Raw genomic sequence first — 72,089 nt, forward strand, 5'->3', positions numbered from 1 at the left:
ACCCTCAGGCGCCACCCTCAGCCCTCAGCTCCAAGAAACCTCTCACATGTTCTATTTTGTATTTTCTGGATTTTCACTTGAATGGAATAAAAAACATGTATTCTTTTATCTCTTGTTTCTTTTACTGAAAAATACTTTAAAAGGTATACCTACTTTTCCACATTTCAGCAGCTCTTTTTCTGACTGGTTTCTGTTTCATTGTCTGAACATACTATTGTTTCTTCACTCGGTCACCAATTGGTGGATAATTGAGATTTTTCCACCTGAAGGCTACTCTGAATAAGCCCACTGAGAGCACCCAGTTACACATTTCTGAGTAGGCTATGGTTTCTCAATCTAATTGCTGTTGATTCTCAAGGTGGAGAACTTCTTGCTGGAGAGGATTATCCTGTGCATTCTAAGGTGCCAGGCTTCTGCCTCCCAGATGCCAGGAGCACCCATCCTTGACCCCAAGTTATAAGTTATAGCAATGAAACCACCTGCAGACATTACTAAATAGTCCTTGCAAGAGGAACATGTGCAACCATTGTTCTTGAGTAATACCCAAGAATGTAATTCCCTGGGCACAGTGTAAAATATAAGTAACATTTTAAGGAACCGACAAACAGTTTATCCAAGAGGGTGTTTCATTTTATGCTTCCTCCAGCAATGTGTGACAGTCCTAGTTACTCTGCACACTTGTCTATGTTTGGTATTGTTAATTATTTCCATTTTCACAATTCAACTTACAACAGTTCATTTTAATTTAACAATTAATGAATGATCATACTGAGTATTTTTTGTGCTCATTAGCAAGATGTCTTCCTCTTTATGAAGTGCCTTCAAGTCCTTTGTCCATCTTTAACTGGTTCTTTTTGTTACTATTTTGTGGAAATTCTTTATAACCTCTGCAGTTTCCTAAGACATATGTGCTCCAAACACTTTTCTCAGCTGGTAGCTTATTTATTAACTTCTTCAATGATATTTCTTGAGACACAAAATGGCTACTTCATTTTGAATTCTAAAAATAAGAGAACAACTTTGTTTTTTATCTTTCATGCCTTGTGGCTATAATCACCAGTGTTTTCTTACAGAAGTTTTGAATGGTTTCCTATTTGAACTATTTTCCACTGTGAGTATATGTTCGTGAATGGAATAAGATAGAAGTTGAGATTTCATTTTCTTCTTTTGAATATCCAGTTGTTACATTGCTGTTTCCGAAGATTTTCCTTGTTAGTGGCTTGACAAAGTCCAGTTGTTTATTTTAATTGTCTGTTCTAGCATCATACTCTTTTATCATTGCCTTTCTATATAATTTTATTAACTTTCTCCCATGGACTTTGTTTTTCTAATTTTATCCTATGGTGAAGTATACACCACACAGAATCCACCAGTGTCATTATTTTTCAATGTAGTTCAGCTGTGCCATGCCCATTTATATTGCTACACAGCATCACCAGCCAGCTTTGGAACTCATCACATCATCCAAACCGGTGACTCTGGGACTGAAGAGAGTTCTCAGCAGGTGAAAGCGTTTGAATGGCTGTAATGTTGAGTTTGCTTTTCCAGAACCAACACAAGCGCCGGACATCTTAGCGCAAGCACCTGTCATCTCAGCCTGAACATTTGTGGGGAGATGGGAGGCAAATACAGGAGACTCTCCACAAGCTTGCTAGCCAGCTGGTGGGGGTTATTCAACTGCAAAGAGACCCTGTCAAACAAGACAGAAAGGCAAGGACTAACATCCAAAGACTGTTCTCTGACCTCCACACACACGCCATTCACATCTGCACCAACATACAAGCAACTAAACAATCACACATTGCATACCCACACGATACCCACAATGACAATTGTAATAGCTAAACCTGAAACTCTATACACATTAAACATTAGTATTCATTTTTTCACCCCAACCCTTGGCAGCCACCATTTTATTTTCCATCTTTTATGATTTTGATTTTACTATGTGAGATGAAGAATATAGTATTTATCCTTTTGTGGTTTGCTTATTTCAGTTAGCATTATGAACTCAATGGTCATCTATGTTGTGGCATATGTCAGAATTTTCTTCCTTTTAAAGGTGGAATAATATTCTATGGACTACACATACATACATTGCTTATATCCATCTGATAATGGCCAAATGACTTGCCCCTAAGGACGCTGTCATGAACATGATTATGAAATAGCTTTTCAAACCCTTGCTTTCCATTCTTTTAAGTATGTATCTAGTACTAGAATTGCTAGATCACATGGCTATTGCAAATTTAACTCTTTTGGGAGACTTTATACTCTTCCTCAATGGTGGTTCCAGTTTATCTTCCCACCAACAGCACGTGAGGATTCTGCTTTCTGCACATCCTTGCCCACATTTGTTCCTTCCTCCTTCTCTTTAAACAGTAGCCATCCCAAGAGTGTGACCTAGTCCTCCATTATAGCTTTAATCTGCTATTTCCCTAGTGATTAGTGAGGATGAGAAGAGTTTTTATGATTATCCTTCATCTGTCTGCCTTCTTCAGACAGACGTCTTTCGCAGTCCTCCACTTTTGAATTCAGTTGGTTTGGTTGTTGAGAGCTAGCTGTCTACACACTTTGAAAACTTGTCACTTACCAGTTATGTGATTTATAAATAATATCTCTTTATCTGTGGGTGTAAATTTTATTCATAGTGTCTTTTGATACAAACATTTTAAAAATTTCCACAGTCCAACTCATATATTTTTCTTTCATCCTATGTAATTTTGATATTATGTCAAAGAGATCACTGCCAACTCAATGTTAGGATATGTTGCCTTTTCTTCTAAGTGTTTTATATTTCATGTCTTAACATTAGGTCCTGGATCGAAAATAAACTGCTTTTGTAATACCATATAAAACAGATGTTCAACTTAATTATTTTGCATATAAATATCCAATTTTCTCAGCATCATTTGTTGAGAAAACTATTTTCCAATTCCTCCATGAATTTAAAAAAAAAACAATTTTATACAACGTATTTTGATTGTATCCTTTCTCCTCCCCCAACTCCTCTAAAATACTCACCTCCTCCCTACACACCCAATTCCACGCTCTTTCTCTCTGTCTCAAAATAAAAACTGAAAATCAAAACAAGTACCAGTTAGACAGAAAAAACACTAAAACAAAACAAAAGGTGCACACAAAAAACATGGAGTCCATTTTGTGTTGAGCAATTACTACTGGACATGGGGTTTCTTCCATAAATTCTAATGTTAGAGATATACTGCATGTCTGTTTATGTGTCATATGTATATATGTGCCTTATACATGAACAAAATAAGATTTTCCCCCTCAAATAATGAATTTCTACCAGCTTGAAGATGGCATCATTCCACTGAGAATATATCAACTGCTCTTGAACCGATAGCACATTGTAACCTTCATATTGCATTTTAGAGCATATTTATCGAATTCTTTGTAAGCATGTGATGAGGTTTCACTATTGGCCATGATGGAGTGACAGGAATTAAACTTATTTTATCACCTAAAGCATGTGGAAAACTGGGTGAGAGATGTCAACTTAACTTTCCCCCCAGATAACAAGACTGTGGTACCCCAGAGAAAGACAATAAGGAACTGTCCCGGTGTGCTGCTTTGAGGCAGGTACATTTGAAATTCTAGAACATTGAATTCTGGACAAAGGATGTCAAAGAGAGAACAGCTATCTTGCTGAAGACAGGGGAGATTTCAAAGCATATAGGGTAGGGGAAGTTGTAGGGAAGAAATCAAGAAGTTGGGCAACTGAACAAAAAGAGAGCTTTGCACAGCTGACATTGTTCTGGAGTGTACTTGGAAGTCGTACTGGGATGCTGCCCGTTGTATTATTTCTCTTTAGGATTGCTTGGGCTAGTCCTAGTCATTCTTAGTTCCATATGAACTCTTGGGTTTCTCCCTGACTTCTGTGTACAATGACATCATAAGCTTGGTGGGAATTTCACTGAATGTAGATTATTTTTGGCAGTGTGGCCATTTTCACTGTTAATTTGGCCAATACAGAAGCATGGAAGCATGGAAGATTTGCACCATCTAGTATCTTTATTGGGTTCAGTTTCAAGTTTTCATTGTAGCAGTCTTTCAGTTTGTTGGTTAAATTTATGACTAAGTGCCCTTTGGGGGTGTTAAAATTAATGGGATGCTTTCTAATCTCCTTTACTGCAAGCTCATTGGTGTATGTATACGAAGCCTGATGATTTTTTTTACATTAATTACATCCTGAAACTTTATTAAAAGTGTTTACTAGAGCTAAGAGTTTTCCAGTACAGTATGCACATTCTTTTAAGTACAGAACCATGTCATCTGCAAATAGGGGTATTTTGAGGCCTTTTGTTGTTTTTATGTCTTTTCTGTCTTTCTCTTGTTTTATTTCTCTTGTTAAGACTCTGAGCACTATAGTGAAAAAGAGAACTGGGAGTAGGCATCCTTGTCTTGTTGCTGATTTTATTGGAAATGCCGCAGAGTTGTAATGACAAACACAGCCTGGTGCTGCATAAAAGCTGACAGGTTGACCCATGGAACAGAACAGAGTACCCAGAAGCAAACTGAAAAAGCTATGGACACATTTTTTTTAAAAGGATATAAAGTCATTCAGTGAAAAGAGCCTATTCAACACATGGTGCTACAAAAGTTGGACAGCCACCTACAGAAGAATGAAATCAAGTTTGTATCATTCACACTGTACAAAAATCAATTCAAAGTGGATCAGAGTCCTTAATTTAAAAGCTGCAGAAAGGGAGTGCATGTCAAGACTTAGGTATGGGAATCAGCTTTCTGAGAGCTCCAACAGCACCGAAAGCAGCCCTAGGAATCAACAGATGTGACTACATGAAATGAAAAGGTGTCTGCATAACAGGAACTGCGGTAGTGCCATGTTTATTTCAGCATAGCTAAACTGGCCACAAGGTCATGGCTATACCACAGGCACTCTACAACATCCTCAAAACAGGTCTCACGAAGATTGAAGTGAGATGCTAGTGCATCAAGTCAGCCAGTACTTTTGAAGGGAGACAAAATCCAGCAGGAACATTCCATTCCCAACAAGAGGCAAGCAAACAAAAGTTCCTAGACATATCCAAATCAGAAGATAGTAAGCTATGTACTGTACATATGCTATACCTCAGTAAAAAGAAAGGCAAACGAGTTTGTAAAATGATTATGATGACAACAACAACAACAATAATAATAATAATGATTGTAAGAGAAAGCATGGGATTACCTGATGGTCATTAAATTCCCAGAATTACCTAGAAGAGTTGCATTGTTAAAACATACATTCATAGGCCCTAGAGTTCCAGAATCTATCAGAACCCATTGAAGAAGAAGCTGAAAAAGTGAATTTCTGGTGAGTTCCTTGGTGGTGTTGCTGAAGTTGCAAGTATTACACTCAGGAACCATGTGAATAGTTTCTTTTTAGGCTCTAATGTTAGACCTACCCAGCTTCTTACCAACTGTGTAGTATTGGTTGTATTTCTTACCCTGTGAAGCCTCCATTTCTATTCTGTATGTGAAATACAAACAATATTGCTGTCTGTATTGTCCTCATCTGATTGATGTTAGCATTAATGGTGTAGTATACCCAGTACTAATGCACAGTAAACATAAATGTATTGCAAGTTACTATTGCTGTTATTATTACTAAGAATAAGCTAATATTATCTGTATATTTTCTTTGGCCTTAAATTAGTTGGGATTGCTGTACTTAAATGTGATAAAGTCTTTCTAATCCAAATCTTTTCTTTTTTTTATGTAACTGTCTTCCAGAATAGTATTTTGGGGCTAAAATTTTCCATGCTTGGTTTAAGCCAAAAGATGATTTTTTTTTTTATCCACAAGGCAAATGAACAAAATTAGTTAAGTCTTTCTAAGTTTTGAGGAAAGGAGAATGTGTGTGTGTGTGTGTGTGTGTGTGTGTGTGTGTGTGTGTGTGTGTGTTTGTGTGTGTGATGTTTTCATTGTTTTAGAAAAGGAAGCTGATGGAAGTGTCTAAAAATTAATATAGGCATAAAATTAGTTCAATTTGGATATAATGATTCTCAAGAAGAAAATACAAATTAGCAAGATTGGAAAAGTAGTTTCAGTCTAGGGGTTGTTGACTATAGACTAATTACATTTAAGATTCTTCTCTCTCTCTCTCTCTCTCTCTCTCTCTCTCTCTCTCTCTCTCTCTCTCTCTGTGTGTGTGTGTGTGTGTGTGTGTGTGTGTGTGTGTGTGTGTGTGTGTGTGTATGTGAGAGAGAGAGAGAGAGATGTGGTGCTGGGGAGGGATACCCATGGAGGCCAGAAGAGGGTGTTGGAATCCTGGAGCGAGAGTTACAGGCCATTGTGAACAGCCGGACATGGGTTATGGGAATAGAATTTGGGTCCTGCAAAAGTATTATGCATTTGAAGTTCTGAGCGACTGCTCTAGAACCCACATTTAATATTCTTACATGGGGGTGGAGGTGCTAAGATGAGCGACTGCAGATGAGCAGCAAAAGGGCTCATGCAGCAATGCTGAGACGCTTGTGGGAAAGCAGAGATCATTCCTTTTAGAGCAGTGGCCATCCAGGAAGCAGCTCAGCGGCATTTCAACCGCTACCTAACCCGAAGAAGCGATTTTCATGCGGTTTTAGAATATGGACCGGCCACATTTTAATGACTGCAGCTAAGATATACGACTGGCCAGATATTTGTTGTGATTAAACAACTAGCTCTAACTATGGTGTTGCACATATATCATTATTCAAAATATCTCCTCCTTATGGAAACTGATTATGGATGTTGATGACAAGCTTGGTCAGGTGACTTAATTTGGTCAATGAAACATAAAGGAAAACAATATGTACCATTTGTGAGCCAGAGCTTTTAAGCCTTTAAAGTTTTAACCTGTTTTTTTTCTTATTTAAATTTAAACACCTGTTTGGATATGCAGCTGTGTACAATCAAGAGTGGGTGCTTTTCTTTCATTTGCATCCTGAGAACTAGGACCGTGGGCTGGAAAGTGAGTAACAGAAGCCAACAAGAAAGTAGGCTTTTTGTTTCTTTGTTTTAGATGTTTTTGACTTCATCATCAATGAGATTTTAAAGCTGCTTGTTATTGTTACCATAACTCAGGCTAAACTACACACACACACACACACACACACACACACACACACACACACACACACGGAAAGATGCTCTCTGTAGATTGAAGCTTGTGTTGGTTTATCTAAAGGTGAAACCAACCTTTTATTTTCCTCCATAGTTACCTCACCTAGGACAAAAATCAGGCGGCAAAGAATTAGGGACAGCTGGGTGGTGAGAAGTGGAAGAAAAAACAGCTAAGTTTACTTCTGTGTTAAATCTGTTGACACCTGGAAACCTGTGACCATTTGAATTTTGTTGGTTGAGCCCAGTAAAGAATAAGATAACTGTTCCTTTTGTTTGTTTGTTTTTGTTTTTTTAACAACAAATAGGCTTTTGGTCTCATGCTCAAACAGAGAATACTTAGTTATACCTGAGCAAAGCTATGACTGGTAATGGTCCGGATCAGAGAGGACAGGGCGTCTTCATCCCTCTGCAATAAAGACTTTCTAGAACTGACACCACACACATACTCCTAGAGTAATGCTCAGAAACTCTTTTAGAGGACATTAAGAAAACAGATGGGCAAATGGGTGGTAGAAAAGGCTAAGGAGAAAGTTAAGGATGTTTCTAACCAAGTGATTTCGAGGAACTTAATTTTTTTTTTAAAGCAAATAATGAACCTGGTAAAAGACAAGAAAACCCAACAGCTCATTGGTCCTAGGAACAGTCTCAGAGATGTGAGCAATAAGAATGCGTGTCACTGTGCTATATGAGGCAAAACTCCAGGAAGAGGGCACAGAAAGACTGACTACAAGATGCAGAGATTGGAGCAACTGGAGGAACTGTGTTTCTTGGATAAGACAGGCCTGCTGCGTCGTGGACTCACAGCAGCTGAGGTCGCATGCCCAAGATCAAGCCAGTTATCCTTCTAGTGTGTGTGTGTGTGTGTGTGTGTGTGTGTGTGTGTGTGTGTGTGTGTGTGTGTGTGTTCATGAGCCTCCCAACTGAGGAGTTATGGACAGTTGATGGCTTCCAGCGGAAAGTCAGATATTCGTAAGGATGTGGCCCCTGGCAGGTCAGCGGACTGCCCCAGACAGACGTACATGGGCTGCACAAATTGGACTCTATGGATTATTAAAGAAAAAGAAGAGGAGGAGAAGGAGGAGAAGAAGAGGGAATATGGAGGTGGGGTGCATCTGGGAGGAGTTGGGGGGCAAAGTGGGAGGTGAACATGACCAAAATACAATGTATGAAATTCTCAAAGAATTAAGAAAATATTTCTAAAGAGGCCGATGATGGCTTATACAATTGTCTACGTAGTTGTGCAATAATAACAGGCTTCCCCATGCCTGAGAGGCAGGGGATGCTCTGAGTCTCAGAGAAGAATTGTGCTGAGGGAGTCGGCCATGCATAGTCATTTTGAACTCCAATTTCGGAGTTCTGTGAGCTGTAGAATCCATCAAGTGAATTATATGAAGTCTTTTAAAGTCAAACTGCTTATTAATAGCATTTTATAGAAAGAATTTTGGTGTTTTTATGAAATATCTTTTTTAATCTTCCTTTTTTTTAAAAAAAATCATATTTTAAATAACCATGGTTTGGACTCATCAGACAGTTTAAACTATATTTGAAAAGTTTTAGGTTCAATAAAACCTAAGCTGCTTTTTGCCAAGCACCTTTCCCTCTCATTTTAAAAACCATATGTATTTTAAAGGAAATTTAACCCATGTGTTTTTGATTTATATAAATTTAAATAATCAAAATGGTATTTTTTTTACAAGCCTGTTGATGTCAAATAAGCTTTTTGAGCCCCTTTAAAGAGACTTTTCTTCTAAAAACAAGAAGCAATGCTTTGCCAAGAGTAAATCCATTTCAGCACCAAGAGGCCCGTGTTAGCTTGGGACTGCAAACCTCGCATTCTGAGGAGTCCTTTCTATATCCGGCACCATGAAGCCGCTCCCGCTCTCCACAGTCCCGGGGCCTGGACTCCCTTTATAATGAAATAAATATATTAAGGCTGTAAAAATAAGAAAAATGAGGATGATCGTTTAAACATTTCAAGAAATGATTGGCAGTATAAGAGGCTGTGTGAGTGAACAGAGAGCATGTTCACACAGCTGTCAGTAATTTATTGAGATTCTGTCATGGGCATGGCCTTGGGAGGCTGGGAAGACAGTAGAGCAAAGAAGTTACCTTACCTCAAGATCAAGAACTGTAGTCTTTCAAATTTGCCTTTTTCCCTTCACTAAAATAAGGAGAAAGTTAGAAAGTCCAGTTGAGTGATGTTTTAGTGGAATGAAATTTTAGTTGAGTTTTAGAATTTTCAGATAGGACATATGTCCTCAGGAGATGTAAGATGAGAGAAATTAGTGTGGCAGATAGGTAGTACAGATGTTTGTCTCCTCCGTCTCTCTGTCTCTCTCTCTTTTAGATATTCATTGATGAGATTAGAGTAGTCATATAGCAACTGGTAAGGCATTATTTCTGAGCATGGATATGTGTCTGGGAGTGTGCTTCCAGAAGAGATGGGCATTTAATTCAGTGGACTGAGTGAGGAGCCTCCACCTTCACCCTACATGGAAGGTCCCTATCTGAGGGTCTGGATAAAACAGAGGGAGAAGGAAAAGGGAAGTGCTCCACTCCCCATCCCCCAGGAGCTGGGACTCTACTTTCTTGTTCTTCAACACCAGAACTCGGATTTTTCTGGTCTTTGAACTTTGGGTTTTATACCAGTGATTCTCTGTGTTCTTCAGCTGGCCTTTACCTTAACAATGAAAGTTACACCAGTAGCTTCTCTGGTTTTGAGCCTTTAGGACTCAGGCTGAATAATGTAACCTGCTTCTCAGGCTCTCCAGGTTGATAGAACTTCACAGCCTCCGTCATCATGTGAGATTCTCTCTTTCTCTCTCTCTCTCTCTCTCTCTCTCTCTCTCTCTCTCTCTCTCTCTCTCTGTATGTGTGTGTGTGTGTGTCTCTCTGTCTCTCTGTCTCTGTCTCTCTCAACAATAATAAAATTCACGTAGACTGGAATCAAGAAAATCATTGAGCCTTATCATTTAGCATAAGTAATCATTGAGTATCTACCAAGCCAGGCATTGTTCTGGGTGCTGATGAGCCCCTCTGCCCTCATGTAGCTCACATTCGTGAAAAGTTTCACATCCAGTATGACTGAAAGCATCAGATTCTCCCCTCACACAGTGGTTAATCAGAGCAGGTTGAGCCTGGAGCACCATAAGCAGCATGATGGGAGAGGGAGCAGATGGAAAGGAGACAGCAAAGAAGCAAAAGGCAACAACTTTCCAAATTTTTTCAGGGTAAAAACCACTGACCTCATTAACAAAGGTGAAAAATGTTTTGCAAAAAGCAGGAAGCATGAAAGTGGGCAAGTGTGGTGAAGCAAGGGGATTTTCGCCCTCTCCCGAACTGGCCTGTCCTCTCTGCGTGTTCGACTGTAATCCATCTCGCTGTGGGTCAGTCAGCACGACCTGCTCATAGTTTAACAGTGTGCACTCCCTAGATAAGATCCCATTCTTTCCTTTCTTATTACATGCTGTCTGGTAGTCAGGCTGCTGAATTGAACTCAAGGATGCTTTCAGTTCGGTGCCATGAAATGCGCAATTCACCGTATCTCCATAAAGCGTATTACTGTCCCTCAGAGAATGATACCAGACAGAAACAGTAAAGAGCAACTTATCTAGCATCTAACAAGCATTTCTTTCCCCAGAATGGGAGGCATTGCATGTAAGTCTTAGCATTACAGAGCGATCACAATGACTACATTGTAAGGCAGCCCACGCCAACCATTGTGGCTGGAAAACCTATACCACAGTGCTTGTCCTTGAAGACCTCAGACAGGTGAAGTCCCATTTCATATGAAATGGAGTGAACAGTCCAATTTTCCTGAAATGCCAAAGAGAGAGGCCTCTGTAGGTTTACTCCGTGGGAAGGAGGAGCATTTGGCACTACATAAGAGACTAGACTAGATTTCTGTTGAGAGACTTTGTGGCGGGCTCTGATAGGACCGCAGAATCTAGCTTGCTTCCAGGCATTTATTATCAGCTTAAAGCATCCCGAGGTTTATGCTGGGTTAGGCTATCATCTCTCAGAAGTATTGATAAAGGTACGATAGCAGGAAGAACTTGCATACAGATGGTAATTCAGTCAGCAACACTGTTGTTTGCTATTTTCCGCTGGAAACAGACTAAAACTATGGAAACAGCTCATCCTGAGACAGTGGAAGACGTCATTATTCCTTGAACATGTCCTCGGGAACATGCTAGTTTTCCTCATGAAGCCATCACTTTCAATGGGGATCTGTTTCAGCTTTCTCTAGGACTATAGGATCAGTAGATAATTAGTACACAACTTGATGGGAATACATGAGGAGGAAATGTCATCGAAGTGCTTGGTTCCTAATTTATCAGTCAGTAGAATGTTTTTTCTCAGAAAATTAAGCACATATGTAGCTATGGCTGTTCTGATGTTTCACTTTTCCAACAGTGTTTCTGGAACAGCTCCTCTGGAGAATGGATTTGGGGATAGGTGACATCATTTACACACACAAAGTTCTTCGAGAATTTTATATAACATGTTGGTTTTATTCACAATCCTTCCCCCAACTCTTCATAACCCAACTTTATGCTCCCCCTCCCAATCAAGACCAACTGATGCTGCCCAAATATTCTTGGATGTGTAGCCTTTGACTGGAGCATGGCTAATTTACCAGGGGTACCCTTCTAGAGAAAACCAACCCTTCCTGTCTCAGCAGCTGACAACTGCCAATACCTCCACAGTAGCTCCTGCCCAACCCCCTTCTTGGTGCTGGGATTTAGTCAGGCTTGGGCTTACACAGGTCTTGTGCAAGCTGAGGTGACTTCAACATTCCTTCCAGGTCTCATCATTTCCTTATCACTCCAAAAGACTTCTTTTTGACTGGACTTAGAAGGAGAAGGAGAAGCTCTCATCCCAGACAGCCTATGTTTCTTGGCAATCTAATCTCTTCCTGGGATTTTTTATTGGCTTTCTTTATTCTCTTGCCTGAAAATCCAACATATTCTTAGTGTTTCATTTCTTCAGATCAGTATGTTGGTGTTTGTGTTGCAGGGAATGTGGAGCAACAAAAAACACCGAATCTTGAGTTACTAATGGTCCTGGGCTTCTCATCTTCTTTGTTTAAGGGATTTCTGACAGCATATTGGCAGACATCATTTTCTTTAGTGATTGAAAAGCTTTCAGACTCTACTAGCTCTTTTGGGCCTCAACCACTGAGGCATGGTAGTATCTGTCAGTCCAAGAATATCCTTCTTTTCTGTTGGTTTGTTTGATTGTTTTGTTTTGTTTTTTTGTTTTGTCATACAATAATCAAGTTGAGAACACTCAGCCTAACATCCGCAATGCGTCTGTGAACAGACGTGTGCTCCCTCTATCTGGTACCCCTGGTCTACAAGAATACCCCTTACTCAACAGCAGGAAAACTCTGCCATGGATCACCTCACTTTGTGAGAAAATGCTGTTTTTCATTCCCACCACTGATTTTGACTACATAACCCTTTCACACTTCACTCAGCAGCAGCTACTTCTGTGGCCATGCACTTCTCATAGAAAATATGAAGCTTATGCCTATCACCCATTTCAAAGAGTTTCTGACAGCCTGTGGCTAGGAAGGAAATATTCAGCTTCATCTTTACATAGCCAACTGCCTAAGAGTCACCATGAAAAAAACCCAACAAAGCAAAAAGTGTGACATTATTTTTCATGAACAAATACTAAATGCCCTTATTGAACGAGAGTTCAAACAAAAACCCATTCAACCTAATATTAAATATATAACTATTTCACTGTAGCTAGAGGTTGTAATAAAAGATTAAGTGGATTTATTTCAATAGAGTCTCCAGCTACCACCAAAGGACCTCTGATCTCTGGCCTGGGGTTCTTTTCTGTAATGTAACTCATTTGATTCTTTAAACTTGGTACCTTCAAGGGTAAGAGAATCCTGTGGCTTCTGAGTTATCAGTTCACGCTTCTGATTGGATAATTATTCCCATCTCCTCTTGCTCAGGCTTCTTCTGCATCATTTCCTTTGTTGCACATTTGACCTTGCATCTACACTTTCTCGTCTGCTCCCTACCAGTCCACCTGTGAATGGTTCTGTACGGGACACAAGGTGCTGACTGTTCGCTGCTTTTGGGTGCTGTGAGCTGCTTTCTTACCGCTTCTCTGCAGTTCTTTGCTACTAAGGAACACAAAGATGCTCATTTAAACTGCTAGGCTCCTGTTGTGTCACAAAGGAAAGGATGCCTGGGATGGAGTGGATGCTTTGAGTGGTGCGGAAGGCCGTGCCTAACTTGTCTCAGCAAAAAAATGGCAAAGAAGTTCTCACCAGAGAGTAAAGTAAAAAGCCTCCAAGGAGAGTAACCATTTTCTCAGAAATACCAGGCTCCTCTCACAATCCTGATAAATGCACTTGAAATCTAATCAACTGGAAATCTAATGAGCTTGAAATTCTATTGGCTATCCAGGCTATATTCTCAGTCAAAATCAAACACAAACCCAGCTCACATCTGAGGCCATTCCAGGTTCCCATTCTTTGCTAGATGCCCATTAATATCATATATGTGGTCTTTGTGGGTCTAAACTCCGTGCTGAATTTTATAAAAATCCCTGAAATAGTCATTAAAGGAAGAGTACTTAACATTGTGGCAATTGAGGAGACTCCTGTTATCTTGTTATGTGGAAATACAGTATGTAAAATATAGCCCTGTTTTATTGTACCCCCATCAGATACACACAGCAACCCATGGAGCAAAGTGAAATTAGACACATCAAAATAATAGCTTAAAATATCTCCAAGCGCTTGGATTACAAAGGGATCTTATATTTTTCCTTACAGTCGTCTTTATTTTTATAGTGAACTAAGACACCAAATGCTACATATTGTAGCTTACACCACCAGCAGCTTGGCCTCCTGTATAAAGGGCTCTCACTGGGGTTTACATAGAAGACCAACAAACAAAGCAAAAGACTGGGTTGCGCTTGTTTAATTCCTGGAGCAGTAACTTGGTGTTTACCATAATGATTTACTGTCTCCAAATGTGCAAACACGTGCCAACAGAGTTCAAATTAGCTTAGTTTTCCGCAGGACTTCAAATGTTACCATTCATCATTTCACTGCGTGTTTCTCTGAGTCTAACATGACCCTGTTTCCAAGTGGTTCAAGAGGAAATTGTTTAGAATTTAAAACAACATGGAGATTGATTAGAAAGTGGTGTCATCACAGTATTTTCAGACATTCAAATACTTTTATATTGTTCCCTTCTTTTGTACACGGGAGAATATGTCCTTCATTTGTTGTATTTAAAGATTTTTTTTCTGCTTCCCCTTAATGCCTCCCCAAGTTAGGTCTCTCTTTTCTTCTTCTTTTTTTTTTTTTTTTCTATTGGCGTTTTTTGATCTCCTTCCAAAAGTTTTATGACAGCTGAGTTTAAATGGCTGCTTCAGGCAGCAGAAGTCAAAGATGAAATTGAATTATGCTTCCAGACTTGGCACACAAACTCAAGAGAAATTTCATTAATCACGATTAATTAATACAGAAACACAGTGGTAGCATTATGATTATAATGTATCTGGAACTTAGCATATTTACATGGTAAATATGTAAGCTGACATTTACATGGTAGAGCGGGAAAGGGAAGTAAGTCTTTGCTTAGCATACCACTTCATTATAGACAAGCTGGGCAGAAAGAAAAGACAGAAAGAAAAGGGCAAACAGCACTCAAGAGGAGATGCTATACATTTGTGGAGGTGGAGAGTGAAGGGTACTGAGCTTCCTTTAACTCTTGATGACTTCCTGGAGAATAGTTTGTGTGTCACGGGCATCCTCCACACTAATTTTGTTATACTGTGCCTCATTTTGTAATGCCTGGTGTCACCGTGGAAATGACTTGAAATAGTAATAACATATTCCATGACTAATAAACACAGTTGAGAAATGCCTCTTCTATATAAGGTATTGCTAACAGGCATTGCCTACTCATGTTCTTTTGCATGGACTCTTTTCCTTTCTTGCAATAAACATTCATAATCTACTTTGTATAAAAGTAGATTATTTAGACTGGATGTGTAGAACTGAATTGTATTGTAAAATAAAAGAAAAAAATGTAAAAAAATATATAATTTAACAGTATTTAAACAGCTGATGAATCTAAGGGACCAACTGCACCAGAAGAGGGATATTTCTTTTGGGGAAATACGTAAAGCAGGGAGATGGAGGAGGGAAGGTGAGAAGAAAAGAAATTGAGTGAACCTGGGACTTTGTGTCGTGTCCCACAGTAGGAATCCTAGTACTGGGGTGGCAGAAACAGGCGAATCATAAATTGAAGGTCTTAACTACATAGTAAGACCTAGTTTCAGGATTAATCAAGAAAACAAACAAAAAGTAAATCCACCAGTCAGTTTTGCAATAACATCAAGTAACAATTATAAACACAGTTACTGTGAGTGGTGCACAACCATAGACAGGCGCTATGTTGATCACGCATCCCTGGGTCAGCCTGCTGATTTCTTCTGTGTTTGTTCATGCATAGGCAGAGAAACTTGAGGCCATTTCCCTGAGCTGGCTGGGACCTCCTCGGCTCTGTTCTCTACATTTTTTTTGATTAGGTGGCTGCCTGGATCAAGATTCACAAACATGGTATCTGTAATATCCCATTTGTCAAAGGGAGTCATATGACCTAGCATTAGTGAGACAGAGCTCTATGTAAGACTGGCAGATGTGTGCACGAATTCAAGAAAGAACAATGGGAAAGAAGTCTATTGTCCTGGGAGAAGCTGGGGGAACCAGATGTGTGAATGAGGAAGATACAACAAAAAATAGTACTAGACACTGACAGTGCCTTTGAGCTCTTCCTTGGCTCGTGGCCGAGCACCTTTTGGAAGGTATTTCAGCCCTCCAAGGAGCAGATGTTTCAGTGGTGGAGCTTCATCTTGAACATTACTAATAATGTGCTGACTTTGGAGAATCCATTCTCCAAACACTTGTAGGTCGGAGTTCCATGATGGAAACAACCTTTTCCCCACTTCTGTTTCAACATAGAGGCTTTTTCATCTGAGCAACATAAGAGAAAGTCTCTTCCTGGAGGCCTGTGAATTTCCATTTGTCATGAATTTTGAATGGTGCTGTCATCGTGACAGCTCAGCGGCCTTTTAGAGCAAGCATCAGATAAGGGAGGTAGGTGTAAGACAGGCTGCTGTTTGAACTGTTCTGTACGTGAGTGCTATATATGGATGAGGATCCAAAATATGCCTCCTATATGACAGTTCTGGTGAAAGACCAAACATGCTCAAATCAGGGAGAATTTAGAACATCAGCTCTCTACCTGCTTCTGTATCTATTTGCCTGACTCTGCATTCCGTGAAGTATCTTATTTTCTATACCTGAAAAGTAAGATATTTAGTCATACAGCAAAACTTACCTGTGTAACCTGAAGAGCTATACTGAGATATAAAGTTTAGAATTCTGATGAAACTAATATATTCTATCTTCAGGGTTTTATAAAAGCTTGGTGGTATAGGAATCTATTCCAACAGGTCCATGACATCTAGACAATATTGGGATCAGAACAGCATTTCAGAACAGATATCAGGCATCTTTCGTCTACCTGGGACTCTTTCAGTATCTACTACTTTTTGGATGTAGGCAAGAACTGACAACCAGGAAGCCGTGTCATCAAGTCACACGAGATAATTTGACCCTAATTAGGAAAATGAGACTTTCATTCCTGCTGATTTACATCCCGAGAAGTGACATGCTGGGATGGAATCCTGTGAACAGACTGAGGCAAATGATGGAGCAATAAATAGAGTTCTTCATTCCCTCACCTGAATCCCTGGTTTGGAAATGGTAGGACCATTTCTAAGAGATGAATGTTTCTTCTTTGGCCACAATTACTCTTTCTTTCCAATAAATTATTTTATTTAAAACAAAAGTTAAGTTACTGTAGAGCAAAACACACAAAATGTGTTTCTTCCACTAGTTGACAATGTAATTGTATTCTACACAACTGCTGTAGGGGTTATGCTTATATGCCCAGCTGTCTGAGGAGAAACCCAGAATACTGAGGACACTATCACCCAACCAGGGAATATTCTCCTAAAGAAGGCATCTAATATCTGACCAATGGTATAAAGTAAATCCCTCTCCAAGTGAGTAGACAGAGTTGAATAATTAGAATTGAAACCTTGGGTAAATCCCCAGCTTTATGTACTCTGATTTTTTGTTTATGAGGCCATTGTCTAAAATAACGTTTAAAGTCAGCTGAAAACCTGGACAGTAAGAAGAGCAGGCATGGAGCACCAGAAAAATTCTAGACTCTAGGTGTAACAGGAAGCCATAAACAACAAAGTTATAAGAGTATAGTGGGGCTCCGTGTTTAGAGAGGCTGCATGTTATCTGATGCTTAATGTGCTAAAGGTCTAAGGGGCATCTAAGGCAGAACTATGTTCGCTAAAGTAAAACTGGTGGAGGGTGAGCCTCCCTAGAAAGATGAAATCCATTCTGTAGAACCAAGACCTAAAGCAAGACTGCGTTCTCTAAAGGGCTCTGCAGCAACCTCCTACTCAGGAGTTTGTTCATTCTGAATCTTTACTGACCTACCACCAACTGTACAGTGAAAATACTAAATGAAACATTCCAAAAGGGATGATTCATACGTTTTGAATAATTCTATTATGGCACATTATTATCATTTTCTATTTATTATTATTTATTGTTAATCTTCTACCATTCCTGATTTCTTAATTAAGATTTATCATAAAGACATATAAGATAAAACATTGTATCTAGGGATTGTTCTACCCATGGTTTCAGGCATTTGCTGGGTCAGTCAGGGAACACATTCCCCATGACAGGGATGAGTATATATACTGAGTATGGACTAGATCTTCCTTCAAACATGGAGCACTTTCAACATTCCTGGCTCAAATGCTCTGCTGACTGATGTTTAAGATCAGATGAGCATGGTCCAAGAGATGGGGCAGGAATCTGTAGGAGCACTGGAGCAGAGGCCAAGAATCCACCACCTAAAGTATGCCATGGCTTTTAGGAGATTATGACTCATGCACTGGGGTTGTAGCTTACTGGGAGAATGTTTGCCTCATATTCAGGTAGCCCTGGGCTAGATCCCAAGCACTGCATAAAACTGGACATAGTGCATGCTTGAATCCCAGTATTAGGGTACTAGAGGCAGGAAGATCAGAAGTTCAAGGTCATCCTGAAGTACATAGGCAGCTCAAGGACAACCTAGGGTTTATGAAGCTGAGTGGGGGGGAGGAAGGGAGGGAGGGAGGGAGAGAGAGATTTTCTCACTGTAAGTAACTCACACAAGGATGAAGATTTCGTTAGCACGTCTGTAGAAGCAGAAAACATTGTCCTGGATGGGATTTATGGCTGTCAGCCCAGAAACCTCAATGCAAATCATTTGGAAAATCATGTTTGTCAACAGAAAATTAAAATGTCTTTAATAGTAGTTGCTTAAACGCCGTCTCTTTTGTTCACCACAGCCTCCTTTCCTGGGGAGAAAATTTTCAAATTTGTCATTATTATCCTCTCTTGGAAGTGGCTCAAGGCAGTTGTTACATGAACATAAACCCAAACACAACCATCAGCTTCCAAATCGGATGCCAATGTCATGTATGGAAACGGCGCGACAACCACAGCAGAGAGCGGAGGAGCAGGCTTGTCGGGGTGCCAGCAGAGGACAATGTCTCTGTTTCCCTCGCTAGACCCGCCTCCAGAGCATTCTGCTTTCCAAATTGGACCCAGGGTTTCTGGACTACTATCTTAAGATGCAAAATCCTGTTCAGCACTAATTTGAAATAAATGTATAACTGAGAATTACCCAGGTGTCCCTGTTCAGGCTAAGAACTCGATGATGTGATAATGTTGCTCCTTTTACACATGGAAAAACCTCAGAGCAGACAGGGGTCCTATTAAGCCACTTGCATTTTTAAGTTGTTTATGTATATTTCACTTTTCTCAACTTGGCTGGTATTTTCTACGTGAGTTAATCTTTATGCTTGCAGTAGGTTTTCAATACAATATCATGTTGTGAAAAGCATGTTGGGTTATGTCTCATCTTTACCACACACTTGCAGAAAGTCATGGCCACAAGAGCTTTCCAAGCCTCTCTCCAATCTGTAAATAAGGATAATCACACTTCACCATTGTGTCAGGCAGAATAAAGGAAAGGAACTCTCCCGAGTGCAAGGCGTGGCACTTAGCAAATGATCATTTCCTGGTAGGTCTACAACTCAGCTCCACTGTGTCTGCTGATCCAGATTTCCTACTTCCTTTTAGCTCTCCATCCTTCAGTCCCAAAAGATGGGTCTCTGGCCCCGCTAATCCTCACTTCTGCCTTGGGTTAAATTACTGTAGCCCCAACTATTTAAAATATAATCTGTAACCATCCTTTAGACGTATAAACAATCATGGCCCCACATATCACGAAAATGGCAGTGAACTCTAGTTATTTTACTTAACTCTCTAATATCTTTTCTATACATCCACACAAGAGATCATTCCTTCCCTTAGAGTTAGTGAGAGAGGAAGGGATAAATAGGTTTACTAAAGCTCGTCTATAATATTTATTTTCAGTTTCTACAAACATGTATTGCTTGTCTACTGTCAGAAGATAGAAAGTTGAGCAAGAATTTTCCTTCATAAGCCTATTATTCCCTTAGGAAGAAATCTGAGCCACACTGTCTGTTTTATTCGGCACTCAGCTAGGTGGGTGTTATGTATGGTTCTATTGTGTCTTGATATTTGCTGAGGATCATGACACAGGCAGCCTTTTGCTTGTACTTTCTGGATAGTAAAAAACAAATGTGCAGTTTACACTTTAAATATATGGTATACAGTGATTTTTTTAAAAAAAACTGGTGTTATAATTTTTTATCTAGGTTGTTTAAAATTCATATTGAAGGATTAAAAGTAAAATGTAATGTAGAAAGTATACTTAGCCCTGTTTTTTAATCTTTGGTACCACAGATAATAATAATAATAATGCAAACAAATAAAGGTGAAATTCATATCGAGAAAAATAAACAAGATTTTTTTCATTTGCCAAGAGATTGTGGCTTGATAATTGACTTGCTAGGAAGTAAACAAGAGCTTAGTGGCAAGGCTGTGTAAATAGAGAATTCTTGAGGGGATTCACATTTGTCCATCACATGAAAAGTGTGCATCTGAGTTCTACAATACATGTCAATCCCTGAGATTTTTTTCCCTCCAGTCACTGGAAGGTAAGCATGGTTTAAGTTTGTATATACTTTGCCAGCTTCATTGCATGGGTTATATTATGTTGATTTGTCTGTTCTGAGCAGAAGGCTATCCTGGTGTTTTTTCTAGACTAGGATCCTTTATTGTTTGTCTCATAGACTGAACATTGTTGCTTGTGCAGTAGAGATACTTTATTTCTTAGAACTAAAAGAGGCATTAAAGATTCGAACAATAACTACCAGGGACTGACATGGTTGGGAGTATGTACTAGTTTCCTCAGGAAAAAGGGATGTGATACTCTCGTCGTGTGAGGTACCAATGCTTGGGGTTGATACTATGACCCTCAAGTTGTCCATCAAGCAGAGAACCTGATGAGCATGATTACAGGTCACAAGTTGAGCTTGAGTTTTCCCAAGCTGGCTGCAGAGACAACTTGTCTAGGCTCCCCACGAACAGCCACAGCCCACAGAATGTGTGTTTACCCAGACCTTTTCCATGGTTTACTTCTGAAAATTGGTTCAACCACATGGGAATCGAGTTAGACTCCTGGAATTATAATCTTTGACTGGTACAAACCCCAAATGAGTTTGTATAGGATTTGGAGATCAGACTGAAGCTTCCAAAATGAAGGAAGGTAAGTAAGGGTTCTCATCTAAACCTCTTTGAAACCTACCTTTTCAAACATGGATTCCTACCCCCAAGTCATCTATCTGGTTTTGTAAGATATAACAGAAAAAAAATCAAAATCTTATGGAGACATAGTGAAAAGTAATTTCCATTTCTTATGTAAAAGTATATTGAAACTTCCCTTGTGTCTGACCCCCCCCCCACTAAAGCAGACCTGCTTAGAAACGTAGATATTTTTAGCATACAGCTGATTTTATAACATCCATCTGTGGCAAACTGAAGTGAAGGTTAATAAATAAATTCCATCTCTGGGAATCTGCTACCTATTATATCTGCATTTCTAAATACAAAAAGGGAATAATTGAGACTGATGCTTTCTTTGAAAATGCATTGCTTTTCCTGTTAAAAATAAACTATAGTAACTAACAAAAAGAAAAGGCTTACCCACAGTAGCCCGAAAACCCACTACGCAATGGAGAACTTGCCTTTTCTAGCACTAACACTCAGTAGCTGAAAGCAGATCATTGCCAGGAAGAAGTATTTACCAATATTAAAAGGTCTTGGCCCATCATAGCTAGTGTGAGATTTGGAATATAGCTTTTGTTGCCAAGGTGACAAACACTTATAAATATAACACATCTTCTAATGTGCTTTTAACTTGGTATTTTTATGGCTTTTAAATCAGATACCATTAGCAAATATATTAGGTAATTTAGCTGAAAGACCATTTTCCTCTAACACTTTTTGTTACATTTCCCCAGGTATTTCAGTAAATGTCTGTTGTGACATCTTACTCCTGCCAAGCTTCCAACGTAACGGGATACATAAAGTACAGCTGGTAAAGATTAACATATATTACCTTGCTTTTTGTATCGATCACTGAAAAATGTACAGAAGAGAGTTAAATTTGTAGTCTCCTTGAAGAGCAATCATTGTTCCTATTGTTATTTTGGGGTTTATGCCTCCTCCCCCCAAATAACAGTCTGGCGTGAAAATTCAATACGTGAGGAAAAGGTTTTTGGGACAGCGTAATAACTATATATTAACACTTCCCCCAACCTCCACACCTAACTGCTTTCCTTTAAATATCAAAAAGAGAAGGCTAGGAAGAAAATAATTACAATAGACCATTTAGAGCACTAGTATTTCCACAAGTCTAAGTTTATTGTTCCAAACAATAAGCCCAACAGCCCAGGCAGGGAAAGAATTAGCTCTAAATGTATTCAGTGAATTCTTACAAGAAAGCTTGAGGTGGACATGTTTGTCATAGCAAAGATAAAAATCAGATGAGACATACTTAAAGTCTAAATTTGCACTTACTATTACTTTATCATAAATTCTTCTTAAAAGATGATTCATTCATTCATTCATTCATTCATCCCTTTGCCTCTCATTCATTCAGCCCATAGTCATTTAAGAAGTACCAACTGGCATGGCAGATACCAAGCAGAATAAGTCCTGGGCCTCGAGAAGAACATATTAGAAAAGATTCAGGACTTTAAATGCAATATACAACACAATGACGAAGTGCTGAGCAAGGACTCCACCCAAAGTTCAGAAGAGAGGTCCCAAAAGAAAGACAGTCTTGACGACTGTTTGCAGAGAATCGAGATAAGGATGGGGAACATGTACTTTATTTTAATAGTAAAACTCTAGAGAGGCCATGTTTTATATAGTAAATCTAGAATTGCTATTTCCTTACCGTGTGATTTTGGAAGCCTCTCTGTTGCCCTCTCTTGTAATTAATTATCCTTGCCTCCACATGGAGGGCTGGGGACAGGGATGATGGCATATGGAAAGTATAGATAATTGAATTCTTTGAAAAAGAAAGATGCTATGAAAACATCCAGCATCCTTATTATTCCAAGCAGTAGCGTTTTAGATAATTACCATATAATGCTGCACCTTTGTGAGTGTGCAGTTTGCTTCTTCGTAGACAGACAAGCGCTAATGTTGATTTTTCTCTAATGACTTTGGAAGTAATTTTTATCCTACACACAAAACATAATCATCTTTAGACTGTATTTGAGTAGATTTTGTTATTTACCAAGGTCTTAGGCAATTTCACCACAATTATGAAAAATGGTGCCCAACCAGCTCTACTCTCTCACTAAGGATCTGGGAAACAGTTTTGTAGACAGGGCAACAACTTCTGCAAAACCAACATCACTTGGTGTGTGTGTGTGTGTCTGTCTGTCTGCATATATGATTGTGAGTGTACGCGTGTGTTTGTGTGTATGTGTCTGTATCTGTGTGTGTGTCTCTCTCTCTGTGTATGTGTTTGTGAGCATATGTGTGTGTGCTTATGTGTGTATGTGTCTGTCTCTTTCTCTCTCTCTCTCTCTGTATCTATATCTGTATGTCTCTGTGTGTATGTGTTTGTGAGTGTATGTGTGTTTGTGTGTATGTGTCTGTCTGTCTGCCTCTCTCTTTCTGTGTGTGTGTCTGTATCTGTGTGTTTCTGTGTGTGTGTATGTGTATGTTTGTGTGTGTGTGTGTGTTTATGTGTGTGTGTCTGTCTCTCTCTCTTCTCTGTGTGTGTGTTTGTGAGTGTGTGTGTATTTTGTGTGTGTGTGTGTGTGTGTTTATGTGTGTATGTGTCTATCTCTTCTCTGTGTGAGTGTGTGTGAGTGTGTGTGAGTGTGTGTGTGTGTGTGTGTGTGTGTGTGTGTGTGTGTGTGTGTGTGTGTGATGGAGTCTGGAGCTTGCAGACAAGAGCTGGGAATGAGCTGAGACTGGCTAGCATACCTGAGGCAGCTGTTACACTGTGGCGCCGGGATTCTTTTCAGCCTCCTGGCTGGCTCCCCTGCTCCTCCTCCTCCTCCTCCTTCTCCTCCTCCTCCTCCTTTTCTTAGTCTCTCTCTAACCCTCTCTGTCTTTCTTCCTCCTCCTGAGGCCCTGGTAATTCCCATGGCTTGCAATTCTGGCCTAACTTTGCTACCAGACATTCCAGGGCTGTCTGGCTGAGGAGAGGCTGGTCAGGCCATGAAGTCAGAGAGAAAACCGACCCTCAGAACACTTATCTGTTCCATCTTTCCTTTCTCCCATTCATTTTTTCTTATTCTGACTTTTCTTGCTGGAGATTAGCCATGCATTGTCATGGCAACCGGGGAAAGTGACAGTCTGAGGAAGACTGGCTCTTAGGTCCTGAAACTTGCCTCAGGCTTTGTCAACAAGACATTGTCTATCAACTTGCCCCCGGATTTGCCAAAGTGCCAGGCATTCCCTATTAAAGAGAGGCCTGTTGAAGGAGCCTGTGGGAATCCCTCCTTTCCTCTTGGAGAGGGGGCTTCTCACAGGGCCCCTTCAGGATTTGCTGCAAGCAGAGAGGTCAAACAGTGTGCAGCTCCAAGGATTTAAGACAATAAAGAAACTTTTTTTCTGTTTTTTTCCCCCAGTTTATTCTGGCTTCTTATGGTTTAAGGTAATTTCTCAAAGGCTGTCACTGGGATTGGATAGATTCAGTGTAGTCAACCAGGATGAAATAAAAAAAAAAAAAATATGTCAGTACCAAGCAAGCATGGGAAAAATCAAAGACCCCAGACCCTGGAGGCCCCAGCAGCCTTGACAAGGCAGACAGTATACATCCCCAGTGAAAAAACCAGTGCCATTTGTCCCGAGAGACAGTCTCTGGTTACATTTCTTAGACTCGGGCCCACTGACAGAAGAGAGCAATTACTTATGGTCATATTTTTTTTAATTTGACAAAGATCCCAATCATGGTGGATTAGGTACATTTAATATCTCAATTAATAAGCCTTCTACAATAGTAACATGTCAACTTTGGTTCCCGAAATCCACTCCAGTTGATAGTCATCCAGGAAACGTCTTTCATGCCTCCATATTAAATTTAATCTGCCCCCTGCTTTATAAGACTTTGTATTCCTGTGCTAGAGAAAAGATGCTTATTTTATCATTCCAGTTTAACAGCTTGCTTAGCAAAGTTGATGGGTAGGAGTTTAGGAAATATTCAGTGAATACCTACTTTGTATGTTTACAAAAGAAGTAGCTGGAAGATAGTTACCCAGCAGCATTTTTTTTTGGTCCCACTGTTATCCTACTGGTTTTCCATTCCTTCAGCAGATTTATCTGTCATGAAGAATTTAAGTTTCATATTTTCTTCTGTCAGTTGTGAAAAGGTCTGTCAGCTGGGGCTTACACCACCGTTTGCCAAAAGGCCTATAGCACACAATGACAATACAATCTTATATTTGTGCTCCCGGTCTCAAGCTAATCCCCCACTTTCTTCCTCTGCAGCCCAGTTATGATCAGGCTTAAGTTGCATATTCTGCTTTTAGCCAGATTTTGCTGATAAATGCTATCAGCAAGACTAAAATGAAATACATCAGGGCTAGCTCTTATTACCTATGCAGACTATGTCTTGACCAGTCTGTGCGTGATACAGGGGCATTATTTGTACAAAACTATTTAATTCACAGAAACAAAGCAAAACAAAAATAAAGGGAATGTTAATGATGTTGCCTTTATCTGTATTTGCTCAATGCTCTAAGATCCTTTTATTCAAAAACATGGAAATACAGATCTCTTCTTCATATACCTTAGATTAACGTTCTATGGAGATGTGCCTGCGAAACCAAGTTGGATTATTTCTGGTAAGGATGTAATTTTAAGAAAAAAATGTAGTCTTACCATTATTTATCAATATCTTCACATGTAAGACACTTTGTTCCTGACATTAACAAGTAACTAAAATGATTTACATTTCCCCCTCCACATGCAGCAGCTACTACATTTCCTTAAATGGAAATTGTGAACTACGAGGAGGCTACAAACCATTCTTTTTATAACACACTGGGTTCGATGTTAGAAAGATGCACCCTTGCCTCCGCCAAGGAGAGGAAGGGGTTAGCATCGCCCTGGAACTCGGGAGTGGAACAAAAGCTGGCAGCCTGACACCAAAATAACATCCCAATGAAAAGCAAAATTGCTTCTACGGCGAAATTGCCTCATTTGAAAATTGTAGTGATACTGAGAACAATTATGTCACTTAAACTTTCACAATTTTGTTTTTATCAATCAATTATAAGGCTATCATGTGGTTTAAATGCAATTATTTAATAAGGGCATTTGTAACAGTCCAACATAATCAGTTACACTTCGGGCAAGCGCTTCTCCGAGGCTGTGTTTTTGTTAGTGTCTAAGACTTTCTTGTGGTAATAAATACTTTTTGAAAAAGCCAAATAGAATTGTTGTTTTTCAGAAAAGTTCCGTCCCCATTCCATAGTAAACCATTTTCCCTTGTTGCAAATTGAATTTCAGAATCTGCTCCCTGTGTCCTCTAGGACAGGTCCCACCCCCACCCATCCACTCCCACCCCCCCATCTACTCCCACCCATCTCCCCCCACTCATCCACTCCTACTCCACTCCTATCTACCCACCCCCACCCACCCCCACCCATCCACCCACTCCACCTCTACCCACTCCCACTCTACCCCTATCCACTCCCACTCCACCCCCACCCATCCTCTCCCACTCCACCCCTACCCACCCCCACTCCACCTCTACCCACCCTCACCCACCCCCACCTTAGAAACTGAACATACAACTAAAACCTTGTGAAGAGGGACACACATTGCTAACTGGTGGGGCAGTGAAGGCTGGTTCTTTAGGATCCATGGTAGTGTTCAGTGTGTTTTGAGCCAAGACAGCCATGAAGTCCAGGGAGTAGGTGGCAGTCCGAGTTGAGTTACCGAGTGAACTACTAAATGATGGTACCATAGGTAACAGATCATGACTTTGATTTTCTAAGGAAGGGAATTGCTTATGGGCTGTGTCTAAAGATGCTTAGATCTGGAGACCACATAATTTTAGCGGCTGGATGGGTTGTCCATTTCATGGACTGTTTGGTCCATTTGGACAGCCTAAGAGCTACATTTTCCCTCCAAATTTCAACTGATGTTTCTACTAATACTTTATCCTTGTGTTGCCCTTGTCCATCCTGATTTCTGTACTCACTGGACCAGGAGACTTCTAGGATCCCATCCTTCCTTTATTCCCATCTCTTTCTTTTCCATGGACACGCCTTTCCTTATTACCACCCTTCTTGTCTGTTTGCCTTCTTCTCTGAGAACTTTCAGCTCTCTGGGGATACTATCCACCTTTGAACTTTCTCTGCTATGCATTCTGCTGTAAAAGCACAAGCTCTAACTTCCAAGCATTTCCTCTGCTCAGTCATCTAGAAAAGGAGGGAGTCCTGCCAGTGACTGCAAGGTATTTAGCATTAGCCTGTGGGCTTAGCTAAACTGATATAAAGGTTCCATCAAAGACTACTATACAGGACCCGGTGAACTTGTGGTTTGGAAACTCAAATATAGTGTTAGTCCTTTGTATTAAAAAATACCATATTTCTGCCTTGCTTTACACTAATTCCACTACTTTAGAGCAGAAGTCAAATGTCTTCTGTGACTTCAGCCATCTTCTTGGCTTCTCTCATCTATTCTTATATTTCCCTAAGCTTGTCCCAGACACAGAGGCCGTCTTTCTTCATTGTCCACTTTCTCTGTCCTAGACCTGTGGATCTGAAGTTCCTCTGCTTCTGCCATTTTCTCACCGTTCACCCAGCTCAAACCTCAAATCCTTCACCAGGATGATTGACTCACTCCTCTTCCCTCTTTTAGACCTACCATTAGAAAAATGATCACTGATGCCCTAAGCCAAGTGGATTCTTACACAGTGACACCACTTTTCTTCAATTCATTCATTACGCTTGCAATGTATGTTTCTTTGCGTTATGATTTGACTGCTGTCCTACTCCAGCAGCTCCTCCTAGAGAACAGATTGTTTCCTGTTTTTTTTTCTGTACTCAGCAAACATTTAAATTATTTCTATTGAATGAAGAAACTTTGGATTTCATAGAAATTCTTTTTTGAATAAATAAATAAAGCAGATTTCTAAAACAGAAATCAAATGATAAGGTTTTAAGAGACCCACATATGTTCATAGAGAAATGTTGGAGTGACAAATTAAAGACAGGTTGTTAACAAAAGAACAGATTAAATAACTCATGCCCCATTCATAAAAGATAATGTGTGCTGCAGTTAAAATTAATGAATTAGTGCCACATGTGTCCAGCTGGCTCAATTTTCAAAGCACATACATGAAGAAAGTGTTCACAATAAAAAATATGCGCTGTTTTATTCTGCATCAAGCCCATGGAAGAAGCAGTTAGAAGCAAGAACAACAGCAGCACAGATATGACGAAGGATACAGTTTGGGATGGGTGGGGTCTCCAAAGTTCTTCCCTCCTTTCCAGACCATTCTTCAGACAGGTTCCAGAGGAGCGCAAGGAAGCCCCACTGTTACTCTCTCTTTTCCCACGTCTCTCCATCTGTGTTCACTGTCTGAGGATGCTCTTAGGTGCTGTTGGGAACAACTATATAAATCAAGGGTAAGTTGAGAGAAACACTTCTAAGTAGAGAAAGTAAAAGGATCTAGAGAATTACAGCAGTAAAGAAGAAAATCTACAATATACAAAAATACTGAATTTAGTTCCTCTATTGAAATAGTCTATGTAATTAAGTTTCAACGAAAAATGAAACAAACCAACAAATCTAACTAGATTTGGATGATCTCAGGGCCCAAGAAGAAAGCTACAACATAAATGATAGGAATTTTTCTAGGTTCAGTCAACTCTAGACAAACAGCCATTGGAGGTTGAAGTATCTAATGTTAGCTTTACTCACAGTGTGAGCTGCCTCTGTGTTGAGGGGACTGCTGAGTCTTCCCCCAAATATTTCCCTTATTTTGTTACAGTGCCTTTGCATCTACTTTCAATATTAACTTTAGGACAATGCATTTAAGGACACTCCTAAAACTACAGGCTTAGAATGGCAGAACGGCTTTGTTATTTTAGATTAGATGAGGGAACTAATGTTTGGAAAGTCAAGGCCAGTTTCTAGGACCACCCAGCTGAAGCACACTAAAACAGCCTCACCTAACCTGTTGTTTTTTCAAGCATGCCATGCCATAGTGTTGTGCCTGGGGACCATCCTAGAAAATCTCTATCTGCTCGTTGTGTACAGTTTTGTTTGTCTATTTGGTTTAGCTAGGCCGTCACTCAGCTGGTACAAAGGCATAAAAACAAAAGAAATCAGAGGGAAAGTGGTATATGCATGTCATGGAACATTATTCAGCCTTCAGAAGGAATGCAGTTCTGACACAAGACATAACATGACTGAACCTTGATGACATCATACTAAGCCCTATGGGACGGTCTTGTGTGTCTACTTTATAAGATATTTAGAATAATCAAATTCATAAAGACAGGAAACAGAATGGCAGTAGAAAGAAGCTGGAGGGAGGATGCATGGTTAGAGTCTAAAGCACACAGAATTTGGGGTTGGAAGATGACAAAATTCTGGAGATGGAAGGGGGTGAAGGTTGCACAGCAGTGGAGATGTATTGAATACCACTACACACACATTTAAAATAGTAATAGTTCAAATTGTTAGCTTTATGTTACAGATAATGCACCAAAAATTTAAAAAAATAATAAGAAAAAATCACGTGGCGATTTTGTGAATCTGGAAGATACTATGAAAGTATTGGATCCTTGAGGCCCATGGTGAGAAAGTGAAAAAGAAAAAGATAATGATCTATTGTCTAATTGTCCCTTATTCACAGGGGATATTTCCAAAAGCCCCCAGTCAATGCTTGAAATTGAGATCTTCTTGAATCCCTATACAAGCATTATAAGACTCCAACAGAGGGTCTGTGAAGATGGCCACTGGGGGACTAATAGATGGGTAGCTATACAGTTTGGACACATTAGACAATGGATGACTGATGTCCTAGTGTGATAGTTTGAATGTAATTAGCCCCCATAATCTGATAGGGAATGGCGCTATTAGGAGGTGTGGCTTGTTGGTGTGGGTGTGGCCTTGTTGGAGGAAGTGTGCCACTGTGGGGGTAGCTCAGGACACCGCCCAGTATCTAAGTTGACTTCCTGTTGCCTGTAAGATGTAGCACTCCCAGGTCCAGCACTACATCTGCCCGCAAACCACCATGCTCCCTGTCATGATGACAGTGGACTGAACTTCTGAAACTGTAAGTGAGCCACCCCAATTAAATGTTTACTTTATAAGAGTTGCTTTGGTCATGGTGTCTCTTCACAGCGATAGAAACCCTAAGACACCTAGACAGGACGGATCTAGATAGTAAGAAATCTCATTACACCTTAAAAACAATGCATAATTTAAACTGATGAATTGTTTCTGGGATTTCCTACATAACATTTTTGGGGTATAGTTGACCAGGAGGATAACTGAAACTATAAAAAGCAAAACTACCATGAAGAGAAGACAACTGTATTTTAACAAATGAGTGCCCTGATGGGCCCTAAAGTGACCAGTGTGGCTAAATCCCCCAAACACAGTAGTAGTGAGCAAAATGTAAACTTCTGTTGTGGCATGATACAGGCAAGGGTGGCATTATCATATTTTTAAAATCTTTTTTAAAAAAACTGTGAAGTTATTGGTTATGGAGATACCTGCATATAGTAAATGTAAGAACACATAGTTTCTGGAAACTCACCACAGTCCACGTAGCAGATGTCTTTGGCAAGAGAAGAAATGAGAGACACACAGAAGCCTTCAATATATCTGAAACCTTCTGCTTTTTGGATTAAAAGAAATTTGGCCAACCTGAAGAGTAGGTCCATTGACATCATTAAATTATTAATTATACTTTTTTGGTATAACAATGAACTCAAAACAGTTCATTGTTAAAGAATGAATATTTAATATCGATGATGTTATAGAATGCTTAGATTAGAACTGTATAATCAACACAATTTTTAAAATGATGATTGATCATTAAGACCATTAAAATGTAAGATGTATGTCAAGTGGGAAAGCAATCACCCAGGAAAGTGGAAGCAGCACCATCTCAGAGTCAGTCAGCTGATGTCAAGGAAGAGCTCACTAGCTACTAACACTCGAGTTCTTTCTCTGAGGAGAAAACAATACAAAGATAGTTTGAGGTACAGATGTGTTTGATGTCTTCAACTGATGGCAAGATTTTGCCTCATTGGACCCTGGAGTTGTTGGGGTCAGAGGAAGGGGCTGAGGAAAGTGGACAAAACAGACTGGGATTGACTTGGGTGAACTGCAAATTGAAGCCGGAGTGGCAGGTGCATGTGGGTGTGTGTGTGTGTGTGTGTGTGTGTGTGTGTGTGTGTGTGTGTGTGTGTGTGTGTGTGTGTGAGAGAGAGAGAGAGAGAGAGAGAGAGAGAGAGAGAGACAGAGAGACAGAGAGAGAGAGAGAGAGAGAGAGAGAGAGAGGCTGAAGGCATGAAGGGGTTGAAGTGAAACACAAAGAAACTTCAGCTGATGAAACCCTCTAGGAAGCTCACAGAATTGCTGAAGTTGGAGGCCATAAAAGCTGATGGTGGTAGCAGTGGAGATGTGGGAGAAAGGGAGTTATGGTTGCCGCGGGGAGACTCTATAGGACTTGGTTCTTTCAGTAAGTGAAGGAGTAAAGTAAAGCAGAGAAGCAAAAATAGCTTTCTTTCTGTCTGTGAACATCCACTGCTGAGGATGACATTGACCTAGAAAGGGTAACAACAGGGGGGAAAGAAGCCAGTTGCTCACCCCTCAACCTTGAGCGTATGGAAGAGGAGAGAGACAAACGATTTTGATTTGGAATGTGCCGAATTAGAAGTCTCTTCAGGTAGGAGTGCCCAGAAGAGAGGTGTGGGATTGGAGCCACATAAAGATAATAACTGGAGTGGATGACATGGTGTGCAAAGTAGGAAAAGAAGATGTTGCTACAAAACGGAAGAGTTAGATCATCACGCTGAGCTGTTCCTCCCCGAGGCTGGTAAGGCATTGGCAGGAGAATCTGAACACTCACATTCAGCAGCAATAACTGGGACTGAACAATGGGAGCCTGCCCCAGGGCTTGGCATGCAGACTTAGTGAACTAGAGCAGCAATGAAAGCAGCATCTTTGTAGGGAAACAAACCTTCATTCAGCGCGTTTGCCGGCAAAGCCTCACTCTCCACTTACTAGGTGTAAACGTGGGCAAGTCTCCAAGCTTCTCTGACCCTCAGTTTCTCCCCCCTGAAAACGGGATAAAACCAGGCCTTCAGGTCTGTGGTAAGGCCAAAGTATAATGTATGTTGGTAAGTGTTCAGCATGTATTAAGGACTTAGTAACAATTAGTCCTTTCTTCTTTCTAAGCTTTTAACTTTGCTAAGAACCAGATTTGCCAGAGATCATGTAAGTAAATTGCTTTCCTTCGAAATATGCAAAATACTTTTAACCATGCAAGTTCTAAGTTCCTTGAAAGCAGATGCCATTTCTTATGCATTAATCAGTCAGATCTACATTGGATACTTACTATTTTCCCAACAAGCTACGGTTTACAAATAACATGCAGTATGATGATAGGTGCCTGGTAGTTTCGAACAAACAAATGCTTCTTGGATTGAAGTGTGTTGTAGCACAACCAAACAAAACAAGCACTGAAGTTTCACAGTTTATGTTGATATGCAATCACTTGGCAACAGCCTTGTAAAGCCTATTAATATCCATAGGCATATTATTCTATAAAGAAAGGGAAAGAGAGGTTAAGTTAGCTCTTTAAGTTCACAGAAAAAAAAAATACTTCAGGGCTAGAAATAGACAGCAGTTAAGCTAAGTCAGGCTACACAGGGAAAGCTCCCAGTAGCATTTCAGTGATGGGCCCACTGAGGCATGAAAACACCATCCCTTAGGATTTCAAATGCAAAAGGACAAACACAAAAATAGCAGAGTGCCTTTCATGTCACTGGTCCCAGACTCTCTATTCAGATTCTAGGCAGCAACCAGAATGGTGGGTCTCTGATCAGAAGGGAAGTAGGTTTGGCTTGGTGGAAGCCTGAGTTCAAGGGAATGGACTACACAAACCATGACAGGGAGCCTCGTTTTTACAAGTGTGCAGAAAAATAAGTTAAGCGTAGTTACTCAGTAGGAATGGGCACCTGATTTGTGTTTTATCTTTGGTGATTCTTTCCCCCCCTTAAATTGATTGTGGGAATTGGAGGTCAAGCCAAAGTCTCAGCAGTACTAAGACATTCAACTTTGGGATTTAATACATTTTGCTAATAAGCATAAGAAGTAAAGCTATTTTGTTGGTGAAAAGCATGGGTATCATGATCCCTAGTTGTGATGGAGGAGGGATGTGAAGATGGTAAAGCAGAAAAAAATGGGCAGGCAGAGTAGTAGGGCCAATCCAAGGTCAAGATAGATAGCTATGTTATGTCCCAGCCAAAGCTGTAGGAAGAATAAAGCTGGAAATTTCTTCTTATGGGGCCTGTGGTGGTTTAAAAGAAAATGGCCCCCAAAGGGAGTGGTACTATTAGGAGGTGTGGACTTGTTGGAGTTAGTGTGGTCTTGTTGGAGGAAGTGTATCACCATGGAGGCAGGTTTTGAGGCCTCATATGTGCTCAAGTCACCTCCAGTGAGACAGATCACTTCCTGTTGACTTCAAGTCAGTATGTAAGAACTCTCAGCTCCTTCTCCAGCACCATGTCTGCCTTGATTCCCACCATGATGATAATGGACTAAACCTCTGAATTAAGCGAGCCGCCGCCCCAATTAGATGTTTTCTTTTATAAGACTTGCCAAGGTCATGGTGTTTCTTCATAGCAATAGAAACCCTAACTAAGGCAGGGCCTTGTGGTGGTTTGAAAGAAAATGGCCCCCAAATGGAGTGGTATTGTTGGTTATTTTTTCTACTCTTTTTCTCTTTGATCTTTGGTCTTATGTGGGCCCACCACCTAGCTCCCAAATAAATCACACATGGAGACTTATTATTTCTTATGAGTGCCTGACCTTAGCTTGGCTTGTTGCTAGCCAGCTTTTCTTAACTTAAATTATCACATCTACCTCTTGCCTCTGGACTTTTACATTTCTCTTATTTCTGCATATTTTACTCTCACTTTTACTCTATGGCTGGCTGTGTGGCTGAGTGGCTGGCCCCTGGCATCCTCCTATCCTTCTTCTCTTGCTCCTTCTTCTTTTCTTTCCAGATTTCTCCTTCTATTTATTCTCTCTGCCTGCCAACCCTCCTATCCTTTCTCTTGCCTTGCTATTGGCCATACAGCTCTTTATTAGATCATCAGGTATTTTAGATAGGCAAAGTAACACAGCTTCACAGAGTTAAACAAATGCAACATAAAGGAATGCTACACATCTTTGCATCATTAAATGAATAATCCACAGCATAAACAAATATAACACATCTTAAAATATTATTCTACAACAGAGTGGCACTATTAGGAGGTGTGGCCTTGTTGAGGAAGTGTGTCACTGAGGGCTTTGAGGTCTCTTTTGCTCAAGTTTCCCTCAGTGTGACAGTCAATCAACTTCCTGTTGCCTCTGAGTCAAGATGTAGCACTTTCAGCTCCAGCACCACATCTACCTGGATGCTGCCATGCTCCCCATCATGATGATAATGGACTGAACCTCAGAAACTGTAAGTGAGCCCCCTCAATTAAATGTTTTCATTTATAAAAGTTGTAGTGGTCATGCTCTCTCTTCACAGCAATAAAAACTTAACTAAGACCAGCCCCGTCCCTAGACAGAACTAAAGGCAACTAAGGAGTGCTAAGAACAGAAATAGTCTTCCCCAGGGAAGAGCCCTCCAATTGGTCATAAAAACAAACAAAATCAAAACCAAAACCAAGTGGTCAGTCCTGAGATCATATATGTACACAAATGTTATGAGATAAGCAGGTTGTATTTATATTCAGAAATGTGTGTGTGTGTGTGTGTGTGTGTGTGTGTGTGAGAGAGAGAGAGAGAGAGAGAGAGAGAGAGAGAGAAACTAATTTAATTTCACAAAATGAAAAAAAATACTTTAAAAAGAGTAAGTTTTTAAAGTTGGAGATTTCTGGTTTGAGGAGATAGCTTAGCACTAAGAACACTTGCTATTCAAGCATGACCTATGCTCAGATCTTCAGCACTCAAGGAAGAAGCTGGACGTGGCTGCATGCCTGAAACTCCAGTGCTCTGGAGTGCTTTCATGGCCATCAGCCTCGTTCCAGATTCAGGAAGATGCCCTGTCTGGAAGGCATGAGGCGGAGAGTGATAGAGCAAGCCACCGGCCATGCTTGTGTCACCACGCCTGGCTGTTTCCAGTGTGGCTTTGAACTCACAGAGATCTGGATGGAGCTCTGCCTCTAGAGCGCTAGGATTAAAGGTGTGTGTGCCACCATTTTCTGGCCTCTATATCTAGTGGCTGTTCTGTTCTCTGACCCCAGATAAGCTTATTAGGGTGCACAATATATTAGGGAACACAATATCACCACACAGAAGTGCAGCTCACATAAAGATATTGCCAGAGCTGGAATCGTGCATCAGCCAGGCAAAGAGCAGCAAGAATTGTTAGCAAATACCAAGATCTAGAGAGAAGCAAAGAAAGACCTTCCCCCAACCTTCTGAAGAAGCTCTGCCGTTTGAGGATCTTGCCATTGCACCTCTACACTACAGAAGGACCAGAAAACAAGCTCTGTTGCTTAGGTTCTAGGCCAACAGGATTGCAGTACTTTGTTAGGGCAGCTCCTGGAACAGCTGTCTGCAGATGACTTTCAACTGTGTAGTTACCGTGTTTCTGTGACTAGTGAGCTGCTGGCTTTGGCAGTCTGTGTCCCTTGTACTACACCCCCCTTAGGTCCCATCCTTTTACAGTGCCAGGAAGAACTTCACTAATCCCCTATCAAGGCAAAGTCTGGTAGGAAGATGGGCCGTGGGGGACCACTATAGAACAGAGCCAGAGCTTGACCGTCTTATCTGCATTCTGAGGGTTAAGATTTCCTCTTTCAGTACCAGCAGATGACAAATTCCTGTACTTCACCTTCTTCCACATCTCACCAGTATACAAGGAAGTTATGAGCCTTGGCTAATTAGGAGTGTAACTGTTGAGATAAACAGCAGAACTCAGAGTCAGGCGCAGCCAGACCAGATGAGTGTCTGCATTTCGTCACTAGGACATCCAGGTCTTTCTTTCCTGAAGAAGGGGAACAGGCCAAGTTCTAGGATTAAAAAAAAAAAAATCTCCTCAGTATGCAGCCAAGTTGAAAACTTCTATTAGGTAATAACCTAGGTAATATGGAGTCTTTGAGGGATTCTTCCAGTTTCTGACTAGATCATGAGGGCAAGAACTTGGAATGAGGTAATTAATTGTGCCTGGCTTCTGACATTCAGGCCTCTCTGAAAGCTACTCTGTTTTAGAAATAGTATATCCACCTTTGCTCCAAAGTCAAGGGCAATTTTACATCCAATCACTTACCAACTTACCCTGACTCTTTCTTTAAATGCATCCCAAGCGTACCCTATTTTTTAATTCATTTGGCCATTGTACTAGCTCAGGTTCACCACGTCTGCCTGGATTTGTACATGGCATCCTGACCAGGAACATGGCATCCTGACCAGGCCTCCTACCTCCAGTCTCCTATATTCCCTGTTCATTCCACATTGTCTACTACCATGTTCATTTAAAAACACAAATGTTGTCATTTCCTGGTGGTGAGAACCTGGTAGCCAACGTCCTGCAGATCAACTTGCCTAAGTTCTATTGTGGCTATTGGGATATATATCTTACCCACAATTCTCCATCTGTCAGAAAGACACACTACACTGATAGGAAACCCAAAGAGACTGTGAAAGACCCCTACTAGAAATCCTCGGGAGAGCAGGCCCAGAGCCTGGTCGATAACACAACTGCTGCATTTCAACAAAGAAAGAGGCCTACAGCTCCATTCTCTGCTCCTCCTCCTCCTGCAGAGGCCATGATCCAGCCTCCCCAACTCTTCCGGGTCCTCCTTTTCCTGCTGTGGTGCCTGCATCCAACATGAGAGGTCTTCCCTTGATGCCAGTGATGGGCCCTCCTCCTGAGATGATGCCTGTGCGTCATCATCTAACTGCTCCTGCAATGAGGCCATCTGTGGGAGGCCACATGTCCATGGCGCCTGGGCCTCCCACTTGCTTCATGATGGTGCCCACTGGGCCTGGCATAACTGGCCAGACAGATAAGAGCAGCAGGGCGCTTTATCTGTTTTTTATTACTTGTTCTGTTCACCAGGAGATCGCCATGCTGGGCCTGTGTGTTTTCTAGCTGTGTGACCAGGAAGAGTCCCCCTTCCTGACAGAATAGTTTTGGAGGGGAGAATGGGGTTTAGAAAATGCAGTCTTCACTTGGATTGTGAAATGTGAAAATGAAACTGTCAGATGTTTTGGTTAAAAGAAAGAAAATATAAATGTCCTTGTGTTACTCTCCTGCTTAAGTCCCCTGGTGACCCTCTTTTATCTTCAGAGTCACTGGTGTCTGATTACTCGGACTCCCGGAAATCGGGCCCTTGCTCCCAATTCCACTTCACTTTCCTGTAACTGTGATAAAACACTGACCCAAACAGACTTGTGGGGAAAATGGTTTATTTCATCTTACAACGCGGGTCTCACTCATTACTGAGGGAAGTGAGAGCTGGGTCCTGGAATCAAGAACTAAAGGAGACATCATGGGGGATGCTGCTTACTGACTTGTTCTCAAGCCAATGTCCAGCTGCCTTTCTTATATAGCCCGGACCCACCTGACTCGCGATGGTACCTCCCATAGTAGGGTAGGCTTTCCTACAGCAATTAGCAATACTACTACTACTACTACTAATAATAATAATAATAATAATAATAATAATAATAGAGTTGCCCCACAGACATGCCCATCCAATCTGATGGAGGCAATTGCTCAGCTGACGTTTCCATTCCCCACGTGTGTGAAGTTGGCAACCGAAGGTGTGACCACCCCCCTTCTTTCTGGTGTGTCCTGTTTCAACTGTTCCTTGTGCTTTATTCTTCAGTAACAGATCACGGTGCTGCATCTGGCCTCTGTCTTTTGATATGCTTTTGTGACTTTGTGCAGGATAGGCTTAAGAAAGAAGTGGCTGAGCAAAGACACACGGTGTTAATGAAATAGTCCAACGCTTTCTAACTTTCTCCTGTAACGGATTCTAAGGATCCCATACAATCCCAGGAAATCCTTGAAATCCTTTCTCCACTCTCTGCCTAGTTTTTCCTGCTCCCATTAGACCAGATGTGGAGCTTAAGGATGTGAAACTCTTGGTCCTACAAGGTCGAGCTGCACAGAATCTTAAAGTGAAACCAGGTGAAGGCGAGCGAGCAGCACATTCAACATCAGTCCAGTTGTTCAGTGAGCTGGAGCGTAACAGGCGTCCAGTAGGACCTCTGCTGCCAAGGACATCTTTTTCCTGCTGTATTTTTCTATTCTTCAAAGATGTGTGATAGGGAAAAATTACAAGAAAGTTGAAACTCAGCTAACTAGACAGTGTATTGTTTGTTTGTTTTGTATTTTAATGCTGCTTCAAAATTGTCAATTTTCCTAGGAAGACACACTGTAGATTCCCATGAAGCAATCAGGCAGAGGCAAAGGTTTTCAAACTTCTTTCAGGTCTTCAGAAGTGCTGGGACTTGGTCTACCAAAAAACAAAACAAAACAAAAAAAACCATGCTGTTCCTCATGCTGGGACATGCTGGATGGAGTCTTACCCCTTAAGCTGTGGGAGGAAATAATCTTGTGAGGTATATTTATATAGTCAGCAGACTGAGGCTGGGTCCTGGAAAATGCACTTGTGCCTGACCAAGTAAACACTATCCAGTCTGCTTTGTGCGGCTTGTGCTGGTGCTGTTCGCCAAACCTTGCAGCCATGCACAGTCCGTTGGTCCAGGTACAGTAACTCAACACAATAGTGAAGTGTTGGGGTCAGTCCTGTGCATGCAGCATCCCTAGAGGTGTTCCACTCTTAGTGACTGCAGGGCCCGGAGGCACCTTTGCCTTCCTGAATACTTTGCATGCAAAGTAGTTCATGTTAATGTTAATGTACACTACTGGTTTTATTTTTTAATTAATTTATTTATTTTACATCCCAACACAGTTTCCCCTTCCTCCTTTCCTCCCAGTACTTCCCCTCCCCACCTCCCCTCTGGCCACCCCCACCCACTCCTCCTCTGTTTCTATTCAGAAAAGGACATGCCTCCCACGGATACTGACAAAACATGGCATTTCGAGTTGTAGCCAGACTAACCACTAAACAAGTATGAACTGGGTTGCCTTGCTCAGCCTTAACACAAGGCAAGGTGCTTAGTCTTACTACATTACTTGTTTTAAAACCTGGCATATTAGATGATGTTACGCTGTTGAGAACTATTAGTCTCTATGTACTCTCATTTGCCCATTTTTATGTGACCTAAAAAACAATCCAAACCCTGGACAGGAGAGAGAAGGACAAAGGAGACTTCATTGAAGATCTCAATGAACTTTGGTAGTTGTGTTGTGTCTGGTTTAATTTTCCCCTAGATAACTTTTGTTAGACTTTTACTCTGGCTTAAGGGACTCTGATAAGCATTTTATGTATATTAACTCATTTAACTCTCACGTCACATATTGAGAATCTGTCATTGGTGTTCCCACTGTGTACATGACAAAACTTTGCAATCTGCTAGTCAGTTGTTGATTTGTTTCTGCAGGGGATATATGTGACCTGATAGGATTCACCTGATTCTCAATGTCATGCATGGTTGTGGTGAAAAACATGGACTACACTTTATAGTGCATCCAAAATAATATCCCAGATGCGCACTGCCCATGTAGATGGGTCCAATTGACCCGGAGAGTGCATAGGTAATATTAAAAGGCATGTAGGCAGAATTGTTCAGGATTACCAACACCATGTCATCAGGTTTAACTTACAAAGCTGGGATTCAAATTCAAGAAAATCTGGGAAGAAAGAGAATTAGTGGAATAATTCATTCTTGCTGGCTCCCAGTGACCATCTCTGTTTCCTCTCCCCTAAAAAAAAAAAAAATCAATTAGGAGGGAAAAACCCTTACTTTAAAAATACAAGATCTAGCAATGAAAGTACTGTATAGGTCTGTATGGTCATTTCAGGGGCTGTTGTCAGAACGGTAACTTCCCACGTTAGGTATATCAAGTCCAACTCTCTGAGACCATCACGTGGAGGTGTGGATAGGGTAAAGGATGGAAGACGCGTACATTTATTTCATCAAAAGTCAAAATCTTTTGACACAGCCAATCAACTGAATGCCTGTTTTGAAAACAAAAACGACCAAGGGCCTATTTTTTGAAGGCGTTCTGTGGTTGTGGGCACTGTGAACAAATCCGCTCCTGCTGCACTCCCTGCTTTCCTCTTTTTAATGGTTATCCTTTTGAAATGACTGTTGTTGCATGCTCTCCTACTTTGCTCAAAGTCTGAGTGAAATCACTAGTGACTGACGCCAACTTAACAAGCTGAAAAGAAGAGGATGTAAGAAGGGACGTGATGAGTACAGTTGTCTAATCTTAACTCCCCAAGGTCTATACGGAACACAGTGTGCTTTAAAGCTCCTGCAGAGACATCAGAGTCAGAGAAGGGAGGAAGATGCTCATGTTTGCAGTAGGTGGGAAGTTCTCCTGCCTTTATGCTCAAGTTACCCCTGAGGACAATCACAGGATTTTAAAGCATGCTATACATGGTTCGGGGGCTCTGCCTTCACTAAGTCATTCTTTCAAGTTGTTTGAACCATGACCTTGAAGGAGTCGCTGTTTCTCAGACGCTATCAGAAGAGTCAGAAATATCAGCCAAAGCTGACATTTCCTAAGCATAACTAAAACCTACTTGTGTATGTGGAAATGAACTGATTTGGAAATAGGGAGTAAATTCAGAACTAAATAAATAATTAAGAAGAGAATAAAATATTACCAGCTTGGGATGCACCAAAAACTGCTAGAAAGTTATTTTTGGCACTGTATCTTTTCAAAGAAATACTGGCTAAACTTTAGCCTTTGGCTTGCTGTGGTGGTGTGTATATAACAATGACTTTCTTAATTTTGTCATTGACTTAATCTAGAACATTGGTTATTAAGCTCTTTTCTCTCAGAACAAAATAATCTAAGTTTTTTTCCTACTGATAAAATACAGAAATAGGTATCTTTAGGTTTTGAAAGAAAAAAAGTCCAATGATTTTCTTTTTTTTTTCCCAACACAATTCATTTTTCAATTCTATTTTTTAAAGTTAAGGCATTCCTAAGTATCTATGCTAGTTTAATTCAGCAGTCTCTGTTACAATCTCATGTCTCTCAGTAGCTGTAATTTGCTTATGAGCATTTAAAAAATCCAAAACCATCAAGACATCATACATCTGGACTCTCTGTGTATTTCCCATCTTTACATGGTGTGTCCTTTTTATATTACTACTCTTTCTTTAAAGATGATACTTTATTACTTTTTTCTTTTCTTTTTCTTTATTAAGAAATTTTCTACTCCTCATGCTATTCACAGACCCCCCTCCTCCCTCCTCCCCCAATGATTTTCTTAATTTATATATTCAAGAATGTTAATCATCAAAAAAATGAACAGTCACAAAATACTAGGGAAAAAAATCTTCAGGAGCAGCCAATATCAAGTAACAACTTGACTACTTTGAGATATGAAATTTTGGTGCGCTGTTATATGCCTGCATAAAATGTCACATTGGGTGATAAATAGTCCTATGACAGTGTCATTATTAGCAGCCTCCAGAATGTTGTCCCATGAAGATCAGCTCCTATAAGAACAATACCAATTCTAAAAGGTAGAGAACTGCTAATTTTAAAGATTTATTCTCTTCAATTACAAAGTCCCTCCATGTGTCTTTTTGTTGTATATACAACTAATTTTCCTATCATCCATGCATCTCTCTCTCTCTCTCTCTCTCTCTCTCTCTCTCTCTCTCTCTCTATCTATCTGTCTTGTATCTATGTAGCTTTATCTTTCTATCTTAGCAACTACACAGATATATTTAGCCATACATGATATTTATCATAGCAACAGTTATTATTTTTAAGAAATATAAAAACTCAAGCATAGGAGAATGTTTTGGTAAATTTTAGAAGATTCTTGTAGCAGTTCTTATAAAAGAGAATTATTTATTGAATAGGTGATCTTAGAGATGTAGCTGAGTATGAATAAGACAAAAAAATTATCCCAGATAAATGATCTCTCCGTATGATGTCCATGGGGCAAGAAAAGGGGGCTTAGAAAGAAGTCAGGTGCAGACATCAGGAGGAAAGTGAGCCTGAAAGGGTGGAGGGGAATTTAAATTTCTGATCTGTCTCTATGTGGCTTAAATGTGTGTGTGAATCAACTGTGTTCCTGAAACTTAGTTTCCAAGAGCTAAGTCATATGCCAAAAGGAAGCCACATGAAAAGAACTTACTTTTCCTTTACAATTTGGTGATAGAAAAAAAATGCTTTCATTGGACATGGCAGTTTGCACCTATCATCTCAACACTCAGGAGGCAGAGGCAAGAGTATCAGTATTCAAAGCCTGCTTTTGCTGCATAATGAGTTCAAGGTCAGCCTGGGCTACAAAAGATCCTGTCTCAGAAACAAACAAACAAACAAAAAACAAAAAAAGAAACCAAATGCCCTCAAGAAGAATTTGTCTGTATTCTTCCTCACTTTTAACAAAAATAATTCAAGATGTTTTATATTTAATTCTGGCCTTTCAGGAAACGAAGGCTGAAAATAGATGCTTATCCAGAAACACCAGAAGCAGTCTATGATATTAGCAGGTTCGTTCCCACCAGATACCACAGATCACATTTCCAGTGGCTGGGTTCATGTGATCAATCTTGGCTAATATGCTACTTCAGGCATTTTAAGAAAGAAATGAGTAATACCTAAATGAATGATCACATTATTTTCATTGCATTTGAAAGTCAAGTTTCAGAAATTTTTTTTTGTTAGTGACAGCCTACTTCTAACTAAATGTAACTTAATTTTAGACATCCTTACTCTATCATATGTAGCTAATACCTTTAAAAATAATCAGAGGGCTCTAAAATTTGCAGAAAAAAAAATATACAGCATTTCCATTTTTCTCCTGTACTAAGTTAGTTGTTTAGATGTAGTGAGCCATCCGAGTTAATTATACCCAAAGGAGGTACATAGACCTCAGAGATTTGACGGCAATGTATCTATTTATTGAAGTCCTCTGTGTGTGGAATAAAATAGTCCTTAAAGAATATTACATGGAAAGACCCCAGTATAAATGTATACAGGCACAGGAAACCACAGTCTACTTCAAAGGTAGTTTTAAAACTGTACATGCTCTAGAACAGTGGAAGTCAGACACACACGGAAGTCTTCCACATCAACTCCATACCTACTCACACAGTTCACACAGCTTCTTAGCTTATGGGTCTCCAACTTGACTCTTCGAGGATAAAAAGCAATTTGGGTCTTAGATAATGTGCTTTCTATTTTTAATGTCTCATGAAATGCATCTTCCTTTGTTTAGGAAATCAGTTGTAGTTCTTTCTCCTGCCTTGATGGAAGTCCCTACTCTCTGTCATTCCCCACACAAACAAAGGCACCATCTCTAGGTGTCTGAAGCAAGCCTTTTCTCAAATAGGAGCTTGAATGTGCTCTGGGAACACTAACATGATTTTTTAATTAACATTAATTCTGCTTCACTTCAACTATGAAAGAAATGGGGTTTCTTCAAACACCAATTAACAAAGCAAACCCCAATAAAGAGAAAACACTCTCTCCCCACCTCCAGCCCCCAACAGGAAATCCCCCCCTGCTGAGTTTTCCCCAAGGTCTCTCTATAAAGTTTTTCTGATGAACTTGCTAGGGCTTTAATGAATCAGTACAGATTTTCCATCATATAAACAGAAATATTTAATTTCATGAATGGGTTCATGCTTGACTCTGTTCACCTACCACATAACATCTTTAGGTTTTTCTTCTTTCTTATAACTCATTTCTCATAGTGATTTCTTTATAGTAATCCTTTCATATTCTCCAAACCTGAGAACTCATCTCAACATCAGAAATGAACAGAATTTTCCAGACTTAAGCTTTTGTTTCATTTCTGACTTAATTTTCCTGCTTGAAGCTAGGGAAAGCATTTACTGTCTTTGTGTTCATCTGAAGTAAATTTTCCTGTATGGGCCACTCCTAAGACCCCACAGGGACAGTCTCACTTTCAGACATGCCCAGGGGACGACGCAGCATGCCCAAAGATCCCGCTAGGACAATGCCTCTCACTTCACTTTCAAAAAGAACCTGAACTAGTGTTTGGTGTGCCACCCAATGACAGTTCAGTGGTCAAAGAAATCTGGGGAACTCTGAAACAGCAACGCCCTAAGAGACTCACAAAGCTTCTTCATGTGCTCAGAACTCAAAAAGTCCTGTCATCAACTAGAAACCTAAGTCACTGTGCTTGGCTCTATTCATTTTTCCAATTAATTTAATTATATTTTTCTCCATGGAACAAATCACTAGGAAAAACATAGAAAAATAATGAATTGTAAATACCAACTAGCTACACTAACAATATCAAGAGGTGAATGCTATTATTCTTGTCTTATACATTAAAATATTGAAGTGTAAATCATTCATTTATCTCCATCTATCTATCTATCTATCTATCTATCTATCTATCTATCAATCAATCATCTATCTTTCTATCATCTATTATCTATTTATCTATCCATCCACTTATCATCTATCTATCTATCTATCCATCCATCCATCTATTTTTCTATTTAATCTATCATCTATCTATCTATCTATCTATCTATCTGTCTGTCTGTCTGTCTGTCTGTCTGTCTGTCTATCTATCTATCTATCTTTTATAGATAGGAACTTATGGAGCTAGCATTCAAATCCAGATCTGCCTGACCTCAAGGCTTGCATTTTGTTTCCTGCTTGCTACATCTAATACACAATGCACAGCTAACTCAGAGTTGTGGCCAAATTCTACTTCTCCTACTCTGTTGGCAGACTGCTTAGATATAGTGGCAGTTTCTCGAAGGCAGACTTGTGTCTTGTGCTTGCCTGTGTGGCTGTTGTGCTCAGTACCATGCCTATTGCAATGCAGGTTATCTGTACTCTGACCAGAATGAATGTGGGGTAAAGGAGAAGAGAGGGCACTAAAACCCATCCAACTTCTTACAGGAGTTAACTTGAATCACATGACTTCCCAGGGACAGAAAACCAGACAGATGAAAAGGTTTAGCAATGACTTTGTGGGGGTTGGAAAGATGGGTCATCAGTTAAGAGCTCATACTGTTCTTGCAGAGGACAGGAGTTCGATTCCCAACACCCATGCCCAGTGGCTCTCAGCTGCCTGAAACTCCAGCTCCAGGGGATCCAACATCCACCTCTAGTCTCCCTGGCTTCCTGAATTCACTTGCTTGGTACACACACACACACACACACACACACACACACACACACACACACACCCCTCACATGCACCCACCATAAACACAATTGAAAACAAAATAAATCTTTAAAAGAACTATCTCACATGAGGGAAAACATTTTAACTTGATTTTAGCTTATCCTGAGTTGAGGGATTTTCTTAGGAGCAAAAGGGTGACAGGATGATGTCTTTCGTATTTGACAGATGCGACTTTGATGTGAAAATTGGATTATTTAAGTCTGAGTTAGAGGTGATTGTAACCTTCAGAGTTCCATTCAGACCTGAAACTCTATGAAGTTTGGGGCTGATCTGTGCAAGAAGGCTTCACAGACACTGGCAGTCCATTATCTTCCTCAAGGCTCAACTCTAGATTCGCATTGGATGTTCTTACAGCTAACAAATAATAGCCACTAACAACAATTTCCGAGTCATATAGAAAAAATCCCAGGGGCTGTTTGAAGACAAGTCAAAGCTTTATCATAGCATAATTTATTACTGAATAAAGTATTATATAATTTGGGGACATCTGTCTACATTGGGATCCACCCAATGACCTATATTTGTATGAAAACTTAGAAAGAAACCTTGTTAGAGTATGTGTTCCTCAAAACACTTAGAAAAGGGTGTGTCAAATGAGCACACTAGAGCTCAAGGAGAGGAAGATTTTATATTATTACCATCTGCATAGCTTTTGCAAAGCTTGGTGAACTAGTTGCAATATTTATGGGAACCTTGAGAACATACAGGGATGTGGGTAGATGTTGGATGTGGGTTGAAGAAGGCTCATCAAATTGAATGTGAGGGTAGGCATAGACAGATACATTCTGACCAAAATAAGACCATAAAATACAATCACTTCATGCTAAATAATATATATATATGTATATGTATATATATAATAAAATAACTGTATTTCAGTGCATTTATATCTGATGCTAATTATATCTTAGCCTAGAATTTCAGGAGAGTGGCACAAGTCTGAGCAGCTCTTCCTCTGTACAAGCTTGGCTGTGATTTTCTCTAAAGACCAATCTGGGCATGAGATAACAAAAAGTATCTTCATTGGCTAAGTCCCTGCAATCCTATGCGAACTCTACTCCACCATGTCAAAGCCTATAGAGCCTCATTATTCCCCCATTGCTCTTAGTGCAGTTTATAAGGACTAGCAGCCCTGTGTGAGTATTTCTGCTAGACAAATCATTAGAAGCTATTTTCATATAAAACCAATTTCATCTTGTAACTTTAAAAAGAAAAAAACAAAATAGAACATCCTTGAGACCTGTTCAAGGTCATTTATTCAGCTAAAAATGTTTTAAGAGCAGATGATATACCAAATTCCTGGAGACCCAGCAAGGTGTGAAATGTGCTGTTTTCTGAAAGAGCTAATGCATCCAGAGAGAAAGAAAACACTCAGGAATTACAAGAATACAAAACAGAAGGTGGTAGGCCCTCTAAGAAAAGAAGAGAGGGGCTGGCGGGATGACTCAGTGGTTAAGGGCACTGGCTGCTCTTCCAGAGGACCCAGGTTCAATTCCCAGCACCCACATGGCAGCTCACCTCCTGTTTCAGGGGATTCAACATCCTCACACAGACATACATTCAGTAAAACACCAATCTCCATAAAATAAAAATTAATAAATTATTAAAGAAGAAAAAGAGAAGAAGAGGCACAGTGGCTTCCAAAGATCAAGGAGTTCACTATCAACTATGTTTGTCAGCTCCAGGCTCGTCAGACTACTGTCGCTTCACCTTCCGTGACATTTGGCCCACTATGAGAAGCTTAACCAAAATGTGTAGGATAATCTCAAGTCTAGAAACATCCATAACTTAAAGATATTCTTGGAAACATGATGCTTCTGTTTTGGGGTGTGGATAAAAAACAAAACAATTTTGTATGAAACCTATTTAAAATATTAAGGAATATGTGAATGTCATGGAGTTTTGGAGAATTTCTGTTGTTCAATATGTGAATATTCCCCTGCTTTATTTGGTGATATGAAAAGGAATAATTTGTAAATTTAATCATGAAAAATATATGTTTTAAACTTCTAATAGTATATGCTAGCATACAGTAGGCAGGCAGCAGTATGAGAATTGACTGTTTTTATTCTTACATCTAAATTCTATATGGTTTTCTAAATAGGTTCATAGGAATAAACTAGAGATAAATGACTTTTAAATGGATAGCATGTATGCTGTTTAATTGCCAGGAAGTAATAAGCATTTTGAATTGAGTAAGATTGAAGGTTTTAAATTCTGTAGTTTAAACTTGCTACATATTTTAGATTTTAAAACAAATTTTTCTTTGAAGAATTCTACCATGATCAAAACTTCTAGAAGTGTGAGAAAGAATGACTCTGTCTTATCCTCTCGTCATCTTTTCATTCTTTTCTTTTCCTGTGACATAAAGTGACATACCCAAGTGCTGGTCCTTCATCAGATGTTTCTTTGAGCAGTGGAGCAGAAAGCTGTAATATCTATTCATTCGTAATGTGTCATTCTGAATGTATTAGGGACAATTGACTTCACATGTCATAGGTAATTAGAAGAGTCACCTTCAGTTCCAGGTTATTTAAATCCAGCACTATATACTTTTAATGAGCACACTTATTGATGTCTTTCAACATGTCTGAATATCTCTGTACCTTTTACTTTTATAGTGGGCAAAGTATTTCCATGGCCATTTGACTTAAAGAATTTATTGAAATTCATTTCCTCTTCTTTCATTTCTCTTTTTTTCTTTTTTAATTTATTCTTCTCTCATACAATACATTCCAACAGCAGCCTCCCCTCCTTCCACTCCTCCTAGCCCACCCCCATCTCCTCTCTCCTCCAGATCCACTCCTCCTCCATTTCCCTTCAGAAAAGAGCAGTCCTCCCAGTGATACCAACCGAACACAGCATCACAAATCAGTAAGACTAGGCACAAACCCTCATGTCAAGGTTGGATGAGGCCACCCAGTAGGAAGAAAACAATCTAAAGAGCAGGCAAAAGGATCAGATTGTGCAATTGAATGTTACCATGCTAATTGTCATAAATCAGATCATTTATTTCTGCTCCATGATTCTGTAATCCAGCATGTTCTGTCCATAGAAGTCATTTTCACAGGCTCACCTGAGAAAAATGAGAGAGAGTTAGCAGTTAGAGTGAAAGGTGGGAAGTTGGAATGTCTCTGACCTCAGGGACCAGGAGGCAAAAACTTGATTCTTAGAGTTCTGCCATTGAGAGAATTCCACTGAGCTCTCTAAAAGTGACTGACAGAGCCTTCCTTCAGATGATCTTGCTCAGCCATCACCCAGATGGTCAGGCTATGGAGATGTGTGGATTGAAACTTTCAGGCTGAGTCATGGGTACTTTTCAGACATGCTCAGACCTGACCCATTCTTTGGTGGAATATGCACATTTAGCACATATTTGTCTTCTGGGTAAGGTGTCATTAACACAGGATCAATTCCTAATACTTGTGGAACCTGTCTCCAAGAAGCATCTTTGTTTGATACCATGCATCAGTGAGGTTTGGAGTCTCGTTCACTGAGGCTCTAGCAGCACAGTACATGGCCTGGCACTCCTTGTTTCCCCAAAATACTATTTCCTTTGACTTCCATGACATCAAGCTGCTCTGTTCTTTCCTAAAGACACCACTCATATGTGATCAGATACAAGTGATACCCAAGAAAAGTTAGATAATACATCCATATTAGGATGAACTAAAGCAATGCTTTCTAAAAATATATAGTTATGCAAATATGATAAAGACTTATGTCCTCCCCTTACGTCCATAGTGAGAGTTCACGACCAATCAGCTCCTCCACACGATGGCTGAGGGGTCAGTGCTCCTTCTATTTCACAGATCCACCCTTGCCTTCTGTCTACCCAGAAGAGGAAGATCAAAAGGTGAGTAGACATAACAAAGACATTTCAGCTCATAATCCACTGTTCTGAACATAGTCACACCATCACACTTGACTTCAGAGGAGCCAGAAGAGTGTTCTCTAGACTTCATTCCAAGAAAAAAGATAGAAAATAGATTTTAAGAGACATCCAAAAGTTATACTTCACAATACATTAATATCATTTATGTACAAAGAAACAAATGCAACAAGATGAGTAAAGAACATGTGTATATATATATATATATATATATATATATATATATATATGTAGGTGTGTATATTTATTTGTGTACATATTGTATATATCTTTAAATGTACACAAATACACATCTACACACACACATATATATATATATATACATATATACATACATATATGTGATCTCACCACTAAAGAGATGTGCAACTTCAAATAACAATTTACACAATTGTTAATATTTGAAAATGTGCTAATACTAAGGGCTGATGAGTATTTTGGAAAACATCAATTTTATACATTTCTGATGGAAGTGCAAATCCTTAAAGAAAATAATCTGCCAATGTATACTACCATAAACTACTGAGCAGAAATCTAGCCTTTAGAAAATGGCTGATAATGGGTTCTCTGAGATATATCCCAGGATTCTGAAACATCATTCATTCAGCTGTCAGAGGGTCACAACTGCATCCCTCTTCCAGAATTTCCCTTTACACAGAAAACTGTTTTACCCCAAACATGCCCCATTCCTTGGTGGCAGCCCACCTGGAGACTAGGCAGCACTGAGGGTATAAAGCTTGGTTCCGTGACCTCAGAGGGCATATCTACTGAGGACCAGCACCTTGAATCAAAAGTACATGATTTTTCGAAGAGTCTGCAAGGATCATCATATATCAGAATTAAGGAATTCAGGAACAAAGTCGTTTCGTTTGGTGATCAGTAACTCACAGAAAACGAGCTGCAGGTTTCAGGAATTTTGGAGACTAGTTTCAGACGTGACCCAGAATGTTGGAAGGGCTCCTATTGATTGGTTTTATTAATTCATTTTTTTTTGAGGCAGGATCTCACTGTGGATTCCAGACTGGCTTTGAAGTTGTGATCCTTCTGCCTGAGAGTGCTGGGGTTCTAGGCTCACACCACCATTCCAGGCTGAGAAGGCTTCACTTAACTGTTTATCTTAAGATGTAAAATGGTCCTTATACAGCAATATATGTGTAGAAGACTTTGTCTAATGGCCACAGAACAATCACTGGTTTTCATTTTTTGGCAGTTTTTATCCAGTATTTAGGTACGACTGGTCACAGGCAACTTGTTTGTATTTTGCCCTAGGTGATTTGTACGCTTGTGTCTTTTTCACGCTCCTTGTGCAGTGTTCTGCATTCAGTCCATATAACAGTTTTCTAAAGTGGTCAAATGATTATTGATGCCCATTTTACAGATAAAGAAATAGTTGGCAGAACATTTTTTTTTTAAAGCATCTCTTCATTACAGGGCTGTAACTTGAAGAGAACTCTCTTATCTTTGAGAGTAGGTATGTCCTCTTTAGGCAATTTTTAAAATAAAAATCCACAGGAAAACTTGAAGTTGCTTTCTTTTGTAATATTTTTTCCCCATTTCTTCAAAGCTGGTATTTGTTCCAAGTACAGGCTTGCATCAGTATCACAGCATCTTAAGGACTCTTGTGTGCACTTACCTACACTGGGGACCAGGAAGAAGAGATGCTTTTGGAGCAGGGCTACATCTCTTTATGAAGTTTGTAATGGGTTGAGAACATTTTGGCTATAGTTACTCAATAAAACACAAAGTGGTTTTTTGCCACTAAAAGCAACTGGGAATCTGTAAGTGTAGAGAGAAGGAAAGAGAAAGATTGAGAGAGAAATGACTAAACACACCAGGCCTACTATCCCATTTCTGAAACTGGCAAGCTCTTGCCTATGAGTCTAAGGTCCATTTGCCCTGCCACCCGGTAGTGTTTCAAGCCTGCCTGAATGACTGTGCCAAGTCTGTAGGAGATTCGATGCCCCAGGGCTGTTCCCATCTGCCCCTCCCATGGAAGCCAAGCAAATTGCAATCTCCTATCTTTCCTCCTCCTGAACATGTATCTGACAATGATCTTTCATTGTAATTATTGCTGGGAAGTAACCAAGGTGTGGCTTTAGAACACCCAGTTCTCTCAGAATTGTAAAACTGCTCTAAGGAAGCCTTAATTTTGGCTCTAGCATTAAAGACAAGGAGTCTTGCTGCTTCAGAAAGGTCTTTGTTCTTCATGCAATTGGCAGCTCTTTCCTCCCATCGGTTTCCCAACCGTATCCAGCCTTGAGGAGGGCTTCTCCTCCCTCCTCGGTGGGTCTATAGTTGAGGCTCTAGAGTCCCGCCCACAACTACTCTGTGGACTGCTACATTTTTATTTAATGTATATACAATGTGTCACAGCATAGGTCTAACTTTTGATCCTTTGAGTTTCTGCCAGTGGAGACAAGCAAAAAAAAAGTTATTCAACTACTGTCTATTACTTTGAACCCTGGGCTCCCCACACCCAGTCCCAAGTGAACAAAGGACATCTCTTTATCACTGCGTCTGACTAAGGTGGCAGTCAATAGGTTTCCAGGATCCCATCCTTTCTGTTCTTCCTATCCCTCACCTTGGACCATAACTGGGCTAGCGCCATGTCTCCTTCCTGAAGCCACCTCACATGCATAAACACAGAGGCCCTGTAAGTGCTTCCCGGGAGAGGATGATGATAGCATCTACCCTTGTAGGCAGTGGACCTGTAACCTCGAAATCCCTAAGTAAGGGACCAATAGGATAGCTTAGTAGGTAAGAATACTTGCTGCTATTCTGCAGGACTCAAGTTCAGTTACAGCACCCACTTTCATTGCCTCTTCATCACCTAGAATTCCAGCTAAAAGGGACCCACATTACCCTTTTCTGGCCTCCAAGATCAGCCCACACATATATTGAAGATGCACAAATATAAACACAAAAAAATAAATCTTTTTTAAAATTTCGTGATTGAAAAGTACAAGATGGAGTTTCCTTTATAACAATGAGAGACTCTCATAAGGGACACGTGATATAAAACTATGTGACCCCTCCCACAGAGCGGAGGATGTGGTGAGTGGCAGCATAAGAAGGGTGCCTCTCTTTTCTTTTCTTTTCTTTTCTTTTCTTTTCTTTTCTTTTCTTTTCTTTTCTTTTCTTTTCTTTTCTTTTCTTTTTTTATCATAAGAAGCAAATTTAGCTTCCTATCCATCCCTCAGACTAACTTAGCAAATGAGGTCATCTGCATTCTGAAAAATCAAGAAATGACTGGATTTTACAGCCTGTGCCACAGATTCTCAACACCACATACCGTTTTAACAAAGGACAAGAGAGAAAAAGAAGAGTGATCATCAAACAGTCTGAAATTTTGTACAAATAGCAAGCAGATGAACATCGCAGGAGAATCCTCTGGGGTCCTGCTCTGAATGCTCCCAGAACTGGGCCTCCTTTTCCTTCTTCCCTGTGCCAGTGGAGAGCTCTGCTGACCCTGGGTCTTTCCAGTCAAAACACACCTGTCTTCAAAGAGCCATATGCTTGGAGGCAGAGTTCATCCCTCACTCTAGCTAGGGGAAAGTCTGCACTGTGCATCTCTTCAATTAAGTACACAAAGAGACGCAAAGCATCGGCAGGTAAGCATCCAGAAGCCTGTTCCGACAGTCGCTGCAAGCTGTTGCTGCAGCGGGCAGAGAGCAGAGCCTCCTTTTCAATCATTTTAACATATTTAAGTGTAAGATCCTGACGATTAGATGAGAAAAGGAGGAACACTAGCCCCAGAGGTTGTTATTTTACAGGGTTTTTTTTTTCTTTCTAGAATTGGCATAAAAACGTGTTTCCTACTAAGAGAGCATATGTTCAAATCAAAAATTGTGCCTTTTTAGAAAACTCTGATTTTTGGCAGAATATCCATTAATTCCGAGTGAAGGAATAACCAACCATTCTCGTCCTAGACTAAATGCTATAGGGCATTTTATTTAGAAAAGGGAACATTCTTCACATTTCCCAGGGAGTGAAAAAGAAAATAAAAAGCATTACAAATGCTGTGTGGTTTCTTTCTAAATTAGTCCTTTAAAAGTAAGTACAATGGACAAGCCTTCTCAGTGTGCTTTTTTTTTCCCTCTGAGGAACGAATGAAGATCTCTGTGGTTAGTGATATTTTTAATTCAGCTCTGGACTTTCTCCAGGAAATCACTAATAATTACTAATTGTATTTTTGTAAGTTGATGAAAGGACACATTCTTTTTGTGTGCTTCCCTCCCCTTGAGTAATCAATGATGTTGCTTCTTGACATGACTGAGCAAAGTGACAATACAGAGCATGGGTTAACTTAGAAGGCTTCTTTGTGTGGTCTTGCAAAAATCAAGTGTAAAGTCTAGTCATGCAACTGTCTTAAAAGAAACTATTTGTTCCTTCATTCCCTCCCCAATTCCTGCGGCTTTCATTTCTTAGAGCACTAGTCAAAAGAGGGCCATTGACTGAAGTTGTTCTAAATGCAGATTTCCATTGATGGTGTACACAAACAACCATATCTGCAAAAATATCTGTATGAATAGAGTTTCCTTAGGAACTCAGTGTATGCTGAATTTAATGTATGAACTCATTTAATTCAATGACAATGTCAGTAAAGCAACAGAAGTAGATTTTCTGATGCTATCAAGGCTCCCCTACTAACTCTGATAGTTCCTTCAAATAGGGAAGTTGGGTTTATTCAATACAATTTCCAGGTCTTTCTCAGAGTTGAATGGATGTTTGTGATTTGGAGGAAGAACCTCCTAGCAATAACAAAGAAGAAAGACTGGAGCATTGCTTCAGAGGGAGACCATTCCTCCTTCGGACTCTCTCAGTAACTAGGAGGGCATCATCACGGCAACCCTCAGCTAGACTCAGCTTACAAATGATGCATGTTACCAAGCAGCTTATAGTAAAGGCTGCTGCAGAAACTTGGATACAGTTAGAAATTACATTGGTTTAGGAAAATGGCAGTAGCAGGTTCTCCTCTAGAGTCTGTGACCTCTCCATATGTGGGTACTTGGCTAGGTTTGCAGTATCAGGCATGAATTCCTGACTATTTAGCTGGCCGTCAATCCAATTAGACAGCTGTTGGTTACCACCAACACAAAGGCCACTATCGCACCGTGGGAGAGTTCTTCTTGGGCTGATTGTCATTGCATTTTATAGACTCCATAGCTTTGTGGGACTACTGGTTGCTTTTCATATGCAGCACCTTCGGATATGCTTTTCATATGCAGCACCTCCTCAGGGAGGCTTCCAAGTCAGCTCCATCTTGTTTCCTCCCAGTCCTGTACCCAAACTGTGCCGTCTCTTCAGACAATAGATCTTATTATTTTGAGAAGCTCTTGTCCTCTGACCAAGGGTGGTTTCCCATGCCTGGCATTGAGTTTTTGTTAGACAGTCTATGTCTCTTTTGGTGGGGACGTTATCACCCCATGTGGCATAATTCCATTTAAACCACACACACACACACACATACACACACACACACACACACACACACACACACACACACACACACACACACACATTGTATTTTTAAGTGATCTCATTAAATAATATGTTTCTCTATGGCAATATCAAGCATTCTTAGTGTTACTTATTGCCCCGCCCTCCCTCACCCTCGGTATTACCCTCTCTCCTCCCTCTCCCATTAAAGCCTGCCCCCCTTCCCCTTTCCTCACTCACAGTGCTTGCATTTCATTTGCCTCCTCTCTAGAGTTCCTTCTCCAGCCCTCCAGACTGCCATGGTCTCCTTCTACTCTCCTGGCTTCTGTAGTTACATCAGGTCATGTGCTCAAATCCAGAGATTGTGAGCCAGGATCCAAAAATAAAAGCCAGTGTGTGGCATTTGTCTTTCTGGGTCTGTTTTCTCCCTCAGTGATCATTTCCATTTCCATCACTGCAAAACACCACTAATCTGGAGGTTGATTTCATCTAGCTTAGTATCATTACCCGGGACCACCCACAGTTCACAGTATTTTCTTCTTGACACCTTAAAGGAGCTATTTTTTTTTTTAAATCTGCCCTGATTATCCCTTTTCTTAACTAGTATATTTTGTCAACCTTGCATCACTCCCACCCAGCTCCTGGGACACTGTTCCAAGGAAGTGACTGTGACCATCTATCCACGAATCAGTCCATCTACCCATTCTCCTGGCTCTAAAACACATGATATGTTTCTCAGTATCAGTACAACCTCTACGAAGCCACATTTTTTACATGTGATTGCATGTAATCATGGAGTTGCATGGGATACTGAGGGTAGCCTTCATGGGGGAAGGGGCAGCCAAGAGAGAAATATTTCTGCCAAGAGATAGAGTCTAGGAAGAGGGAGAAAAAAAAAGATTACCTTGCCATTGTACACAGCCTCTGGAATCCAGCTAGACTCAAGTTCATACCATGCTTTGTTGCTTCAAATCTGTAAGATCTTTGCAAAATCATATCCGTCAAGTTCCTTGCAGCCTAACGCCAGGCAAAGTATGCTTAGTAAACAAAATATACTTAGGTTGGTACCAAGTGGCAGCATGCAAAATGACTATTGACTATTAGAAGTGGACACAAGTTGTAGTTATATTTTTTTTCTAATTCCCAATGTTCTCTGTCCTGAACACAGTTTGTTAGCCCCTAAAGTATCCACTTGCCCCCACGTCTCCAAATCTGAACCAGTGAATTCGGCAGCACACCTGAGGAAAATGACTGATAAACAATCATGCACCTGCCAAGATTAGGGACAGGGAGGGTTTGCTCTGAAAAGATTAAAATGAACATGTGCTCTGTTACCCTCTCATTTCACTAGAAATATAAGGGTATCTGGCTGTTTCATGAGTAGAGCCACAGACCACCTGTTAACTTCTCTTACTTACCAGCATCTTCTCATCCCCTATGAGATTACTCCCAAGGATGATGCACATGGGGCCAATGCCTTAGCCTTTGAGCCCTTTCCTGAGCTCACACAACCTTGTTGATAAAGATCCTAACAGTTTGACAATCTATGTCCAGAACTATACTAAGTTTATAATGTGTCCCTTCACTGAAACCTTTAAAATAACATCAGCAACAACAGCTGCTAGGGTGTTAAAAGGCTACAGCAGGAGGCTAGACAGAAATAGATATTCCAAGGAATAACATGCAGCCCTGGGGATTCCAAGTTGGGAGAAACTCTCTATTTCTCCAAGAATCCTCATTGTTCTTGGTCTGTGGAGATGTGTTTCAAATAATTTTTTTGAATTAGCAAACTGTTAAGTAACTTTCAAGAATTCAACCATCGTGACAAATCTTACTTGTGGTTTGGAACGTTGGCCAAGAAACATTAACAGCAGAATGGACAAAAACACACGAGATGCCTGGCTCCTCCAGCCCACAGCCAATGTTAATGCACTATGTTTGATACACACTTCAGTTAAGGCAGTAAACAAACTTCATAGCTCAAGAATAATTTTGGATTATTTATTTCAACGAACACATTCCCACTGGGTTCCTACTGATTGTGAATTAATTTCACTCACGTATTTCCCAAGGGGAATGTCTTATGAAATTATCATATGCAAATAGTTTGTGGCTTATTTCCCCTTTTATTTATTTATTTTTTTAGGTGAACCTGTTATATTATGGAGCTTCTCCTATGGTACACCAAACTTGCCATTCTGCCATGAGACCCCAGATAAAGAATTCTACTCTTAGGATTAATTTGGGAGTCTTGTAAATTAATGACTGTTTTTTTTTTTTCCTTTCAGAATCTGAGAACCCAGAAGTACGAAGGTTTGTTCTTTGCATATTCATGTTTGCTTAGTGACTCAGACAGGTATGGGAGGGGGTATCATCATGTGGAATAAATTGCGGTATTGTTAGTCTCAACATGCAAAGTTATTCTATGATACCTAATTTCAATCTGTTATGCCTAATTAAAGCAGTGATAAAATGAGAAATAGAGAATCTGAATTTTAAATAAATTTAAAAATATATGAGGATTTTTAGAGAACTTAATGGTGCAAAAATTCCAAGTACAACAAATCATCGAGCTTAAAGACTGCAGGAGTCTTCAGTTGGTGTGTGTGACTGACAGACAACCCTCCTCCAGCCAAGCAGTCTTACCATGGACCAAGGAGGTACTCTGTCTTAAAGGCAGCAAACAGGACTGTTCATCCATGCTGCCTGGACTCTAGCTGATAGATCTCACACTCTATCTTCAGGGGCTTGGAAAGTCCCGGACCTAGTCAGCTCCAAGTTCAAAGGTAATATCTAAATACCCAAAAGTTTAATGGCAGACACATCTGTTTCCATCACCTTCCAATTACAGTGTGACAAGGCTCTCTAAACTCTCACAGCAACAGCCATAAAAAAGATAGGCCTAGGGTTATTCATGGCTGAAATGAGAGACAATTTTACTTGTCAACATATTTCCACAAGTAAAATATCAAGTATGGCCGGGCGGTGGTGGCGCACGCCTTTAATCCCAGCACTCGGGAGGCAGAGCCAGGTGGATCTCTGTGAGTTCGAGGCCAGCCTGGGCTACCAAGTGAGTCCCAGGAAAGGCGCAAAGCTACACAGAGAAACCCTGTCTCGAAAAACCAAAAAAAAAAAAAAAAATATCAAGTATGAAGAATGCTACTTACCAAGGTGCTGAGAGAGCTAACTCATTAGTCATCAAAAAACATCTCCGTAAAATAATGTTTTGTTTCTGGGGATAGCCTAGAGAAACTCCAAATTGTGTGTTTAAATATGCGGTGTTACCCATGGAATCTCTACCTAGTCTTCATAGGTCAATCATGCTGTGACCTACATCGGTTTCACAACTATTAGACATTGTCCTCAAGGCACGTGGTGTCTTAATTTGACTTAAGCTAAAATACGTAACAAACAAGGGTGTCTGCTAAAGATGAAGGACACCAAGACAGGCAAGTTGGCTCAGTGGGTAGAGGTGCTTGATGCTTGATGCTTAGCCTGATGACCTGAGTTCGAACCTTAGGACCCACATGGTGAAAGGAGAGAGCCAACTCCTGCAGGTTGTCACCCCCTGACTTCCACATGCACACAAGATAAATAAATATCATTTAAAATGAAAGACAGGGGCTCCAGTTCACTATCATCTGATATCTCGCTGTTGGTAGAAATGAGCTAAGCATTCAGTGTTGAGATCCTCAGCTTATTAGCTGGTCAGTCAGTTTTGGCCTAAGCTGAAGTCCTTCGTTCAACTTGGCACTACAAAAGAATTTTATTTTCTCAAACTTAGAATAAATGTGGCTCAGATCAGACATATAAATTTACCACCTCCATCCCCATACCACCACTAGGGAAGTGACAACAAGACAGAGTGGAGATGAGGGGATGAATTTCCAGGAAAGAGACCTTTCCTCTTGAGAAGGTGCGGCGGCTTTGAGTCCTAAGCAACAGGAGAATCGGCCACCAGATGAAGCCCTAGCTGGAGTAATTAAGACAAATAGTTAATTAGAGGCTTTTGAAGCCTGAGTGTATGAAGAAAAAGAGCAATAAAGGTGAGGCAAGCCAAAATGCCAGAACTTTCTGACAAATTGCCTGCCTGCAGCAGAGAGGCATGAAGCTCTGCCAAAGAGAACCGAAACTGGAAGATTTCAGACACCGAGAAAGGATGCAGGATTGCTGCTGGGTGGAAGGGAGAAGGGAGGCTGGGCATGGGGAGATTTATCCTTAACTGCTCACTGGCTTTAAATGTGGTGGTTTAGTGTGCTCTCCTCTTTGTTCATTCAGCTCTTGGGATAAATCATTTTAGGTACTAGCTTCTTAAATGAAAACCAAACAAACAAACAAAACACCCCAAACAACCACTGCCACGAATGGCCCCTGACTTCCCTCTGATATTCCAGCTTTACAATGTCACAAGAGTGAATCGGGTTCTATGGAAACCATGTTTGGAGTTTTGAATTTGTACCATTTCCTGGGCTCCTGATAGGTGGGACAATGCCACCTCTGATGCTGTGCAGTGGCAGCAAGCCACAGCTTTCACAGCTTAGACAATTGTGAGGAGAAACAGCCAACTCTCTGTGACACACTGCATAGTTAAGCTGGTACATTAGGCAGGGTAAGTGGTCTAAATGCAATTTTGGGTTACAACAGGTGTATCAGGATACAACTCCTATAAGTCATTGAGCATAGGTATGTAGTTGCTCACATAAATGAAGTGCCGTCATTCACTTAAAGCCTGATCTGAAACATAGAAATGAGAGGAAAATGCTTAACCTCACTCAGGTTATGGCTTCATCTTCTTGGAGTAGAAGATTATGCCTCACACATTCCTTCAGAGATGATCCTCAGTCATTCTGAGTTGGTACCATTCTCCTGGGATATAGATGTCTGCTGGCTTTGGGTCCAACCTTAGTCCACAGCTCTATTATCTCTCCACCTCAAACCACAAAGAGGTTACATGCTAAACTCAAGAACTTTTACTTCCTTCTGTGAAATCACTGTAAACTGCCATTGTGGGTACAACTTGCTACATGACCCTATTGTGTTCTACCAAGCATGCTGGAAACCCTACACAGCCCTGTTACATGGATAATAAATAAAAGTCATCTTAGCCTATTTTCATATACATGATTCAGATTAGAAAAGACAGTGTTAGGCTTAAATTCCACCAAAGGAAGCCAGAAGTAAGGCTGGGGCCATCAATATGCCTGAGACACATGGTGACAGAAATCTAAACACCACAGATGTGTGTCTACACAGAACAAAGAGTGATTTGCTAGGAGTGGTGGTGTATATCTTTATCCCAGCTCTTGGGAGGGAGAAACAGGTAGATCTCTGTGAATTTAAGGGCAGTCTGGTCTACATAGCAAGTCCCAAGCCATAGTAAAACCCAGTCTCAAAAAAAATTGTTTGAAATATCTTAGCCATTAAAAGTTAGAAAGACAGGTATGATGGCACAGACCTGTAATCCCAGAATTGTGGAAGCTGTAGCAATGGGATCATGAGTTTGGCCCAACCTGGGCTTAAAATGAGAGAGAAAAATGAACGGGGCGGGCTGGGTGTTTAACTCACCAGTACAGTGTTTGTCTAGCACATGCAAGACTCTAAGTTTCATCACCAGGACAGGTAACAGTGGAAAATAACCTAAATGTCTACCAGTAAGGCAATAGTTAGTTCTATTATAAAGACTCTATACTCAGAGTTGCATATATTTTGTAATAAATTGTTAGGGAAGTATACATAGCAGATATAGAAAAACCCCTAACACACATAGGTAAATAGCAACAAATGACAAAACACACACTGTGTGTTCACATTTTTCGAAATAATTAAAATTGGGATCATCAAAATTAATTACTGTAGACATGGGCATGCATTCTTAAGTGCATTTTAGAAATGGTCTAAAAGAATGTTACCTATAGCTGGTTACCTCTGAGGCAGAAAGGAGATGGGGGAGGGTGACAAAAAGACTCTGTTTTTCTTCTGCTGCGATAGTGGCTTAAAAAACAACTAGCATGGGCTGGAGAGATGGCTCAGCTATTAAGTGCACGTGTAACTCTTGCAGAGGACCAAGGTTCAGTCCTAGCACCCACGTGGTGATTCATAATCATCATTACTCCAGTTCCAGCGGATCCAATGCCCCCTTTTGACTCCTGCAGGCTTCAGACACGCACAAGTACACATAGATACATGAGGAAAACACTCACATATATAACATAAAATAAGTAAATCTAGAGAAAAAACAAAGAACATGCATTATTGTCTGTTCCTTACTTATATCAAAAGTGAAGATTATTGGCAGCCGTTAAAGAGTTCCTTGTCTGTGGTATCTTATTCTTTTGTCTTGCTCCATTTGCTCTCTTACTTTTCCAAACTTACACGATTTCTGTCCTATAGACGTATCAAGCCTTATTCAATAGCCTTCACTTACATTTAACTTTGAAGTACTTAGTAGAATTCTAGTACTGTGTGATTGAGGCCAACAAAAGAGCACTAGATTAATAGCAGAGTGTAGGTATGCTAGTTTTCCAAGACTACCAAAGAAAATGCAGCAGACGGAGTGGCTGAAACAGCAGAAATCTGTTCTCTCTGCGTTTGAGGCTAGAAGTCCACCCATGGTTACGCTGTTCCACAGTTGGTCTCTTCTGAGGCCTCTATCCTTTCTTACAGATGAATGTGACAGTCTCCTGTGTGTCCTCGCATGTCCTTTCTCTCAGGATACATGTCACATGGCCTCTTTCTTCTTCCCAGTTTCTTCTTCTTATGGTGGCACTGGGCTGATTGGACTAGGGTCCATCCTGGTGGTTTTAGTTGAATTTAACTGCCTCCTTAAGGGTTGTCTAAATACAACCATACAATCACATTCTGAAATAGAAGGAATTAAGGTTTTAAGTTATAAGTTTGGATGAGCTGAATTCAACCATGGCAATGAGCTTAAGGCATACATTTTTCTTTAAATGGTTTCACGCTCACCAGAAGAAACCATAGAAATTTGTAGCTGGTTAAACACAGGTCCACACTGTTAATGAAGCGTTCCATGGATTGGTGAGATGGCTCCATAGGTAAAGGCACTTGCCACCCAGGAGCCACATGGTGGAAGGAAAAAACCCATTCCCAAAAGCTGTCCTCTGATGCCACACCTCTGCCATGTTTTTTCAGTCTGCAGATATTCGAGCATGAAACCACAAATGAGTAAAAGTAATAATTGCATTAAAAAAAACAAAAACAGAGGTCTCCAGGTCACCTACAGGCTACTCCAGAGAAGAGGGCACACACAGAAGCCAAGCATATAACCCTCACTCACACAGCTAATGCTCAAGGGAGATGACTGAACCGTACAGTGAAAAGGGGCGGGCTATAGGGTGGGGCTCTCTGTTCTAAGATCCAGTTTCCTTCCCTGACTCAGGGTCAGGGCTGGCTCCTTGACTTGTAGAGCCCAGTGCAAAGTAAATGTGGAGCAAGGGCCAGGACAATGAAGTCAAATCTCCAACCCACTCAAGTGAGCAAGCTTTGGGAAACCTTAAGCTCTGCCCTGTGACGACCATGCCATCTGATTCAAAGCTGTGAAAATGGCCCCGGCCAGTCATTGCAATCGCTAAACTTAGAGTGCTTCCGGCTTGCTCCTTACTACTTCCTAATAGCCACATTGGGGGAAGGGGAGGCCATGCTGGAGCACCAGCTGCTCTTCCAGAGGACCTAAGTTCAATTCCCAGCACCCACATGGCAGCTCATAACTGTAACTCCAGTTCCAGGAAGTTCAATGGCTTCTTCTGATCTCTGCAGGTACCAGGTATGCTTGTAGTGCACAGATAGATATGTAGGCAAAACATGCACATACAGGAAAATAATAATAATAAATAAAAACTTTTTTTAAATTTCAAGACAGCAACCACAATACGTTAGATCCAGAGTAAAAGTCCTTCACAGTATTGTTACACTCTGTGGATCAGGGTCTTGTTTATTATTTTAGGGGGGAAATCTAGTCCAACACAAACAAAATGTTTAATAATAATTACCCAGAGAAACCTTAGATAAAAATTAGCAAGATAGGTATATAAATTCAACTTGGTGATTCTAGAGCACTGGATGATGTTTAAGTGTTTGAACACTAAGGCTCTCATTAAGTTATCACTTAGGAAAAAGTGTTAATTTAGCATACCTGCAACTTTATGTAAAGATATATGCACAGGTACAGACTTGATGAGGACCTGGGAACATGAAAATAGGTTGGTTTTCTATGGTGGCAAGGTTATGGAAAAATGAGTTCTTTCAGCTACTCTTTAGCACTCAATATTTAAGAAATACATAAAACAAAATGTTTCTAGTTATATGGCATTTACCGTAGTCTTAAGAAAGGTATTTTAAGAACTCTGGTTCCAAGATGAAGGCTATGTTTGCTCTGTTAGAATTGTTCAACTAAAAAGCACAAGAACAGCAATATTTTTCTACACACAGATTTCTTAATATCTTTTAATTCATCCTTTTTGTGTATGTGTATGTGTTATGCTTGAGTACATGGGTGTGTGTGTGTGTGTGTGTGTGTGTGTGTGTGTGTGTGTGTGTGTGTGTGTGCACATGTGGGCAAATGTTCAAGTACATGGGTGTGCTGTGGAGGCCAGAGGTTGGTTTGGGGTCTCTGGTTGCTCTACACCTTGTATTATTAAGGCAAGGTCTTTTGCTTGAATCCAGAAGTAACTGATTCATCTAGTCTAACTAGGCAGCTTGCTCTGGTGGTCTGTCTCCAACCCTGAATGCTGGAATTACAGGTGGGCTGCCTGGCCAGACCAGCACTTACATGGGTTCATGCTGGGGCTCTGAACCCATGCTTGCATGCCAAGCGCTTACCCACTGAGCAACCTTCCCCATTCCCAACTCATCATTTTCTAAAGTTGAGAACTTCCCTGTAAATTTCTTAACAGAACTAAAGATCTTATGGACAACAACACCTCCTTAAAACCTGGCAAAGATGAGGTTAGAACTTTGGCCTCCCCGGTCCAATATTTGAATTTGCTATAAATTCTATTAATAACCCCCATGTACCTGGGGATGGAGTCTCAGGAATTTCTTCCTGGAGTTTACTTCCTGACAAAAGACCATAAACAAGTCTTGGTGCTGCACTCTAAGTGTGTGTTTGGACACCATCACAGGAACTTTTTTCTGTAGAGTTGTTTAGGGAATATTTTGTTTAGATAAGGGCCAGCCATCTGTAAATATCCCTGAACTAATTTACCATAGATCACTTTGTTTTGTGATTTCAGTCACCAGTATTAAAGAGGCAGGATTTCTTCTAAGTCAAAAAAAAAAAGTTACTTGTACTTTGGGATTCCTTTAGCTTATGCTTGCTTAAGGTCTCTGCTCCTGTGAAGTTTTGGCGCCTCTCTCTCTCTTTCTAAAAAAAAAAAACCTCACAAGAAACTACCATCTGGAGTCAATTGATTAGATTTTGAGCAGCCTCCGTTGCAATATGCAATAATTGTCCAACTCAGTTTGTGCTGCAGGGGTGTCTTATTCTCATCCCTAAAGTCCTTTGTCATTTCCTCTTCTTTTCTCTGGTAGCAAAATCTTTCGAATAAATAGAAGTCTTCATCTAGAATGTGTCTCCTACGATGTCCAGGATTGCCTAAAACAATGAATGCCCTCGAGCAATGTGAATCAAGCAGATGGGATTATTTCATTAACGAGTTTGCTTCTCTGTGGAGCAGACTGCTTTGTCTTGAGCACTTTCATCCATGCATGAAAAAGAAACAAAACAAAATAAGCTCTATTCACCTATGTTTCCTCGTTTAAACCTGCTCACTGTCTTTTATCCGTGCATCCTCCCTATACTTCCATCCACCCACCTGTCCAGGGCATCACAAAATCTGCTTGCTTCTGCAGATCTCGAGGCCTGTCACCTCTTCTGTTCTCTCAGCTCTTCGTGATGCTGTATTTGTTCCAATAGCTTCCTTGCTGTCATGAACTCTCTCAGGACATCTGAACCACGCAGACTTTGCTGCGGGACTTGAAAGTTGATACAGGATACTCAAAACAGGCCAAATACAAATTTTGGCCTGTCAACATTTTCCAAATATCTGATCATCCGAGTTTCCTAGTATCTGCAGCCAGATGCTTCTAATCACAAACTTGAGGACAGTTTGCCGGCACGATTACATCCTTAATTTCAGTGCTAGTTGTGAACCAGTGTACCTATAAAAAACACTCCTGTTGATGCTCTCTGCATTGGATGCTGGTCCATTTGAGAATTTAAACTCAAATATATCATCCTATTAGTATTGCTGACATTTATCCCCACCCCCAAACCTTCAATTCCATTTATATGTGAATTTAACACAGGTGCAGATGCTAGCTTAACACGAGGGAGCAATTTTCTGATTCATTCCTTTAAGACCCTGAGGGAAAGAGAGAGCAAGATGCACCAAGGTAATGCTGCATCGCTAAACATTAGCTTTAGCTTGTGCCTCTGCTAAGGCAAGAATGGATATCCAGTGCTTGGACATGTGAACCCGGCCCCACATTCAGTTCCCGTCTTAGTCACAATGTGGAAACACTTTGAAAACTCAGGTTGAGACAATGCTTATAAAGAACATTGATTTAAAAGGTGATTATTTTCATGTTTTTTTTCCCATTGTTCTTTCAATTCTATAAAGAAAGGATGCAACAGCAAATGCAGAGTGGCCCCTGCCCCCACCCCATGCACACAAAAGGTATTCTTTTTCCTAAGGAGATGGCATGTGATAACACAGTTTTTATAACAATTTATAAAAAGCCTTGGGTTTTATTAGTGCAGGGTATGGTGGGCCTTCTAACTGGACAATAAATACACTTATTTAGTACCTAGAAACAGAATGGAGGGGGAGACTGATTAGCATATTTCTTACATCACCAATGGAAATTTTTTTATTTGCCCTCAGGATTCACATTGCTGTTCTGCTCAACACTGTTAAATATGACAAGGTCAGTAACCCTGTTTTTGTAAGAATGAATGCTAACAAACTAGGGCCTCACACACATTGTCATTGTTTAACAGGGTCATCTGAATTAACTGAGAGCATTATGCATGTGCAGTGCTGAGAAGACCCCATCAGCAGTCACATATAATGTTAGCCATATTAGCATACATAGTAGAGCAACAGATGTCCAGGCTGTAAGCAAGTCAGACTAACAGAAATTCTGCATTCAAAGTTGAACCATTGGAAAGCTTTGAGTCATGGTACAGAGAGTATTGAACCTGGGAGACCAAAGTTCTAACTTCATCTTTGCCAAGTCTTAACTGAAGGTCACTTTCCACAGCAATAGGATGATAAGCCTAAGCCAGGTGATATCAAAACCCCCTTGATGCTGGAAAGCTGTGATTCTAAGGCAATCTACAGTACTAATGCATTATCAGCATGAACTTCAATGGCAACTGATTTTAATGTGGTGTTTCTGCTGTGACTCTATTTTTACTCTTTTTCCTAAACAAAGAGGTGGGAGGTGAAGATAGGTCAATTACAACAAGTCTGGTTACCTAAAGTGCACTGTGTTCAGAAACTCAGAAATCTGTAGACACTAATCCGGTGGTGACTGACAGGCGTCCCTCAGTCTCCCAATCATCCGCACTATAATTGAGTCTATTTATCATATCCTGAGAAAATCTGTATAGAATTCCATAGGCGCTTATGATTCCTTTCATAAGTCCAGTAAAATAAACATTATTAAAACCATATTTTTAGATCAAGAAATAGAATCATCCCAGTTAAGACAATGTTAGGAAACAAAACCCTGACCAACAATTGGGCTTTTGATATTTATTTTGCTAAGAATTAATTATTTTCTATCATCAAGCGAAAAACAGCTTATAAACATCAAATACTATTAATACCATTATGAGCTAGAATGTTAGCATTGCCTAGAAAGAAGAAAACAGCATTCTATAAATGTGGGGAAAAGGTCTTTTGGTGGAAGGAGGAAAAACAAAGATAAGTGAAGAAACTATTTAATGGAAAAGTGCTATAAAGTATTAGAGATTGGCATGTAAATAAAATAAAAATATGAGGAATGGAGTGTTGCTTTTAAATCCATTTTAGTGTAAATAGACTTCTTAGAATACAATTTATTTTTAATGCAAATTGTTCTAATGTGATAGAACAAATTTCCTTTACATATCATATTGCTTAAACTATGTCTTCTTAACTTTAATTTTCTATATTAAATCATAAATGTTTATAATGGGTCTTCTAAATGTCTGATACAGAGCTATTATTCTATGGCAAAATATTTCTCAGATGAACAACATTATTTTAAATAAATATCTTAAAGTGAGCACAGTTGTTGGAGCCCCCTCAACATTCACAGCATCTAGATATGAGTTTCTTCCCTGCGGGTGCTCTTCGAGGGAATTTTTGCCTGCTGATGCAAACCTTGGTAAGCAATGCACTTGTTTGGTTAAGACTTTTAGCCTTGACCTCCAGCTTTAAACCCTTGTCCTTTATTAATCACATGTTTCCTGAATCAAAGAGAATATTTTTGGAGCAGGAAAATTGTTCTGGGACTGAAGGAGTGTTATATACCAAACAGACATGCCCAGATGACAAATAACCCCTGCGTGATAGCCAGGGTTCATCCAGCTGGTCGGCCTCATAGTATGTGATTGATGGTGTTGATGTTCTAAATAGGCCTAAGATGTGCCAAGTATAAGAGCCATAACAAAGTCCTTCAGACTTATACTGTGGCTAGGAGGAGGAAGCGAGAAGGCATGTTCCCAGCACATGGCAATTCTAAAAACGGTGTCATGATTATAAGTAACCTTGCAGGGTTTGTCTGCTTTCTCTCGAAGTTAAACAAAAACTATTTGCTGGTCAGAAATGGATAGGGTCACATGAGGTCTGTCTGAACTTTATGATTACTAAAATGTTTCTCTGTAACTGGACACCTGCTGAAACTAGAAGAATATTGGATTCCATGGAAAGGTCCACACACTTGGTTTTTCTTTGCCTTTGTGACTTCTTAGACTATAGAAAAGGTTATTTTCTTCCAAAAAAAAAAAAAAAGAGTAGTATCATGACAATATACTGAAACCATTGAAATAAAAGAATCGTTTAAAATTATTTAACCTCACTTTTCTCTTTTTCCACTTAAGAGGATGCCTTTTTAATCAAGGAAATTCACAAAACTCATGTTTTAAAGGTATTTATAAATAAGTCTTTAAAGGTCAATAATATAGTAAAAATCTAATCTCATATGTGACCTTTTCAACAATAGTAATTGTTGAAATTACTTAAGTATTAAGTATTCTTTTTTTTTTTTTTTGAGACAGAGTTTCTCCGTGTACTTTTGGTGCCTGCCCTGGATCTTGCTTTGTAGACCAGGCTGGCCTCGAACTCACAGAGATCCATCTGGATCTGCCTCCTGAGTGCTGGGATTAAAGTTGTGCGCCACCACTGCCCGGTATTAAGTATTCTTAATGAAGTACGTGCAATTAAGTATTCTTGAATGAATGTTAAGTATAACTCTTTGACAGTTTGTCTGCTAACTCAACAAAGTTCATTCATATCCTTATGTTCATATAGCCGTTAACTGTGTGAATCTTCATAGCACTGAGATGGTCGATCCTGGGAAGCTAGCCCTCATGCCTCATCTTCTCTGTAACATTCCTTTTACTAAAATAGTTCCAATTTGAAGTGTTAAGGAATAGCTCTGTGAAGCTTGTCCTCAGAATTGATGTAAGCATGTTTTCAAGAAAAGTTCCATCCACGCACTTTGAGGAACTTCTTTTTAGCCTTAGTAGCTGAATGCATTACTCTTCTTTAGTACAGCCACACCCACCATAACAATCCTGAGGCAATGGAACTGATGACGTATTTGTCTTCACATGGACTGCCCAAAAGCATGAAACTTAATTCGAAACCCATAGTTCCCAAAGACAGAGTCCAACACTTGCCCACTTTGGCTGCTGGTTCATGTGGGATTCATTTATTTTTTTCTTGTCTCCTACTCTTCCTCCTTCTCTTTTTTTCATTCTGTTTCTTATTAAATTGTATTGTCTAGCTATAACTACCTTTATGACCCTCAAGTCATCTAAAAACAATAGAAAAACATTCATTAAAATTTAGTTCCTTGTAAAAACCCATTTTATCCCCCATCACCATTTTCCTTATGTCAGAGGACTATTAATAAGAACACTAATAAAATGCAAAGCTTGTTGAATGAACATGAATACTACCATGGTTTAATGTGATGAAGTGTTTAAGAACAGAATTGTTGGGCCAGAAAGGTGACTTGGTGTGCATATACAGGTGCTTGCTGGGCCAGCCTGGGGACCTGGGTTCAATCCCCAGAAACCACATAAAGGTGGAAAGAGAGAACTGACCTCACAAACTTGTTCTATGAACTCTGTATGCATTGTGTCATGTATACCCACACACTCACACAATAAGTGCACATATATACACACACCCTAATAATAATAACTAATAAAAATCCCTTTAGAAGAAAAGAATTATCAACTAATCAGGTCATATAAGGACCTTTAATACTCTTGATAGTGTTAGATTTTACATTCAGATTGAGGATGGACTTAACATTTAGGGAAGCTAATTGGATCCTATCTTAACTATTTTTACAATATTCAGGATGTTATGAATGTATATAACTATCTAAAAGCCTAAAGTTGATCAATACTATAGAAGACTAAAAAACAACACATTGTGATGCCTTCATTACGTTTTGATAAGTTATATCAACAGTTCTTATCACACTGACAAAAATGTTTAAATAGACTAGGTAAATTCCAGGAATTTGTGATGAGATTCTAAGTCAATTAGTTTTGGAGGGATCTCGAAGAATACTTGAAAATGGGCATAAAATCACTTAACTTGGCAGGATCTACTTGGATATATGTTTTAGTTATTGTTTCTAATATAACAGTGTAGCAAAGTCTTTAGCCCACAAGTTAGATGACAGTCTCTTGGAGAAACATCAACAGTTCTTCACTTCAAAAGCCACGAGCAGAAACTTCCATGAGGAATGTTTCAATGATAGTAAACACAAAACAGAAAAGTTTCTCTCCATTGTAGTTTTAGAAACCACAACATTACAGTAGTTTAGGTTTTGATTTATTTTGGTACCTTGCTGGTTTTTCTGCCATGATGGTAGTTGTGTGTCAAAATGTTTTATGCTTCCCAGTTAGTCTTCACTGCATCACACCAAACATAGGAGATATTTATGTCCTTGTATCTAGTGAGCAAATACATAAATGAATGCACACATTTAGATACGCTTCCATCCATTACATAGTGAATGTGAAGAAAAGCCGAGGATAAGGCCTGTATTCATATAACTCAAGAGAATTGGCTCTGGCCACTGTCTGTGTAAAAGGTGCAGCCAATAAATGGCTATTTGACAATGTGAATACATCAGTAAGGCCAACCAAATAATTCTCTTCCATGCTCTACACTGATTGGAAAAAAATTACATCAAAACTATTCTCAAATTATTTTTGATACAAAAAAAATGAAAATAAAGTCTCAAGAAACCCATGCCTTTCTTTACTTATAAATGTTCCTGCTGGCACTATTATGAGTTTAGTCATGGTTTTTCATGGCATAACTCATAGCTTCCCAATATGTAAGCTTTTCCACTTCAACATGTTAGAATTTTGACTGCCATGATCTGAGTCTGCCCAGTTCCAGCTTTGATTCCAAAAGTAGATGACTTCGTCATGAGGGTGGCAAGCTCTCATCCTGGGTCTAGGGCACTTTACGTTGTGTGCCATCCTAACAGGGTTATGAATAACATATTCAAGCCCTTGACTTCAATCCAGATTCTGAGCATCCCAGAGCTCTTGGCTGCCAAGGAAGTGGTGACGCTCTTAGCTACATGTGGTTAAGAGGATACTCTGAGATCTGCGATCTCTTTTCTTCTGGGACTTGCTGATCTTTCTTTCTTTCTTTTTTTTTAATTAGGGCTCTTGTGACTGCTGGTGGGTTTTCTACCATTGAATCTGTAGTTGCTCAAACTTCCCTTGAAGCAAGGATTATCTATTAATAGCATTTTAAAGGATGTTTGCTTCTTCCAAACTTCCTGAGGAGAAAAATCCTGCACCTAGTTACATAATAGACTGTTCTATTTGTTTGCTTTGCTTCTCTGCGCAATACTATATTCAGCTCCTTCCATGTGCTTCCCATGCAAAACACAAGTTGGTGGTTCCTAGAACAAAACTAGAACCCCATAAATGCATATTCAGTCTCACCATCATAGATATGCTGTTCCTCTTTAACAAGGTTGATGATGCATGAAGTTCTAGCATGGAGAGTGAGCGCAGCAGCAGCAGCAGCAGCAGCAGCAGCAGCCCAGCTTTGACTTCATTTTATTTGTTTTATTCAATGGTGAGTGAACAGTTTCTGGTCACCTGCTTATAGCTCCCTCAAGGTAACAATGGGACTGTCTGTGCCATATTTCAGGTCATTCCCTCAAACACCCTGCTCTGCTCCCCAGCTCTTCACCTTCTATTTGTTTTCACTTGCAGTTCTCGTGAACGCACACTCCTCCCCTTGAGTTCTTTCCCTAGGGACTTTCTATTGCTATTCCAAGGCTCTAAACTCCTATTCTGTCTGTCAGAAAGGGTTACTACATGAGTATTAACGTCTTGATTGTTATCTAGTAATTGAAAGTTGCCTGCTGTGCACAAGATTCCGCTAGCCTGGAACCCAACTGGACGCAGCATCTGCCAGCCGCCTGCTGAGAGCAACCATGCACTGAGATACAGGGTGAACTTGTCACCCACCAGGCATTTGCCAGGCTCTGATTTCTGGGATTCAGGATGTGTCTTTTAAAGGCTCTTCAGCCAACGGCAAACCTTCCCTTCACTCATCCACTTGTTTGGATTCAGGAGATAGCACTCAGCACAAAGAGACACATTTCCTAATAACATTTTATTCTTTTCTGTCAACCACTCTCTCTTTAAGTCCCTGCATGTGGTATGCTGGCTCCAGGTCCCCTGACTGTATCCCTTGAGCCCGCATGCTCACATTTTTGTGTCCCTTGTTCACCATTATCACTCAAGAGAGGTTTTTCTTTGTAACCTTGGTCAGCTTTACTGACGCATCCTTTGTGGTCGTCTGTATTGATATCTTTTCCTTTCTAAAGCATCCTGTAGGGTTTTCAAAACCTTTTGATTTTCAGCTTTTCTCTTGCGATTTTCTTATGGTTCCATTCTGCACTTGTTTAGCTATTTCTGATCTGATTGACACATCAGTCAGGATCATTTCTTTAATGCATTTGTTGCTCTGTTTCTAGAGTTTACTTCTGCAATTTCACTGTGCTTTATTCATCTTTCTCAACTTTCCCTACCTTAGAAACTGCCATAGGTGATTAGTGTTGCTTTCCCACATGCTTTCACAGAGGCAACAGGGCTTGAGAACTCTTTTTTGCCTTACCTATGTGATTTTTACAAGGACTTCTCATCTTTACTGGAACAGGCTTCTCCTGCCCTTCCTGGGAGTACTCAGTACATATGGGTTTCATGCTGCTT

The 72,089-nt window shown here is 40.1% G+C and overlaps 1 long non-coding RNA gene across 2 annotated transcripts; it reads right to left on the reverse strand.

Moving 5' to 3' along the window:
- Positions 1 to 26,506: 26,506 nt before the first annotated feature.
- On the reverse strand, positions 26,507 to 49,301 carry LOC128099449 (uncharacterized). Of its 2 annotated transcripts, XR_008214527.1 has the most exons (5): positions 48,992 to 49,301; positions 48,238 to 48,331; positions 39,711 to 39,809; positions 32,307 to 32,512; positions 26,507 to 32,026 (listed from the first exon to the last, which is right to left on the reverse strand). It is a non-coding gene; the product is annotated as an uncharacterized LOC128099449 (long non-coding RNA). The 2 variants fall into 2 exon arrangements; XR_008214526.1 differs by having other exon boundaries at positions 26,507 to 32,512.
- Positions 49,302 to 72,089: the final 22,788 nt, after the last annotated feature.

This window comes from Peromyscus californicus, unplaced genomic scaffold (assembly GCF_007827085.1).
Source record: "Peromyscus californicus insignis strain IS unplaced genomic scaffold, ASM782708v3 Scaffold_6__1_contigs__length_162567912, whole genome shotgun sequence".
NCBI lineage: Eukaryota > Metazoa > Chordata > Mammalia > Rodentia > Cricetidae > Peromyscus > Peromyscus californicus.